Source organism: Aphelocoma coerulescens, chromosome 4 (genome assembly GCF_041296385.1).
Source record: "Aphelocoma coerulescens isolate FSJ_1873_10779 chromosome 4, UR_Acoe_1.0, whole genome shotgun sequence".
Classification (NCBI taxonomy): domain Eukaryota; kingdom Metazoa; phylum Chordata; class Aves; order Passeriformes; family Corvidae; genus Aphelocoma; species Aphelocoma coerulescens.
This window is the reverse complement of record NC_091017.1, coordinates 3677416-3738363: the sequence shown is the minus strand read 5'-3', so window position 1 is coordinate 3738363 and position 60948 is coordinate 3677416. Positions and strand designations below refer to the sequence as shown.

The following is a 60948-nucleotide window of genomic DNA, read 5'->3' as shown; positions in this document are numbered from 1 at the left end:
TACAGATCTCGATTCTAAATCAGGAAATACAATAATAACTTAAGACACACAGTGCAGGTTCCCTTCTTAGTTGTAAAGGAGAACAGCCCTGCTACTATACTGGAACTAGAGCCAGAAAAGGAGCTACCCACATATGTCCCATTTCCAGGAAGCAAAATGCAATTGCAGGGATATTCCAGTAGCAGCAAGTCCAAGCAAATGTGTCTCAAATTATTTTTCCTTGACTGTGTTGTTTATGATTTAACTACATCACAAGTATCAGTAAGTGTACTTTGAACAATCGTGACATTTAATTAACTAAAAATAACCATTGTTTACATGTAAATTAGATACTCATTGGAGAAACCATTTCTTTTGAAGTAGAATGATGTTATCCTTATCGATTTGACTGACAAACTTAACTCTTCATTATATCTTTCCTTGCCATCTAAATTATCAGTAGGATTTGATATGACCACAAGACATAGATTGCTGCAGAAGCTTAATACAAAGACCACCTTCTTATTTAAACTGCTATAAGTGAAAATACTTCACCAGTTTCTCAGATTTTGCCTTCAGGAAACATAAATCTGGAATTCCCAATGGGTTAGACAAGATTGAAAAGTATATTGGGCATCCTTGATCTAAGGGGGCTTTTCCACCTATACTGCAGAGTAGCTTTGCTTATTAATTACACTTACAGCCCTTTGTAAATGTGTTTAAAGATTACTCATTTCCACAGTCTAGGGCTGGCGAAATGAAATTACAATAAACTGGAATTCTGTGCCCACTGATCAATAGTGACAAAACCACAGACGTCCTTCTACTGCACACAAGTCCTTCTACTACTTGAATGCACCAAGGACAGTCCTCAGCACTCAGCCAGGCTGCAGCACTGGTTTAAATGACCGCCATGGTAAAATCTTTCTGCATTCCTTTATTTTCCCAATACAGACTCCTGTAATGTCTGAAGCTAATTTGTCATAAAATAGTTGTTTTCTATCTCAGTGTGCCTTACAGTACCCTGTTCTCGCCTGAGTACTTATACAAGTAATGACTTGAGGGGCAGAAGGCAGCAGAGATATTCCAATGCCTTCATTCTTTTCTGCCTGGGTGACATTTTTAGCCAGCAAAGCATGGCCTGTAACAGAGAGAAGGTTCTTACGAATTCAGTTCCATTGTACTCCACCTATTAAGCTCAGTTTCAGAGAATTCAACCTAATTTTTGAATATTCTTTCAAAAGCTCACAAAGCTCATGGTGCAACTTTCTTCATTCCTCAATTCTCAGAGTAATAAAACTCAGTGGTGTTTATTGCCTTGCCTAGAGCTCCATGACTTTTTCTGGTTTGGTTGCTATGGGACTTTATATTTTAAAAGTTTTCATTGACTTGAGTGCAGATGTGGTACCGTTCCTGGCAATAGCACTCTACAGCCAAATATATATAACTATAATGGTAATTTCAATAGCTAGGCTATTTTTTCTGTTTTGTAATATTACTCTGCTATTAAACTTTTATGGCTGAAACTCCTAAATTAGTATCTTCAACATTTCTATACACCTTAGAAAAATGGCTCTTCTAACTGTATTACCCAATACTGTCACCTATCAGAATGTGGCATTATTATTTCTGTTTGGTTCCGGGTTTTTTTGTTCTTTCTCTGTACATTTACCTATTCTACAGTTATACATCAAAATATTATTATTACCACCTCTCCTAATGTCTTAAATCTAGGCACACAGTCCAAAAATGCATCATGTTTGCTCTTTTCATGGCATGCCCATGCTCTTTTCTTCCCATGGTGGGATGGACATTAAGAGTTAATAACTTTTCCGGTCCTCTTTAACAGCCTAGAAATATGGATGATACAGATATGATTTATGTGAATTTGTTGACTGCTGACAAAAAATTAATTATTGCCTCTAATACATAGGACTTACAAATGAAGTGGAATTGAGGGAGGAATCCAGGTTGGACCTAAGGCCACTGCCCTTTTTGTTCAATTATTTGATTTCATTTTATACAGGATGTCTAAGAGTCAGGAACCCAACATGGTGGCAGCTGAATCATTGAAGTTTTTTTCAGCTAAGTGGGTTAATAGCATCTCTATTTTTTTTTCATTTCAAAAAATGAGGTTAAAACAATTCCATTTTGTAGCCAACCTGCAGCAAGAAGACCTTGTCAGGTAGCAGCAGAGATTCCTAGGCAACTAACTAAGATCCAGTGCCTTCCCACAAAGGTGTCCTTGGCCACAGATGTGTCATTTTGCACACTGTTGACCGCATTTATTTGCTATGACTTTGCAGCCCCTTATTAGAAAGACATTTTACTTTTCAAACAACATCCACTCTAAATAAGTGGAGAGCAGGTCTCTGAAACTTGGAACGTATCCCAGACAAAACACAATGCACAAAGCTGTAACTTGTTCAAGAAATGATACCAGAAGTTAGAATATGTTCCTGATGAAGCTGTAAACTTCAGCTGGTAGACTTCTCAAAATAAGGTTCAATCTTCCTGCTTAGTGATGAGTGGGGTGAATAGCACTTCCATCTGTTGTATTGTGCAGAAATAAAATAAACTTCAAAGAGGAAGCTCTTAACCTGTTTGTTTTTGCTGAAATGAAAATACCAATTCAGCAAGTCATATTTTGGAAACAAGTCTCCAGTAATCATAATATTTTTTCAGATGCCAGATGGCCTGGCCTGTTCCCCTGGTTTGTGCATCAGAATAACTAAATGCTTGTATTTCTTGATGTGCCCTTTTAGGGTAGACAATGAATATGTAAAATCATTAAAATTAGAAGATCTGAGATGAAACCTCAGACCTACCAGACCCAGGGACAAATCTGCCACTGACTTCAGCACTTATATTTTCATCACAGCTACATCCCAGAGTTGAAAATATGTCTGTTTTATTTTGACAATGGCATTTCCAGACAGATAGACTGTTTCTTCATATTATTGCTTCAACAGACAATCCTTAGGAGCTGAGAGTGCTCTAAGGAAGCATTTTACAACAGTAAGCAAAGGCACGTTAGGAGTGGCAGAATCGAAATATTTTTTTGACTATTATTTTGAGTGACATATTTTATAGTGCTTTTTTTTTTTTTTTTAACCTGTAAACAGACATACTGCTTTCCTCATAATTACAGGTCAGTACCTATACAATATACAATTGATAACCTGTAAAAACCCAGGTGCTTTAAAAGCTTCCTGAAACGAGAGTTTCATTTCAAATGTTTCCCTTAACAATTTCTTGGAAATGAGTTATCATAACCCACTCACCTGAAAAAATGTGGTGTTTTGGATGTGTTTACAACTGTACACAGATTTCACCTAAATTTTAAGTTCCCTAAAGACTGGTGCAAAGAAAATAAATGTGACAGTTTCACAGGCAGTTAGCAGAGTAAGAAAGAGATGTCTTTGAAAACTCCTCACTGTCTGTTTACTATAGAATACTCTGGAAATTCCTAGACTTTAAGAATGAGAAAGTTAGTTACCTACATTACTTAGAAAGGTTCTTTCTTCAGGACTGTACCTTCACAAAACCAGTACATCTTTCTTCTTCTGAGAATTAATGTACTGACAGTAATCACTAAGTGGGTAAGAATTTAGGGTGGTAGATTGCTGATGGGTATAATTACAGCCAAGCCCACCTTTCTGTAATGTTATTTCATTGACCTAGATGGATGCAGCTTTGCCCACCTTGGATATGACACAAAGAGTGTGTAGAAGTATTACTAGACCAGACTGGTCTTACCAATTATTCCTATCTGACAGGACATGTTTGCACTCACAGCATGTGACATGCACTAAAACCACAAAGACTTCCACCAGATTAGTGTTTCTAGTACAACATTAATCATTATCCAGGGCACACATTTGAAAAACATACGCTTCTGACACTGCACTCATTCGAAACAACAAGCGTTTTAATGCTGACTCCAAAGGGAATGGAATCTGGACTAATGAATTATACAATGAACTCCTGTCATTTTTGCCTATTCCTTCAGCTAATAAGGCAGTATTAGACAATGATTGTGCACATTTTCTTGTCGTGCTACACTGTTACCGTCTGGGTTGTCATGCTGATGTAGCATTGAAGATGAGCTGAAGAGTTACTGTTGATTATTTATAAAGAATTCTGTGGCTAACTTTGCTCTAAATTGGACATGTAATGAATGCCTTACTGCAAAGCAGGGAAATAACACCTATTATAGGCTAGAAATGAATCATTGCAATGGCAAATCATTTTCTAAGCTGCAGTATTTTCTCTGTTATTGCTTTGCTTTAAACTTTAGTGAAAAGCAATTACTTTATTCTTTCTCTTTATTTTTATTGCTGGTGATTCTTATGCTGATTTTTCCCTCTATATTTGATTTGATTTTGAAAAGGCTTTTAGAATTTAAGATTAAATTGAATTGGTGATACTGCCTGACCATCTTCACCTCCTACCTTTCTTACCCTCAACCCCCACTCTGGGTTATGAAGAATTCTTAAGAAAATACATTGAGCAAAATCAAAGCTATTACATTTAAATTGTTTCTTGTTCTAAATAAATGAGACAAATCAGCATCCTCTAGTCATCAGAATAATAAAAGTCTGGGGTTTTTTTATGTTAAGCTTATTATTAATTTAATAGTTCAAAGAAACAAAAGTTTGCTGCATTTGAAGTGTTAACTATTTGAATTTTTCCCCTTGAAGGATCACACATCTCCTGCAATTAAGTGAAATGTATTCAATGTGATACCTCTGTTGTTCTATGCCAGTGACTTAGGTCTGTATAAAACATGTAAATGTTTTCCTTGCAGTGAATTTAGTAAACAGAATGTGGTACTTTTCAGATGCATCAATAATCACTTCAAGTAAACAAAAAATAAAAATCTGACAACAAACAACTTACAGTTGTACCCATAAACCTAGAGGTAATTTTTCGATCATCCATTTTTTCTTGGACTACAACATTTTAGAAAAAAATATATTTATTATCAAAAGTCACTGACAAGACACAGAACTAGTGAAGATTTACGATGTTGAACACTTACAGCAGAAATTAAGGTCCCATATGATGTCAAAAGGGAGAGAAACTTCAAGTGCAGATCTAGAAAATTATCTATATTGTGATCTTTGTATTAGTTCTAGTCAGGTGAGATTAAACCTCAGCTTGCTTTAAACCAAATTAATTCAGCACTAGTGTTCCTAGAAGAAAGCTGCATAGTATGCCTACAATGACTGCCAAGGTGCTTTCAATTTCCTTACCTCAGGAAGATCAAATGATGCAGAACAAGAAATGGAAATGATACTTTCCCTAAAGTTGGATCAAACATAAAGGCAATATTTTCTAAAAACCATAAAATGTTACAAGCAAGTAATGAAATACCTTCCTCTAGGCTTGGGGGCAATCTTTGGTGTAAGCAAACCTGAAAATGTGCTAAAAAAAAATCCTTGAAAAAGGCTCCTTGTTTTTCTACCCTTCCCTGAACTCTGGCCTGGGACACCATGTTCTGTTTATGGCTGTAATGTCAGCAAACACTGAGCTTTCATTCAATTTATTTTGGAAAACTTAGAACAAAAAACAAATTCAGACTTCTTGCATAAGCCTCAGGCAATTGTGCGTGCATTATTTCAGAACAGATATTGCAGGTTAGCTGGAAAATTGCAGTAAAAATGATTGTCTCAGTCACAAAGGTGGCAGTGTCACATCTTTTCAGTCTTCCCAAAGAAGCTCAGGTGAATTACAAATATTAAAAAAATCTGTTAAAATAATTTATCTAGAGAAGTCTAGGGACATAGGTAAGTCTTTAATTTTTTATGTCTTTGAAAGCTCAGAAAATACAGGTATAGCTCGGCAATAACCATGGTGAAAAAGTAGTATGCACTTCAAATTTCAAGAACTACTATCAGTTAAAAATCAGACAGTATTTTTTCATTTCTATTAACAGAAATTTCTTTAAAACCTCACTGCTGGCTTTAAGATCAAATAAAACACAATTGTGACTGCCAGTGAGCCAGGAGATGAGTGATTTAAATAGCTTTCCATCCTTACCATTGATTTAATAAAAAGGTAAGTTAACATCTAACAATCCTAGCAAATTTTCTGCAGCACTAATGATTTGATTGTGTTCTGATAAAAGGCTATATTTATTGCACAATCCAGATTATTAAACATATAATTTTCCATAAAACTATTTTAAAATGTATATTTATTTACCTCTGAGTAATGTTGGAAACTTACTTAAATGCTGAAATAACTGAAGTACAGCAAAAGTACTTTTTAATATTCCAAATTTAGCTTTGTTCTTATGATTTGGACGAATGAGCATAGTTAATTTTAAATTTTTTTAATGTCACACCCTTACTTTCAGGTTCTTTTTTCAAGAATTTGAATGGAAATGGTACAGTAATTCTTGTTGGCAGTTCACCACAGGATAAATGTGTGAACTGAGCACTTGTAGAAATAATCAGATTCTTGGTGAATGTTTGTCACTGTGCTGTTTAGAAGTTTTTATGGAGTTTTACCTACCTCTTAATAGCTGAGATCACACCTGGGATAGGCCTGGTACATTCCAGTTACTGCATCTGTGGACAATAATAGTATGAGGATTTGGCTGGTTTTTTTTGTTTGGAGTTTTTGCTGTCATTTTTTAGACCAATGCAGACATTCAAGATGCAGATTGAGACAAGATGAAACCATGGAAATGTTTTTATTAGCTTTATTTTTCCTTGTTCTGACTAAACTGGAAGCACTAAAGCTGCAGCTAACTTTCTGAGATGAAATATCATCATCACATATGGTTTAGGAGATCCTTGTGACACAAAACCAGAAACTTCAATTTGAGTTGTTGCAAGCAGCTGAATTAATAGAATCCTGTAAGTGAAGGGGCTTATTTTGCATGTAACATTTTAGTTGCATTCAAAATCTAAAGGGCCATTATTAACATTTCATCCTGAAGAAGCAATTATTTCACCATAGATGAGTGAGCAGATAGGAGAACAAGGTCCTTTCTAATTTGATTGCACATGACGTAATCTGTGATTACATTTTGTTCAGCAAGGCATTCAAACAGGCATTAATAAGAATTCCTACCTGTTTTTAGAGCCTGACTAAGAGTGCAGTCTTTCTGGCTTTCTAAATTTTAGAGGAACTTCACCTGTGCAAAATGAGAAGCGCTCCTGTGTCATTTCCAGTGGTGTGGAATTACATTTAGACTCATAATTTGCATTTTATTGTAAGCTGAGCCTTTATTAAGATATACAGGATTAGAGGTGTGTACCTCTTACTAGTGATATCTGTGAAACCGAATCCTCTCTTTTCCTCTCCCTATCCCATAAGTCAAGAAGTCCCCCACAGTTAAGAGTCAGAGGTGAACAACTTTTGTTTTGCTGCACCAATGGTGTGTGCCAGCAAACATTCATTGTGTGCTGTACATCCCTTTAGCTATTAAAATAAACAAAATCCTTTCCTGAATAAGCTTTCTGAAAAGACTCATTACTTTTTATTATGTTTTTTTGAGCAGGTTTCCAGAAGGACTAGGAGAATATTCAGAATCATAGAGAAAAAGTTGTTGACTAATGGCCAGTAAAATTGATTTTTAAAAGGGACATAGTACATACTTTGTGGTTTTTAAACATATGACATCCAATCTTTAACACTTGAGCATGGTACATGAAATAACTAATTCCCAGTTTGTCTGGCCTTACAAATGAGTCATAGTTTTAGAAAACAGCAGAATCATTTAAATCTGCGATTCTGACTTGATGTTTCTTAAAATCATTTATCCCTGCCAATTAAGCAGTGGTGCCTAATGTATTGACAAATGTACTGAATCCACACAGACCTACTGAAACCCTATGTTTAAAGCTACAGCGACGTAGGCACTGTAGCAGGTAAGGAGTTAATGTGCAAAATATTAATAGCCCTGAAGTTTCTTTCTGTCATCAACATATAAGGCTGTCCTTTTGAAACCTTTCAGTTGTAAATAGCAGTTCTGACAGGACGGGTAATGCAGCCTAGGCATCATGCACTGTCTCTTCCGTGGACTTGGAGCCTTTGAAGGCTAGAGGCTGTACAAAGAGAACCGGGAGAGATTACAGGAGAATTTTCAAAGGCATAAAGAGTTCTGAGGGACCTAGCTCCTATTCAAAATCAATGAGTGCTGGACACCTAATTAGCAAGGGTGCTTTGAAAATCTCCCACTCCTTCTCCTTTATGCAAGTTCCTTGCTATAGAAACTGTACTGAAATAGAAATCTAATTGGGAAACACTGTGACCAGAAAACCACTGTGACCAGAGGTGAGGAAGTGGATTAACTGCATATATCAAGATAAAAACTTCTTCTCAGGCATGTTTATTGCACTTGCTGGTTGAAATCAAAATCAAAATCTTCACCAGTGTGCAAACTCTTTTGTTTTTCTCCTTGAATTTCAAGATTTGGACTCTGAAGATATCTTGTCTTTAGAAATTAGTGTGTTATTTTTCAGCAATATTACTTTGCTTTCTGTTATGTTGATATTAGTGTTGCTTTCATAAAATAATATAAAGGCCCCCCCCCCCCCTAGAGGGCAGGACATACTCAGCTTGTCTGTGCTATGCCTGATAAAAGCATTCTTTGATAGTCAGAAGTTGTGTCTGATTTCATGTTACAAGGTAGCAGCTGCAAGCAAGTGGATGATCATTGCTTTCCCACCACCCTCCCTACGCTCTCAGGTTTGAACCAAGAACAAGGAATGACCCGGCAAGCCACTAAATTGCATGTCCATTACCTTTCAAAATGTAAACTCGAGTGCTAGCTCAAACCAGTATGACTTGGGAGATGAAAGCTGGGAACAGGAGAATGGAGAACCCAAAGAGAGTTTGGTGAGACAACCTGTTGTGTGCGTGTTTGCATTATTGTATTACCTACATTCATAAACCAATCCTCTTAAGAGTTTTAGATATGACTGACCTTGGAACAGTCATTTTTTACATTTTCATTGTTATTTTCCTAACCATTATCCTGTGCTATTTCATACATGACATTCCAGTGGATTATTACAAACCAATACATATTGTGTGGCACCTAAGTAAGCCTGGACCACTACAGTAATTAATTTCAGTCTAAATTCTTACACTTTTTCTCATTTTCAAGTCAGGTACTCCCTTACTGAGGCTCTGACTTCTGAAGTGACTTATATGGTTGGTGAGAGATCTTTGCATAACCACCTACAATTGCAGAAAGTATTTTATTTGCCTTATTTCTTCATCTCCTGATAAATGAGAATCAGCAGGGTCACCTGACAGCAAGGAAGCATACCAAAACATTGTATCATTTTTACATATGCTTTGAGAAAGGACTCAATTTTCTCCCTCAGGGAGTTGAAATTAAATAGAAGTGAAAATAGATAAGGCACACGGACTACAGAAAGGTTATTAATTAAGAGTTTACTAATATTTATGCGCAAATGGAATATTTCAGAAGAGAAGCAGGAATGGTCGCTCTCATGCAAATTATTAGAGAACTAAGGTTGTTTTAGTGAGAAGGACAAGGGCCACAGAGACATGCATGGCTCCATAGCAGAAGTTTTTACTAGCAGCTATTGACAGACATGCTGGTAGCTGAGCAGAGATTGGCCTTTATATCTCCTTGGCAATAGGTATTTCTTTTGCCAGAAATAATTTTGGTCTTTCATCCAAGAGAAACTTTACTTCTTTCCGTTAAATATCATTCTACTTTTTGTCATTCTGCCAGCTGATTCAAAGTCTCTGGCTTAGTGCCTCGTTATGACACATTTTCGACTTGCCAAAAAAGAAAAATTTTATATAGAGCCATTCTGGCAAATATCTATTATCATCAAGCAAGAAAATCAAGGTCCCACTTGACATATACATCTGATTTTAATCAAAGTATTAAGACTGATATTGATAAATTGGCCAGGAATTGCTCAAACGGTGACTAATGCTACACTGCCTGTGTAATAATTAGCTTAATGACAAGAACTACTGTGATGCAGCATTCCAATTTTCCCTTTGCATTTGCAAAAAGTAGATAATATTTGAACTTCTGTGAAATAACTGTATGCTTTAAAATACTTTTTGTTTACATTCCATACAATTCTTTCTCTCATCACTCAAATATTGTGCAACACTTAATTAGGATGTCTTTCATAAGGGGACTCATCCTGGAAATTATTCCTTTCATCCAGCTAGAACTTTTCCTTGTTCTAAGTCCGGGTTTTCTCATAGAAAAATATAAAAAGATAAAAATGTTTGGACCATGATCCAGCACATACTTACTAATTTCTTTCACTTAGAATGTATTTTCACACCATGAGTCATACTACCAATGATAATCTTGCATCTTTCAATGCATGCAACTAACCGTACACTGTGAAACAGGTAAGTATATCAAAGTTGTCTCACCTTGTAGATACAATAATTTTTTAAGAATAATTGAAATTAAGAGAGCCCTGGATTGCCAATAAAGAGCTTTTCATTTTTAACAGAAGAATTCAATATGTGAAATTTGGAGGGAAGTTCTTGCAGATCCCAGCATTTCCAACAAAAGCATAGTTCTGATACATGAAAGTCTCATACTTTGGAAGGTGCCTACTACTGAGGCAAACTACTAGTGATTATCCCACCAATGCATCATCATCACAAAGCCTTCAGGGCAGGTTTCAATAACTTGTTTGTCTTACACAGGACAGCAGAGTTTTGATCAGTGAATTCAGTTAGGAATTACTTGCCATGGTGATACACAGCTAGATTTCATTTACCATCATTTTATTACAGCCTCTGCAGCTAGATTCCTTTTATTATAGTTTTGTATGCTGTTACATTTTGCCTTGTAAGCTGGGGGGCAGATGAGTGTATTCCCCACAATCCATTAATATAGTGAAACTTCTGTTTCTCCCACTTCACATTAGCGAGGGAAAAAAAATCTGGCATGTGCACTCTCTGCAAGACAATAGATTTTTAATGAGTCTAATTCAAGAGTATTTCTTGCCAGGAAGGAAAAAAAGGAAAAAATTGCACTGTTTTGTAAAAGTTCTGTTTCTTAAAAAAAATTCTGTACAAGAACTGAACCATTAAAACAGCAAACACATGAAAAGTATATCCAAAAGAACAGGGGATGAGATCTGGATCCATTTTACTTACACCAAGTGTTTACTTAGCCAAGGCACTTAAGCAGCTGCCATTAGATATAAACATCTATCAGACTAACGCAGGCAAAGTTCTCTGTTTCGCACAGTGCTTGCCATGAGATGTTTAGCTTTAGAGAGGGGGAAGAGGTAGTATCTGTCACTTCTTTAAATTGAGATGGTTTGAGGAGCTGCACCAGGCTACTGTACAGCCCAATTTTTCAGAACATGTCAGAGGGCAAATCTGAATTTCGTAATGTTAGTGATGGACTCTGAACCGTAAAAATGCTTAGGCTATTAAGAACTATGAACTTGCAGTTGAGGCAAGCAAAAAGAATTTTCTATATTTCCTTTTCTATACTTACATTTGGATTTTGATGTTCCAAGGAAAACAAAGCACTGTTCTCTAGTATGCCATGCACAGAGACAACAATCTGTGACTTGAATTCTTATAAATAGTTTGTCTTGTCGTCATCACAGTTTCCCCTCTCCCTCCACTCTTACTGAAAACAGTACTTACAGGAGCTAAACCAAGAGGCTTTCCAGGAGTCTTTTCAATGCATTAATTTACTTTTGTGATGGGAGGCTGTGGTCTAGGTCCAACATGGCAGGTCAGTGTGGCACCTATGGAAAAAGAAGAGAAATACACTGAGAACAATAATTCTCTGCAAATGGCAGTCCTTATAGAGAAGACAATGTTTCATCTGTGAAATAATAAGCAAATTAACACATTTAATACATGTGGAAATGTGTAGGAGTAGTATAAACAAACAAGGCCATGGTAGAGCAAACGCACTGCCCCTAAGGTAAAGGCTTTATCTGAGATAAAACATTTATACTGTACTCTGCACTCCTTCCAAATAAATAAAGAAAGATAAACTCAGGCACCCTGCACTTTTCAGATCTTAATACCAAACCTACTGAAGTTCATGAGTCACTGATTTTAACTGGTTTTGAATGAGACCCCTAAGGAGAAAAAACTGCATCCATGGGAATATTCCCTACTATTCAAGCAGTTTGAACATGTGCCTTGACAGAGAGTGTAACCCAACCAATTACCCATGCAACCTTGTATGGGAATAATTATCAGTTTATGTTGTCCCTGCTCTGACCTCCAATAATTACACTGTCAGCCAGCAGACCTCATCAGTCACTTGCCAACCTTATCTGCAGATTGGGGAATAAGAGTTTTGTTTACCTCTCCTTGAGTTACTGGAGAACTACAGAGAACATCTGCAGCATGATTTAAAGTGTAGCTTGTAGTTCTCAAACTCCACTGTTTAGGTAGTGCGAAGCAAAAAGTTGAACAGTTGAACAGGAGGTACCTTTGGCACCCTGAATATTTCTCCTTCAAGTATTCCTGTCATTCTCAATTGTTAACACAGACCTACTTAAATACAGAGCTATTTAAATACTTTTAAATGTTACTTGCTGTAGCTCTTCTCTCTGTTAGCTTTTGGCAATATAAAGGACGGGAGAGCAAAGGTCTGGAGAACTTTGATCCCTTCAAACACTACAGGTTTGAAACCCCACATGAACCATCTGATACAGTCCCTTCAGGTAAGATCATCTCCTCTGACTGTTTACTTGCCAGAATATTATATGCAGCTTTACATTTTATATTTCACACTGTCATAACAGAGAGCAATTTTTTATTTGTGCTTGGCCTGTAAAAAGTATATAGGGACCATATTGTTTGATATTATTTTCCCCTCATATTTCATTGAAATCTCAGCTGCCAGCTTCCTAGCACAGAGTACATTACTTTTGAAGTGCAGTGTACCTTCTAACAATCTCTTATTTCAAAGCTTACATTTCCAGTCATAACTCAAATCTGCTTTTCTCCCTATGGTGCTCTTCCTCTGCAGATTATGGGAGTTGAGTTCTGTTAGAGGATTAAAGCATTAACAGTATTTACTTACATCTGCATTGATTTAATTTTTGGGCAGCTTTACTGAGAATACAGTAAAATTCCTTTTCATTGAAAGGAAGGCTCACAGAATGAACTTTGAAGGGCTGTAGAGTTATTTGGCACTGTTATCCCTAATCTGGGTGATGCAGGAAGGTTTCCACTTTCATATTTCTACAAGTAAAATTACTTAAAAGTATTACTTGCCAGTTTGGGATTTTAGGACCCAAGTTCATCCTGATCAGCATTTCCCAGTAACAAGAACCCATCTGAGAAAATGTCAAGGTGAATCACAACACACAAAGGAGGGGCAACTTCCCACAGATAAGAATTTAAAATCACAATTCTCCTGTGAATCCCAGAAATCATGGTTCTCCTAGAAAATATTACTAATTAGTTTCCCTTGATTTTACTTCTCCTTACAACAAATTCCCAGGTAAATAACTCATTGACGTTTCAGATTTGATACATCAAGTCTGTCAGCACCGCTCACATGACACAGAAATTTGTAAGAAGTATTTACTTGAGAACTTCAAGAATACAGGGAAAACTTTCAGTTTAACCATCTCAGCAATACCCCGTGACTTTTTGTGGCTTTGCTGTCTTCAGTGAGCCTCAGAGGAATATTAAAACAACACTGGGTATTTCTGGTCGGCCAAAGAAACTTCTTATTTCTGCTAAGGATCTAATTGCTTGCATAGAAAATGAAGGTCAATAAAAATCACCACAGAGGTCAATAAAAATCACTTTATTAGTTTGGTAAGACTCCATATTCTCGATTTGGTTTTCTTAACATTTAATACTATAACACTGAATTTTATTTCTTTTCCTCTAGTCTGTTTGCAAGCTTAGCTGTTTAAAAACTGGTATTAAAGAAATTATTAAATTTCCAGAAATTGCTATCAGAGCTCAAAAGGGAAGCACAGACAGTATTTTCTCTCCATCACAAGCTGTATTTTTCTTCCTATCCAGGATGTTATCTAGAACAAAGAAGTGCAGTCAGAAAGGGAAGGAAGTACAGCAACTCCATACTAAAGGCAAAATACAATGCAAAATGAGGAAAAGGCAACAGATGGAGACAACTGCTGTTCCAGACCCATTATACTGCCTCCCCTACTCTAAAGGAATATTTATTGCCCACCTGCTGGCTAAAAAGGTGAACATTTCCTTCAGAACCCAAAATGAAGAACAAAAAAGGGAAAAATAAATTTTAAATGGGTTTTTCCCAGTGCTTAGAAACCAAAATGAAGCACAGACTGAAGTTTATTTTTTTCTTCCTTCCTTTTATTTCTACTTTTTCCTATGAGAAGCCAAAATGGAACTACCTGGATTTGCTCGCTAGAGTTATCACACACCCATCATTTTAAGGGAAATAACTCCTTTCAGTCATTATAGGAGCAAAGGAAAGAATGAACCAATCTTTCTCAAAGCAACACCGACAAACATATTGTTGACTTAAACCCTTATTTTCAGTATAAAATTCAGTCTGAAGAAACCTAGTTTATGAAGACAAACTCCTGAAACACAAATCCATTATTTGAACCTTTACTCCAGGAGTCTGAAGCCTGGCTGAATTTGTACCTACTTTGATATTGGCCCAGCAACCTCTGGTTTTGTACTTCCAAGGCTGGTAAGGAAAAGCCAAGGCGTGGAAGAAAACTGCTACACAGTTTAATTAGTGACTTCATGAACTGCAACTGCTTAGCACTTATGCATATTAATGTTCTTCAATGTCTCACTGACTGTTCTGGGGAGGATAAAGCACCACAGGCTTTATCCTGTGATACCGGAAAATGGTTTCTCTGCTCAAAACCTGGAAATATCCAAGGAAAGGTCTTATCAAAGTTCTTGGAACATTTCACCTCACCTAAGTAACCTGTGATTTGGAGGGAATTCTACTCAGACAGAGCTCCTGATACTCTGATACTGATGTTGATACTGAACTTCAGAATATCAGAGCTGCTCAGACTGGAAGGAAAATCAAGAGCTTCAGAGACCTGCACCAGTCCTTGAAAGAAAGCAAGAATTCCCCTTTTTCTACTGAGAATACCACCTAAAGACTGAAAAACTGTCCAGAAAGGAATGAAGACCTAAAACCAGCTGCAAATAATATTCTGATTTCCAAGCCTCTGTGAGACTTCTGCATGACTACATTTCAGGAATCTTTTTTGAAAGTCATTTTTTGGCTACAAGAACTTGTAGTATCCTCAGTCTCACACAATATTAATTATTTAAATAGCATCTCAACAAACAGATCCTGCTCTACCTGCCACTAAAATGCAAGCTCATGCAGAATAAGCTTCTCAACTGCTCATCCTGGCCTTTCAGATATAAAACATAAGACAAATGGAGAACATAAAAACAATTCCAGCATAACACAAAGAAAGGAACAGATTTCTTAAAATGTTTTTGTATCTATAAAATGCATGCACTTCTGTAAAGTGACACAATAACATCTACAGTAAAATATTAAACAGTTGCTCATGTTAACTAGATGAGAGTGATATAAAACCAAACAGGTTTGGTTTTTTCCTTTTAAATTCACCCAGAGGTCTTCCATAGTATGTAAGAAATTATTTGCAGAAATAGCAGGTATTTCAAATGGTTGGTCTGTTATTACAGTTGAAAGAGTAATAACCTTTGCTAGATCATTTTCAAGACACCAATAAAGCTGCATTAGGAATATTTCAAAATACAATATTGGTACACTGTCAGTGATTTTAGTTTTATAACGAGCATTTTTGCCATTTGCATCATTAGCATCATTTGCAACTGCTAACGCTGCTTGTTCACAAATTAATATAAAATTGGCTATTTGCTTCCAGCTAACTACCCAGATAATGTGATGAACATGGATCATCATTGGATGTGAAAGATATTTAAAAATATTTTGATAATTCCTACTCATCCACAAAAACGGATTTACAACTCTAGAATATATTTCATTGTATCAGGTTCAGAAATCGTGGAAACATGCTTATCTTTATAAAATCATTCTCTGTAAATGATGGAAATAAAAGGATTTGAAAATGTCTCCAAACTATTAGTAGTTTCTTCTGTAATTTTGAGAATATCTTGATGTGCAACTGAGTTGTCAGTTTTGGAATTATATCAGAATAAGCAAGGTAAAATCAGAACAAAATAAGCAAGATAAGATTAGAAAGATATTTTTAGGCTGAATATTATTTAGGCTTTTTTTCCATTACTTGAAAAATAAGCAAAAGAAACTTATCATGTATGTGCTTAGGTTCATGACACAGCAATTTAACTGGAGAATAAACCTCAGTAAGGAATCAAAGAAAATTTATCAACATGAAAATTCAGATCTAAAAATTTAGCACACTAGAAAGCAGAAATAGAGATTCCATTAAGTGGCAAATACTGTTCTGCAACTAACTGATTTCATATTCCTATTTCAAGAAATGAGCTTATCTCATTCCAAATCCAGCCACTCGTGCTGGAATAAGTACGGATTTCTCTGAAAACCACCACTGTTAACAAGCACTGAATGCTGGCAAGAGATTTTTCTTTATGAGCAACATTGCAAATAAACTCAGGGGAGTGTGTGCATACTTATATGAGGAAATATTTAAATGTCCTTTCCTAAAGCCAAGTTGTTGTAATATATCAGCATTGAGAATTAATTTATTGATTCCTATCTCAGATACAACATCTTGAGAAATATTTACTGGAGATGAATAAACTTTGAAATCAAATTTAGTTTTCCATGACACCCGTTAAAATGAGAGTTAATTTCAATAATTCATTAAAGGATTGATTCACTGATAGTTTTAACACATCTTGAGAATATCTATCTACCTGAAAGTTACCATGTTAGTATACTATATAACTTTAAAAAAAAATAATCTATGCCTTACTGTCTTTTGAGTTTTAGAGGAAAAGGTGAGTTTTCTAATGTACGTCAGACAACTGGTCCTTCTCATAGCTGATTCTCCTCTTGGCAAGGGCTGGTATCAGGGGAGCAGGACTGTAAACATGCAGAGCATTAGACAGCAGGAAACAGCACAAACCAAAGCTCTATCACTCCACCAATAGTTCCAGTACACTTTTTACAGTTCAGGTACCACAGAGTATAATTTCTTGTCTGTCAAGTCCTTATTGAAGAGAATAGGAAGGAAGAATAGGCTTCTCACTTATCCAAGTGATGGATTATCCTGTGCTGTCTACATTACCTGCTACACCTTTCCTTCTGTCTATTTTGAGGTGCCATAAATGTCCCTGCTAAGTCCTGTGAGCCACTGTTAAGGTCTACATAGGGCATAAAGAAAGAAGGATGATGACTTCCTTGATGGAAGCTGATCATCTACCTCCAAGCACACTGTGATGCTAGTAGCGAAGAAATTTCTTCTTGCTCCCATGCCCCTAATAGGCAATTAGCTTTTACTCCATAAAATTATAGCATGTTCCTTATTTCAGTTTACATAATTTCAAGTGTTAATTATTGGTTATAAAATTGCCATTTTAAAAATTCCACATAACTATTTCCTACTATAAGCTTCTGCATCTCTGATTTAAACATATGGACGCTGAGCTATGGAGCACCCTATTTATTTTTAGATGTTGTAGCTTTATTTTTGAAAATTTCATTCTTGTGTTTAAGGATAAAATATGTGTATCTATGTCTGTATCAGTATCAATGGCATAAGAACAGCAGGTTAGCTGGAAAATGCAACTACACTGCTGCTCTGAATTGTCTCTGATAGTGTCCCCAGATCATAGAACATTATCTGAGCACATCAGAGTGCTCTGCAGCTCTTTTAAGTCCTGTCTCTACACAAATATTTTCAACTGGCAGCTACCATACAGAGCAGAACACAGAGTCTCACAGTGTGATCTAAGTTGGCAGGGATATTTGCATGCCATTGTGCACGGATTTTTATATGGAAAGGGATAGCAGGAACCTCCTCTCTGAAGTCAGCAAACCCAGACCAATTTACAGCAGACAGGAGCTGGTTCTCAATATACTCAGCTGCTCCTTTACCTGGTTTATTTGTCAAAGACTCAATAACTCTATCTGCTGAAAATGAAAGTGCACGTCTAAGCATAACAGATCAACTTGAACATTTACTACAGCTGAGATGCCAGATTCAGCAAGATCCACATTCAGATTAAGATGTTTGTTAATGAAATACCTGGGCATATGGCTAATTTATGCTTCGCAAGCAACTCCTGTAGCCCAGCTACTGTGACTGTCATAAAATATATAGTTGTGCAATTCATCTGGCTAGATTAAAATCACAAGCTCATAGTGCATCAAAGACAGCTTTATACTTAGACTGTGGGTCCTGACAGCAAAGATAGAAAATTTCACTATTATTTAATTAAATAAAGGAGAAAGAAAAACAAGTGGAGCTGTTATAAGGGTATCTATCCCACTTGACTCAGAGAACTGTGTTGATAAGTCATATTCGGTGCTCAGCACATCAGAACTTGGTAAGAATCAATGCGTCTGACTGGCATCCCAACAGGCAGATTAATCTGTGTGAGCTCTCTTGTTTAATAGACATAGCCCAACCGTCTGTAAAATATTATCTTCCATAGTATAAGACACCTAAGCGATTTTTATAATTTAAAGTATTTTGATAATCTGTTCTTCAGCTAGAAGGACCTACAGTCAAAATGTCAACTTTAATCTTATTTTGGTAGCAGGCACCTTCTTAAGAAGGATTCTAGCTACACTTATACAGCACTAAATTTGTTTCTGTTAAAGAGGTAGGGAGATTATATTGATCACAAAAGTGACTAAATGATTTTTTGTTACAGGTCTTCAGTTTGTCTCTGAAATCTAATTCAGCGGACACATACATGCCAGTAATGAGCATGAGCAATCACAATCCACAGAACACTGGAGAAGATGAATATTTACAGGGAGTGAAGAAAGCCAAATAAACTTTAGCTCAGCCACACAGGGTCACTGGTAAAATATTTTACGGGAGTATCTCACTGTAGCAACTTTAAGAACATTTACTGCAGGTGTTCCCCCGGTGTAGCTGTGTTTGTGTCATTATTTTTATCTTGGAATTTTCTTGCAGCTCTTTTCAGCTGCTCTCCACAGTTGATGAGTGTTACTAAAGAGTGTCTATGATCTGTCCTGGAGGTAATGGCTCATCAAACCCACACAACCCAGCAGAAAAATATGGCCAAATGAGGTGGCCTCTGTAAGCTTGGGCAGAGCTGGAACGTGGATATGAAAAAACGACACTAACAGACTGCTGGCTATTCTCAGGTGCCACTCTGTAACACTTTTGCCCTTTCTCTCACTGGAGACAAAGGGTTCACTGCAGAGGGTGGAAATAAATGAAAATTTGCATGTTATGATACAAAAATCTCCAGATTCTCTAAGCAGCGCTCATATATTTTGCATTATAATGACAGAAAATTTGTATCTTGGAGTTCAGGAGCCGTGGGAGCCCTAGGCAGAGGCAACTCACTCCATCAGCGACAATAAATAAAATCTGTCGATGTCAGGAGGAGTTACAAAAGATCTTGCTGAAAATCTGAAGGGCATTAACACTCGTTAGTGGTAGAAATTTGAGCTCTGTGATAGTGGGACAGTACAAATATATTCCATCCAGTCAATCCATCCGGGTGCTGGTGTTTCTCAAAGTATGTTTCCCCTGTTCCAAAAAAGAAGAAAGAAAAAAAGTTCATAGACTTTCAAGATTGTGGCTTCAAATGAAAGAGTGTGGATTAGAATGCGGTCATTTTGGGATAAACTGCCCAGAATTACAGATTTTGGGAACAACCTGCCTGCTCAGTGACATTGGTATTCTTGTCAGCTTCTCTGCCAATAGCAGCAGTACCTCTGACATGAATACCAATGAAGCAGTAGGGACTGCTTCATTACATATTTTGGTGGTTTGGAAGCAGAATTCTACCTGCTCTCAGTTAATAGGAAAATTGGAAATGACAACTTTAAGCAGCTCTAGACCAAAATAGAAATGAATAAAAACCTAAATTTGCTGTGAAACTGTAATCCTGTTCCTTCGATTGGCTTTATTTATCACATCAATAAGATCCATGGGAACAGCAAGAACAAATTTTCATATCATCCTGTCATAGGTCTGGGTAGATTTGCAAGTTTCCAAGTCATGTTCTTGTCCCCATGCTGAACAAAACAGAGTTTATCAGTGTCAACAGGAAGTCACATTGAGAAGCAAAAGAAAATAAACCAGTAAGCTATACCTACTCCTGAAATTTGAGGTCTCTGCATAAATGTTTCTGTAATATGCCATACTTACAGAGTAAACAATCTGTTTTCTTGTTTTGAATCATATTATGCTTGGCTTTTGCTCTTAATTAGTATAAGTGGTTGATAAATATAAAGATAACATTCACTAAGCCTGTAAGGGAAAGATTTCAGGAGAGACTCCTGTAATTATTACACACTGATATTGCAGAGTATGTCCCACACACACTTGTGCAATAAATTGGGAAATTTAGTCTGCCGTTCCTCTGGATCAGTGGAACACTGCTCACTCACTGAGTTTTGGCATGCGGAGATAATTACCACTAATTATTACCACGCAGACACGTATTTCACTTCAGACCTCTGCAACTTTCCAAACCTACATAGCTTTTCCACCAGATCACCACGAGGTGTAGGCCTCACTTCAGAAATGTCTCCTCAAAGAATTTCAAATTCTGCTTCCAGAATGCTGAAATGCTGAACAGCTTTAATTTAAATAACTTTACCATAGCATTTTCATCCTGTGTTTCCAAGTAATGGAATGGCTGAAAATTCATAGAGCACTGACACTGCCCCCAGGGTCTGGAGACAAGGCTTTGCCACTGGGTCAGCACACAACCTGCATAAAGACCTGGAGCAGTGGGGAAAAGCTCCTCAGTCACAGCCCATCTAATCCTGCAAGGACAGGTAGCCTCACTTCCACCCAGGGCTTCCGTCACAGCAAAGAACTTGAGGAAACTCCAAAAATTGCTTTGAAAAACATACCCTTAAAGGTTAAAAGAATCGAAAATGTAGGATTTACAAACGTGTTATTTATGTTATGGTACTTTCATTTATTGCATCAATAATTTTGCCCTCAGAGACAGATGGGAGCATCTCAAAGGCAGATGATTGCCTTTAAAAGGAATCCTGATGTCCTATTTGTAGCAGGTAGAATTTCATCATAAAAATATCAGTTTTCTCATGTTGCCTCAAGCCTAAATAGCCAATACCATTTTAAATAAAATATTTACAGATGGATAAACTCTATAACCACTGGCTTTTGTAAACTGCACAAATCTGAATTTCTGGAAATTTGTTGAGGCCAGTACTGATGCAAGCACTTCAAGTTGGTACAATCAAGAAAAAAAATTTAAAATCTTGGTTTAGTATTATGTACAGGTTTGGATTTAAAAAAAAAAATAAAAAATTATTATTTTGTTAACTAGCTGGTCTTTTATAGAATTATCATAGCACGTAAGAATAAATGTTTAAGTGGCTATCATTATCTAGGAGTCTACTCTCCTACTGAGTTACTTAAAAGCCACGTAGATGTGGCACTTGGGGACATGGTTTAGTGGTGGGCTTGGTGGTGCAGGGTCAAAACACTCAATAATCTTAAATTGATTATTTTACAGGTCTTTTCAAATGTAAATGATTCCATGATCTGGTACATGGCTGAAATATTAACTTACTCATCACTGGAAATACCTCCTAAAGATTGTTACTTATTTAATAGACCACCCCTCCCTTTCTTCTGAAGCTCTTTATCCAGTGTTCATTGTGCTCTTGTACCACAGTAATCTCTGTGAAAATATACCCTATACACAATATATGTTTATACACAGTATTTCAGAGATCAACAGAGGATTTGGCATGGAATAAAAAATACATAAAACCTATAATTTAAAATAGAAAAGTTATTCATTAACTGCTTGAACAAAAAAAGAAAACACATTGTTGGAACAAATTTATCATATCTGCGTTTTAGGTAGATTTTGCACCTTTTTTTGGGTCCTTTGTCTTTATGCCAGGGAGAAGAAATTCAATATACAATTTCAGTTTTATTACCTTTGTACTAGTCCCATCCAACAAATCTAGCTATCTGAAGGTCTTTCTCTGTTTTTTATAAGATCGTTCTTCAAATGAAACTTTCTTTTCATTTCAGTGTAACATATCCTGTTTTAATAAAGAACTTTGCTTCCTATTGAGAGCATTTTGACAAAATAATATGGTTGCTTTTGTTCGCCATTTAATTTACCAGTGGATCGATTGAGTTAGACATAACTACTTCTAGTATTAAAACTCACAAATTCCAGGGGAACTGGAGGTTAAATCGTAAACAAAATATTTCATTGGCATTGATCTGAAAAGCAGACTGACAGTATTGCTAAAAAATCATCAGCTTGCAATTATAAATCTCCCCAAACTGACAAGAGATGGATTTCATTATTTTGCTTCGAAAGGGTCATTCCTTTAAGGCAGCAAGAGTTTATCAATTTATAAAAGATTAAATGAACCATATTTTCCTTTAGTTCCTGTCACAACTCTTTTTTGTGATTACCCAGGCTAGATCAAGTTATGAGAGTGACTGATCATTTTGCTCTCTATTTTAGGCAACCTCAAATTTTCAGAATTTATGACCCATGCTAGATCATTTGTGATATAAAGATTACAGGTAACCTGAACTTACTTAATGTACTGTGATACCCTGCCAAGAGTACAGCAACTCATAATGCCACAAGTGTATGAAAAAATACATGAGTTTCATCCTCCCTTTGGGCAATATCCACCAAAGTTACAGTAACAGCTTATTTCTTTAAATGAACAAAAATTTTGATGCACACCGTAGGTAAGAAAAATATTGCCTTCTTTACCTAATTTCACTCACCACCCTTTTCTTTTACTCCAAGAAAAATATGAGTAGGCCAGTTCTTTAGATTGCTCTATTTCAATTACTAATTTTGTACTTCTTAATTGTCAGAGAAAAGGGAACATTAACAAATTCCAAAACAAGCACATCACCTTATAAATCTCTGAATGGAAACTCTGGTAAAAGAGAATCCTTCTCTGAAAAGCATGTTTCAAATGTTCATTATTTGGATTCCCACATTACCAAAACATTACAACTGTGATTATATTTTGACTGTTGATATGCTTATCAATGGATCATGCTGACACCCAGCCCCAGGGGATCAATCCCTCTGCTGTGCTGATGTCCCAGGCATGACAGAATTCTCTGCCTGGTGCCAAGTACCCAGGAGGCACAAATTTCTCTCTGGAACCAATGTTCTTTCTGCAGCTTTGACAGCCAGAGTAAAGGCAAGAATCTGTAGCAAGCCAGGAGACAGTAAAAATGGTGGGATAATAACTAAATCCCAGTTCCTTGTTCAGGTGTGTACAGCCTTCAGACTGCTGCTCATTTAATTGATAAATTCCTGCAGTGGTTTCCTTGGAGGCTGGAGAACGCGTGGTGGATTGTTTGGTGGTGGTATCTGGGTAAGCATTAGTGGGAACCAAGCCTGAATACCAATAAAGAAGAGAAAGCTAATGAAATAAAATACAAATACTGCCTTTTAAATTATTTTGATCTATTCCTGCCCATGAAAACTTAGCATGCCTCTGACGCTTGCAGCTTAACTACATCTTAAAAACACCAAGCAATTTTTTTTAAGGGCAACATTTTCATAACAATTGCAAGATTGTAAAGACGGTTTGTTTCTTAACCTTGTTACTTAACTACATCATTGGAAAACTAGTGAATGAAAAGTAAAATTTGTAAATTTTTTTGTAACACTTGGAACATTGTAACACAGCTGTGACTATCTCCAAGCTAAAAGCTTTACCTATTAAGGAATTTAATATTAAAGTTGTTCCAGTTAGCTGTCTAAACCAACAGGGTATTGTCTGCTTATGGGATTTATCAAGTTTGTTGGCTCACGATATTTTGCATTCAGAGATCAGTTAGGACTGTTTATTATGAACAGTTTCCAGGTGTAGGGGAACTTGCATTGTCCCTTAGCTGTCACCCATTGAAATCCAGCTTCGGGACTCATAATGGCTTAAAACAATTTACAGCTATAAAACAGCAGCATAAACGCCACATTGCCGAGCAATGACAAGTCTTTGTCCCAAGAACAGCAGAGAAATCTCCCACATAAACTCTCACATTTGTGTTCTATTGAACTGGAACACAAACTAGTTTTGGAGAGCTGCCACCAGACTTCAGCAATGAGCTGGGGTGAGCAAAAAGATGCCATACAGCTATAGCATCTATACAGCTGCTTCAGCCCATAGAGGGGTTCTTTAAACCTCTGTTGCTTGGAAATGAGGTTTCCAGGTGAAAATATTATAAGCTGGCATTTTTAAAGTGATGGTTATTGGTAATGTAAAGATAGTTATCCACTATTTTAAATACCAGTTTTCCTTCCTCCCTGACCTCAGCTGGTACAGCAATGCCAGGGCCCAGGACCTGCTTTCTGGCATTTATGGCAATGGAGACTCACAACCCAAATCTCTTCCTCAAGAGCTAACAACAATCTCTGTCTATGTTGCTGAATATTTTTTAAAATACATATTTTATTAACTTAGGAGTACTTAGAAGGTCAAGGTTCTGTGTGTTTCCACCACACTGAGAAACTCTGATGATCTCATTAGAGGTTAAAACACACTACAGGCTGGGTCCACAAAGTTTTCATGCATGGATGTATCTGAACAGCTCCTCTGAATTCTACGATTTGCCAGCAAAAGAGAAGAAATTTCATATTTTTATAACCTATCATCTGTCAGTGGGTATCACTATCACTTGCCACTTAAATCTGTTTTGCCTACCAATCTGCATTACCTACCAAAACCAGAGCTGTGTTATTTTCACTCAGATGCTGTGTCCAGTGTTAATTAGTATTTTTTTTGGCCAGGTTATTGTATCATTTAGAATAAGGTACTGCATAACTTTCTGGTGTGTCTGTTAAGGCCATAAATGAAGAAGCATAGTTGTGGTGCCATGTGTACAGTGATAAACAGGAAGATGAAGAAGAAAATATTTATTGTTATTAAAATTATTATTATTGCAATAATGAAAAAGAGCAATCGTATGTTGCAAGTGAATACCTATAAACTTTGTTTGAAGTACTAATGGCATTTTAAATTTGTTTTCGTGAATTGAAATTATTGTTAGTGACTCTTTTTCCTGATTTGGACAAGGCTTGTCAAAGAAATATTTCAGAAAGATGAGGACAACTTATAGCCATTATTACCATGAACATCATCTTGCAAATGAAAATCTCAAATTATTTCTCCCACCCACTTCCTAGTTAAAAAAAGAAAATACTTTTGCTATGCAGACAGTGATCAACATGTGCAGTTAAAATCTTGCTACAGCACTTCAAAGCAACCTAAGTGACATTAATCTGTTTTGTTTCTTCTTTACAAAGAGAAACAAAAAATCATAAGACATATCTTCAAAAATTTTTGCTTTTGTCAAACTGTTCACCACTGACATTCTAGTCTTGAAACTTACATTGAAGCAAAACAACTCCTCTCAAAAATTCCACTTCTAACGCTCAAACTGTCCTTCACTTAAACTGAAATAACAGATGTTATGCTACAAAATGTAGTTGCAGTTACACTTTTGCTTTATTTTTATGCACTAGATGGCTTACAGGAATTCAGTCTAATAAAAGTCAGCTCAGTTAAAAGGATAACTCCACCAGCAGTTTAATCTCCCTCTTGTTTTAAGCTTTATATCCCCCCATTTTTGAATCAGATCCCTTCCAGCCTTCTAAGAGTTTTTGGGTCAATATGTCAAAGTTTCCTGTATTCTAAAAAGCTACTGATGCAGCTGATGCTTTATAGCATGATGTTATCAACCCATCAATTTTTTATAATTATTTCCAGTAGTCTACTCCCATCGCTCCACATGTAACTATCTGCCTGAGGCCACCACTCAGAACGTTGTTATGTTAAAGCATAGGTCAGCAAGACTTTGCTCCTTACCTTGGCCAAATTCTTTTTCCAATTGCATTTCAGTATTTTTGCTTAGTCATCCATGAACAGGGCTTTTATTAATAGTCATTTTGAATAACAAGCAAAAATTTACAATATTGCAATATTTGCTAATGATTCAGCTTCATGTTTACAAACAAGGCTCAGTGAAATAGGTAAAAGTCAGAAACCTGTAGATACTTGAAAAAAATCCATACTTCAAATTAGTTCATACAGGTCTTGTTGAAAGAGTCAAGCTTCAGTGGAAAAGCAGGAATCATGAAAAACAGATAAGTGAAGGAATCCAAGCAATGAAAGAGAAGGAGGCTCATGCTTGGCATTGGTAAATGGCAACTAAAAAAAAATCAACATCACTGTGGAATTTATTACTCTTGGATAAAAGAGCAGTAAACCAGCTTAGTTCTTGTTCAGAGAGCAACAGGAAAGCAAAAAGTGCTTTGATCGCTTTTAAACACCTAAGATGTCATTTTTATTTCTTCTGCACAGGTTTCTATGGACCTGCACAAAAATTTTGCTTCTCTTCCCAGTCCATTACAGAAGCAAACTTTGACTTCTGATCTCCAGTCTGTAAGTTAGTCATTTTTGCTTTTGAAAAAAGTCTATGAACAGCCATCCACGTTACTACACACACTTCACTGGACATATAACACGGTATGTTAAAATTCAAAAGTTTTTGAACTTCTATACCTGATTCCTGGCACAGGAATTGCAGATATCATCTAAATTTCATTTAACAGTTAGATTAGCCAATATAAACAATATTTGATTGTCCTTGAACTTCCTCAAACAGACTACTGCTGTTGCTCATGTGAATGCATCCATAGCCAAAGGAATCAGTGAGCCTGCATAAAGGGCACTTGTCTGAACATCCACCCCTCTTGGTGCCAGCAGCAGCAAGAGAATGTTGCCACTGTTTTATGGCTCTGTGCCACTGGGAGGTTTCCCAATATCAGTGAAGTTGTGATGACCCTAGGAACTGAAATTATGTGCTTTCATGCATTAATTTTGATGCTGGCTGAGAATACCTTGGCGCATTTTCATGTAAAATTACAGTAGTAATATGCTTGAGTTGCATAAATCTGGAAACCATATACATTTTCATTTATTTATAATCACATTTTAATGACAACTATTAAAGGTACGAATGTGAGATTGCTAAGTGTGGCATTTTGCAGAGTGATGTTTCTGAAGATGTATTTTCTGGTTAAATTATTTCATTTATATCAAGCTCTCCAAGCTTACTGCGACCTCACCTTCAGCCAGTCAGCAAAAGCAATAAACAAAGAAGCTTTGCACAGCAGACTTCTCTTTTCACTTAACTGCTTATAGAACCATCATCCAAAGATTGTTTTGGAAACAGTTGTCTGACTCACTAAAATTGAAAGGAGGATTTCCCAGGAACAGGAGGCAGGAGGAGCACCACAACATGCAGCTGCAGCCGGGAAGAGACAGCAAAGGTTCAGACACACAGCAATGCCTATGGCGTTGTCTGCAGACTGACGGACAACTGACCTTATTTAAAGAATTAAACCCAAAATTTAAAATTACTGATGGTATGATGGGGATTTTGATTGATGTAAGTAGGTTTGCAGACAGTAATACAAACTAATCCTCTCATAGAAACCATAGATCTGAAAGCACTCTACAAAGTAAGCAGCATCTGTATCAGTACTTTATAAACAGGGTATTTCTGGCATAAGATAATGAAATGCTTATGTTATTCAATAGGCAAATTACAGACTTCAAACTAAAAGCTTAAGTCTGTACATCCTATATCAGTGATGAATTCCTGGACTTACTCCTTTAAAGAGATGACTATGATAAAATTCAGAAAGGTTTAATTAATCTGTCTGTGGCTGGGGTTTGGTTGTTTATTTTTTCTTGAGGTACACATTCAAGCAGATATTTAGAAGGAAATGGTGAGTTTTCTTACTGAAAACAGGCCAAGATTTAGGAATAAAAGGCAGATGAAAGGGAGTGTCTGTCTGGGAAAGAGTTAGAGTGCCCCGTTCTCTAACAGGCTGGTTGCCAGAACAACACTGGGTTTGTGTGTGTGGAATGTGGGGGAATGGGATCCAGGTATGCTCTCTTTGAAGCAGGAGCTGCTGAGAATTTGTGTTTTGCAAAGCTGCTGCAAGAACAGCTCCATCTTTCTACCCCCTGTGCCTGAGTTACACCTGCAAGCCAGAATTGGATTTATATGCACACAGCAGAACCCAGTCTTATACACACACTATCATTTAGATACTTTCTGTTATCAATTTTAACTATTTTCAAAAACTCGAAACTCTTGGCCTATGTCTAACATAACTGCAAATCCTCTTCAGTTCTTGATAATTCTTTAAACTAGTTGTTCTTATAGAAAATACTCTCTCTTTGACAATAATATCAAAGAAATTATCTTTTTTCACCCATTCCCCAAGCTAATTTGTCACTGGAAGCTTTGCAAAGCAGCCTGTATCAATCACATTACACTAGAATGCATCATGCCATATACTAAGGCATGAATGATGTAAGCTAAGAGTTAAGATACTTGAGAAGTTAAAAGACCATATTCTTATCTCATGTAAAGTGACTTAACTTGGTTGGGAGAGTCTGGGAGCTGTCCTCTTTGGGGACAATCTGGAAGATAGGATGTGCTTTATCTGCCAGCATTACACCATTCCGTTTGATTCTGTGTTGTTTGCTGTACCACTATATTGGTTATGTATAGGAGCAGATTCAGCATGTATTGCTCCATGGATATTTGACTAGCCATGGAAAATTACATCCTGGAAGAGCAGGTGGTAGAAACAGATCTAGGCAAAAGTGAAATGGTGGTGTTTGGAAAAGAAAATGTTTCAAAAGTTTTCCCAAAGCTTATCATTTCTATTTGTTAATCCAGTGCACATGCCTGGGTCTTGTTGGGTCCCTTCTAAATTTTGATACTCATGCACCATCAGTCTCCAAAATAGGCCTTTGTCCTTCCATTTTCTTGCTTCAATTCTGCCTAAGGACAGTTTCCCACAGCAGTCTCTGTACTTGCCATCACATCTGTGTGTTCAAATCAAGAAAACACAACATAACCTCCATACTCACTGCAAGCCCATGCCTGTGCTACTTATCTATATAAGTTGAAAGCATTTCATGCAGTATGGCAATACAATCTAACAACTTACTGAGAAGAAAAACACCACAGAATTCAGTATTCCTGTTTAACAGGGAAGTCTAGAAATGCATGAATAAACTGGACATAACTTTAGCCCTGCACAGGGAGTGAAATGTATGTCATTTATACTGTCATGCAAGTGAAAATACAAAAAAATTAAGAATGTAAGACTATAAAACTATAACAAAAGATAGTTAAATATTACAAGTACAAAAATGTAACTAAATAGATAGGAACAATCTAAGATTTTCCTTTTTTTTCTTTAAAGCTAAGTTTATTTCCTGCTGGAAAAATGTTCATTACAATGGACTGTAATAATATAAATACATATATACAAAAATCAAGTCATACTCTTTGATGTCTGATATAAGATTCCTGTCTAAATAAACCCATCAAGATTAGGTGTGATGGTTTTGTTTCTTTGTGTAGAAGAATCTCTCATGATAATGCCTTATCACAAACCCTACAGAACTTCAGCCCAACACATCTGATACATTAACACACATCCAAGCTCCTGAATTTTCATTCAAAATGAGTCTGCATTTTTGTAATATGATTAAAACACAAACAGTTTCAGGTTAGTCAAAAGAATCTAGGACACGAACAAATACTGCAATGGATAAAGATACTTACCAGGGCTGTTTCTCAAGTGAAAATAAATGAAAACCTTGAGAGTTTAGAATTGCCGTTGTTAAGGAAACTTGCCCATCTGGGCATTCTGGAGTCACTGTTACAACTGGGACTGAGGCCCCTTCACACCTGTGCACTCTGTACTCACAGCCAGACCAGGTTTCCTAATTGGCTTGACCCCAGGATTCCCACAGTAGAGACTCAGATATCATGACTCTTAAAATAATTTAATCATGTTGCAATAAGAAAAATAACAGCTCGAGTTTGGTGCCTCGGACGAGGGACCCCAAACAAAGGAAACCCTGTGTTTTTATACCCTCACGGTCTAAATGCTTGACAGTCTGGAGTCCTCATCTCCTGCTGTGTCTCCACTGGTCACCTGGCACTGATTGTATGCCTCAACAGTGTGAAGCCACCACTCTGTGTCACATTTTCCACCTAGCTCTAACAAAGTAGTTTGCCATGCAGTCATGGGAGTTCTCTGCCTTAAAAGCGTCTTATTTTCCCTTGTGATGAATTGCTTCTTACACACATTCCTAGTGACTCTCATAATGTTGATGCTTAGGCTCTAGGCCGTCTATGGAGGGCTCCACTAGGGTTTTTCTGTGTAGGGAAGTCTCAGAAAAAAAAATGGGCCCACATTATATTTATCAAGGAAGAAAGGAAAATACATATTTTCCAAAAGATATGGTTCAATAAAAGTCAAATGTCAGATATATAAAGATGGAACTTTTTGTGCAAAAAAGGAAATAGGAAAGAAAACACCACTATGACACCTTGACCATTTGTCAAAACATATTCATGAATGTATTCAGTTACCTTGTGCTATATCTCATCTGATAACTAATAAAGATGTACCTGAATAAGACACATACAGAATGTGCCAAAACAGTAAAAAAAAACCCCAGCGCCTCAAATTAATCTTCTAAAACTTCACCTTCTGAAACACATTCATTTGGTCAAATTCACCTACTAATTCCAGTGTTTAAATATGGACTTAGAGTAAGGATGTTCTTGTGTGATACTGTAAATAATGAACATTTATAAATAGCTTCTGTTTCATTACTCTGTGGCTTCCACTGACGTGCCAAGGATAAGTCAAATTATGAAAGTAATTGTGGATCGTAAAAAAAGAAATAATTAGCTTTGTAATAGAAAAAATTTCTGTAGTTAGTGTAGGATGTTAAAGCCAATTTTAGCTTCGTTAATCGAAGTAGTTATTCAACATCCATTAATTCAGTACCCAGAATTTAAAAGAGGCAACTAATCAATAAAAATAAATGAATATTGATATGGCAGGTCTTTTGCAATATTGTATTTATAGTGCCCCTGAAGCAAGCTAGATCCTACATTAAAAGATCAATAAACTAATGCAAAGGCTAACGCCTTGCATCCAGAAAGCCTTGGTGTCAGGGGATAAGGGGAAGGAAGTTAATATTTATTCCTGTGTTTCTGATGAGATTGCAGAACTTTGGTTAAGATTGAAACCGGGACATCGATTACCTTTCCGGTAGAGTCCAATGCTTCTTTACAAGGTTTGGTCAACATCCATATATTAGGAAAGGGCTTCCTCTTCCCAAATATTTCAGTACCCTCCTCTGTTGTTCACTGAAAGAGAAAGAGAAAACATCTCCTTTTTAATCAGCAACAACACAGCTCTGTAAATTTTGCCCAACTCATTGCTCAGCTTTCAAAATGGAGGGAGAATTAGAATAAAGTCACATTTATTTACTGAATTAAAAAAAACCCCGTAACTAATCAATGAAAATTCCAGGCTGAATAATGTCATACAGAAACTTCAGTAACAGCTATCAAAAAAATCACAGTCAGCACCTTGACCAAATGGTAGATTCTGTCTGATACATATAACATAAAGTAAGGATATAATCACACATTCCAAAAAACATGTATTACTGCAAAACTGCATGTAACACTCAGGTTCTCAGAATTTAAAAGCAGGAGTGTTTGTATGGATAGATTTGGACTGGTTTTATTTAAGGATATATGAAAAATAATTAATGAATTTTGCCCTAAAAAATATGACCAGATAATACAACCTCAAAACAAGCATGATTTGATGAAAACCACTTAATTGAAAAAAAATCCTTCACTTTCTAATTATTTTCCCCCCACATTTTTCATTAGATTAAATTTGCCTTAAAACCAGCCAAATCTGATTGCTCAGTACTGTAATACATGTATTTTACTGTTGTTCGTGAAAAGAGAAGGAAAACAATACAGAAAAAAACCCTATTTTCTATAAGATTGATATCCTTCTCAAGCTGTTTTTCAAAATGATTGTTTCAATAATTTCATCCTCAACAAAACATTCTCCTTAGAGTTTAAATCAGATTCTTTAAACCACAGTATTTTCAAACTTGTCTAGCAAAGATATTTCAGCCTTGCCTACCTTAATGTTTGTCTTCACCTGAACTTTTATTTTCTGTTTTCCTTGGTTTTGTCTCAAAACCTTGATTTCCAGGTCAATGTGTTCAATAGTAAGGGTGACTTAGTAAGGTAACATTCTTTAGTTTTCTGAGCTGCCTTCCAGTCTACACTATGAAGAGATTTTAAAACTGTCTCACTCCCCTTAATTGCTGATTTAAAGTGATACACAGAAAAAGCTAAACTTTTGATAAAAATATATTCCTGAAAAGTTTTGTATTGCTCAGGTTTTAAAGTACCTAAGAAAGAACTACCTAAAAAAATTACTAAATTACTACAGTAATTTGGCCTTGGTCAAAATGATTGACTTAATACAAAAACATTAATATTAGTGAAGCAAATAGAAATAAGCAAATCAAAGATTTCCCGACGCTTCAAGGTATTTTTCCTTAGGACCATAAACCTTCTCTGTTGGTGTTAAAATTGGTTCTTCCCTCAAATCAAAAATTTTTTGCATTTTTAAAATAATTGAGCTGCCCGAAGATTTCACTGCACACTTAATGTACACACTCAACAGCTTTAATTTCTGCACCTTTGTGCTGGTTTTTAACTGGGATAGAGTTTGCATGACCTCTTATTTATTCATTATTTTACAGTGTAAGTTATTTTTTTGTAAAAGTTATTATTCCGTGGCTATTGTTAGACAACTAACTGTAATAATAATAAAAATATTTATGTACATATGAGTTTCTCAGGCAGCCTGGTCAGCAAATCTTACTTATTAGTACTAGCTATGTATTGATTAGCCAGCTCTACAGAGTTTAATTAGGATTTTTAGGTAGCTATGACAGCAGATTGAGACCAGTTCTCATAGCTGGATTTGTTGGGTTTTTTTAAAGAACAAAGATTGGTGTCCTCTGACCTCACCCTCCTTATTTTGATGAGTGTTGTAATCTGTCTTTCAAAAAGGCCACTTTTGTTTAAATAAAGACTTTAAATTCATGTCTGGAAATAGTGTAATCAAAGGAAAAAGAATACAGTCTTTGCTCAAACTTCCAATATTTTGACAAGATATAAGAGCTGATTCTGTTTCTAAATGGTGGTAGTGAAATTAAGATTGATGAGTAAGTATTAGAAGAAAATAACTTTGAGATACATGCAATAGCATTTAATTGCATCATTTAAATTCTTAAGCATTTCAATTTTATATTCATTCAGGGTTTTGCATAATTAATTTGCAGATTTCTAGAACGCATTAGGATGAAACTTTTAAATGGATGGATGGTTATTAATAGATGATATAAATATATTATTCATTTTTTTTGGTTGTCATTGTAAATTGAACCAAGTACTTCTGAATGAATATTAAATTCAACATCATCCCGTGAATTCAAAAGCAAAATGCATCCTCAGTAATAATTTGTTGAAATACAGAATACTTGAAGTGTCATCTCATAGTAAATACTCTGTAAGGAAATGTTAAAAATTGTTAATGTCACACTTCCCTTTTCTCTAGAAAATGGCAGGATCACCCAGGCAAAACTGAATTTCAAGTAGTCAGCCTTTTCAGAAAAGTCAATGCCAAGCAGATCTATTCTAGTCCAGAAATAAATTCTCAAAGCTCAGATTACCTAAGCAATACTAAAATCTGCAGTCCAACTGAGTGCTGTGTTAGAGAATAATTGCATTTATACCAAAAAGCACTAGAGAAAATATATTAGAAGATTGCCTCAGAGAAACTCCACTAACTCAGGAAGAAAGGTAAAAAAGGTAGGGAAAAAAAAGGTAGTCTGAGTTAAGGCCAGGCTCTTTCAAGAGCTATTTCCAGAAGATGACACAAATATTCAAAATGATTCTCATTAATTAAAACTCCAACCCTCTGTCAATATATCTCTTTTCAGTGTTTCAATTCTAAGCCTGCGTTATTCCCTATTACTCTGCACAAAATAAATGAAAAAATACCTTGAATCTCAGAACAATTAAAGTCTAAGTTCACTTCAAATGTGAAAAGAACTGGAAAAAAAGGGAAGAGTTCCAAAAGGGTTGATGAAAACTCATCTGCAAGGGAGATCTACAGGTATGCCTCACTGGGAATATGTCTCCAAAATAGCCTAGAAAAATCTCAGACACTGCTGGAAAGTTGCTTTTCCACGTAGCTCATTGTTTATAACTATCTGTAGCGGGTCTGGCTGGGCTGAAGTTAATTTTGTTCACAGCAGCCTGTCTGGTGCTGTGTTTGGGATTTGTGAGTGAAACAGTGGTGATAAAACACCAGTGTTTTGGCTGTTGCTGAGCTGTGCTTACACAGCACCAGAGCTTTCTCCTCCTCTCCCTCCCTCCCCCACCAGTGAGTAGGCTGGCACTGCACGAGAAGCTGGGAGGGGACACAGTCGCTGCAGATGACCTGAACTGACCTAAGGGAATGGAGGAGGAAATGCAGATGTTCATGGTTATGCCACCCCAAGTAACCCTTATGTGTATTGAGGTCCTGCTTTTGAGGCAGGAGGCAAACATCAGCCTGCTGATGGGAAGTATTGAATAAAATCCTGATTTTGCTCTGTCCCAAGGATCACATTACATAGTAACAATTTTGTCTTAATCAAGCAGTTCTTTCTTGACCCTGAATGATTATTGAACAAACACTTCAATTATTAGCACTACTCCCTCATTTAATTCTAAGATGAGGATTCTTGAAAAGCCATGATACACACATGAAATAAAGAAATAAATCCTTTGTAATATTTACTAATCATGGATGGACTAAAAGGTCGTCTCAGATTGCCTTGTTCTGCATAGAAGGGCAGAGCTTGTGTGGACCATGCTATTATCCTAAAAAATCATCTCTAATTTAATTTTAAGACATTTACATCAAGTTTTTCACTTTCACCTAAGCAGGCCATATTTGTAACAGATGATGTTATAATAAAAATTATGGAAAGGGAAGAAACAGAGCAGTATTAAGCCCAAAGTGTTTCCCAGAGAGCAAGAACCCTTCAAAACACCCTTTCCCTTTTCCTGATTTTATATTCACCTAATTAATCTGATGAACCAATATGAATTTCTTTCACATACGTCTGAAAGCATTGCAGTAGCTGTTGTGAGGCAGCCTGAATATCCAAGCCCAGCAGTTCCACAGTAAATCCATTTGTTTAAAGGCAGATACACAGCAAGTGGGGATAAGGCAGGATATTTTAAAAGGACATGCCTTGAACTGATGTTTTCAGGCTTACATTTAAATGGTGGGAGGACAACCATCCACGTGGAAACTATTCCTTCCAGTACAGTAAGGCAAAAAAGGAAGACAAGCACAGAGACCGAACGGCAGTGCAAGCAATAGAGTGACGTGTCGTACTTTTCAAAAGCACTAATGAGAAAGTAAGAGGCTCATTCTGAACCAGGCAACAGTACAGTACAACCAGCAGTAATTTTTAAACCTTTCATATTACACCATCTTTAATGAATGGAGAATCACCCTTGCACTGCCAGTTTTATGCCTTCATTTTTCTCCTTTAGGTGATGGCCAAATATTTCCACAAACTGCCACTTTCCAGCTGATTAATCTATCAGTTTTGCATCTACACAATCAAACTAAGCAGTCCTTAGAAATTTGCTGTGTGAATGATGGCCTCGGTGTTCTGGCTGCAGTGAAAGCCTTTTACTCATGAGTGGCCTGCACTGCTTTAGCAGCCTTCATAGACTTCCACAACTAAAGCCAGGATGGTTTTTATTCCATTTCTTGTTTTACTTCTTCACCTCCTTTAGGCACCATCCCTTTCACTTTCGATGTCCACACTCCTGCCTTTTCACTACATTACATTTATGAGAAGAAGTGGAGTCACAATGTGTTTCCCAAGCTCTAAAGCTTCTTCTCTATAGGAATAACCGGGATAACCACTGGTCAGTAAAACACGCCAGGAGCAGCACTGAAATGTCACAAATCCTACTCCAGTTCTTGTTGGGTTGCACAGACTGAACACATGATAAAGCACAGCATTTTTCATTGAAGAAACAAATGGAAATGGGTTAATTGAAAAAAATGCTACATAATTGACTGTTGAGTAAATCCCAAAGTGAATTAGGTGATTCATTGTGGAATTTTTATTTTTTTAACTGCAAATCTGTTATCCTGACCAGTATAATCTAAATTTTAATTTCCTTTCACTTCAGGAGATCTGCTTTTTCAATGGAAATATTAAATATAAATTTTCTTGTACTTCCAGGCTTTTTGGATGAGCTGTGTACTGGCCTAACAGTGCCAGACTCATCCTCGAAGCACTTGCTCCCGGCTTCCAGCACCTTTGCTAGTCATGCAGTGATAATTTCTAATTCCTGCTCCTGATTATTGATTACACTGCATTGATACAATGCCAGAACACCCTGAATTCTATCTTGTCTTGTCCAAACCTGATTTCCCGATCCATCAGCACAATTTACAATGAGGTACGTACTGATTTGCCAAGCATGGATTTCTGGCCTGCATGACTGAGGAGGAGGTCACACTCATCATCCCTCTCCTGGTCCCCGGTAGGATGAAAACTACCTATGTCACACCTATGAGCTGCATTAATCAAACAGATGAAATAATAACTTAAAATAGATATTTTGAGCTCACATCGGTGAATTAAAAATAGCTCAGTACTCTTCAATTCTATCCACTGCACATTCTTTAGCTATTTACAAGGTGTGTTCTCTAGGCCAGAGTCTGGGATAACATCTGGCTGAAAAACAGGTTTCTTAGAGGTGGGTTGGCTCTTAATTTTCAGGATAGAATATGTTACTGCTGCTCCTGCAAATGTGTAGTCCATTAAAGCAGGTAATGAAAAACCATCTGTCTGTGGCAGTAATCTCCAGTGAAAGCAATCTTGCATAGAAGTCCATACTCTCCCACTGGATGCTTTAATGAAAAAAATAAAGCAGCTGGAACATAATCCCTAAATATTTCTTGATTCTCCAAAATAAAGAAATTCAGAGAACCCAAATGCCCTCCAGAGAGGCAGATTGCTCCTCCCAGTAAGGCATTCTGTTAAGGGACAGCTGTTCAGTTTCCAGAGGAGATGGCAGAAGTTTAGCTGCGAGGTCCAATCCAGTGTTTATGAACCACCAGTCAGAAGACACACCTTAAAAATCTATTGTTCAGGTGTAGCTTGTAGGCACCAAGTCAGGTGCTGACAGGCAACTAATTTAAAGAAGTCATCCTAGCTCCAAATATACACAACTGAATCTATAGTGAAGAAGAGCATAAGAATAAAAAAGTTGAATTTTTATGTGAAAATAATGAAAAATTGTTCTTACATAGGAGATGTTTTATAGGGAAAAAAGAAGCATTTTTACAGTGGAAACACACAATCTATTCAGTGCTACCAGGAAAATGATGAATCTACAGATACCTTGAAACCATGAAACCTCTCAAGTACAATGATAAGGATTGACAAATAAAAAGCCAAAATATATTAAGAAGGTACTGGGGAAAACATATCCCTTACCTCATGAAGAAAAAGGAAAAACCAAAATATTGGCTGAGATTATCAGTTCCATTGTACCCACTCTATATTTTTTCTGAAAATCAGAATTATGTTAAGTATATTTTGCCCTGAACAATTTTAAGCCAGTGAAACCATTTAGATTAAACTAAGAATGAAAGCAGAATTACACAGTTTCAGTCAAGGTCTTGATGACCCTATTTCATTTTTAGGTTTTCCTTCTGTCTTGTCCATGCCATTTCTCCCTTTTTTTCTTTCTTTTAAAGGTACCCTTGCATTCATCATCCCCAGCTGATCTTCTGGGAAGCTTTCAAGTGTGGAACTGGAGCCAGAGAGCTGCTGAGTCTGTGTTCAGAGCTGAGGCTGATCTAGCTACAGTGAGGAGACAACTGTCTGGCTGCAGATGGGCAGAACTGGCCAAGTTCCATCTCCACACATGGAATGCTGAAGGGTAAAGTGAGACCTCCTTTTAGCTAGGATACTTCACTGGAAAATAAAGTTGAGCTGAAAACTACGTACTGAGAAAGGCTTCTCTATTGCCTTTGTGTAAAAACATGGGAAGATCTGCTGTTTTCTCTCTGAGAACACAGATTCCTGACAGATTTTCATGGGCCATGGCAAGAATAATGTACACAAGGTTTTGAAAATGCTGATAGTACTTTCAGCTGCAAATTGCTGCAACAGAGTTCTAGTACAGAGGAGCTTCCAGATGTGCCAAAAAACATGGGAGTTCCCTGTCTGCAGTGCCAAGAATCTTATGCAGTTTTAGAGATTGAAGAATTTTTTAAAGCCAATTCCACGCAGTGAATTTCTATGCCCTTAGCTGTTGTAAAGTGATGAGGCAAGAACAAAATTCAGGCCAAGAACTGCAGTGCACAGACAAAACTTAATGGAATACAGAAAAAATGAATTGCAAAACTGCTGTAATTTAAATATTGCTGGGTCTCAGTGTAATCTGTATAACACCAAAACATGCACTGAAAATTAAAAATAAAACCCAATGAAGAATGGTAGAGAGCAGAAAAGGCAATAGTCAGTGGGTCACTACCAAGAAGAAACATGGGGAAAAAAAGGCAAGGAAAACCTTGACTGAGAAGAAGTGATCAGTGGGAATTCTGAATTGAGACTGGTATTGTTTCTGTGTCTAGCAAATGTATTCAGCAGAGTTACATTGCAATACCACTGTTAATCTGCATAGGTAACACTGTAGAGATTAAATGGTTACAAGTTAAGCCTTCACACAAAATTATCTTACTAAGACTTCCCAAAAAGACTTTCCTGAACTAGGAGTCTCCAACACGGAATTCATGGACAGGATTTCAAAAGAACATTACATATTTGTTATTACATAATAAGGTTTTTGACAGAACTGATATTACTGTATTACTTTGTAATACATTAATTTTGAGCCAGTTTTTGTTTTCTTCTCTTTTATTATGTTTTTATGAATGAAAAGCAGAATATTAAGCCCAGTTATCAGTATAAGGTTGTTCTAAAGGTTTTTCAGAACTTGAGAGAGTATTAAACATTTCCCAAGATCTTTCCTCTATAATTAGATGAAAATCATACTCTAGATCAGGTAACTTTTTCTCTGGAAAATGTTCAAATCTAGCAAGAACCTTTGAGCATGTACTGGAGTTATTTAGAAGTTAGGTTAGCAACATGCAAGCAAATAAAATAAAACAACTCAAACCCTTTTCCCCCCCACACTCACAGACCACAGTAAACTTCTTTAAGAGTGAGGAATTACCACAGACTTTTTAAAATAGCCTTTTTGCTTTAAACCAGCAGCCTTACCATCTGTTCTATGCTAATTAGGAATGCAAAAAGAACACATTTCACAGTTACATCAGCACATAGTAAGATTAAACTGTTTAAATGGCTGGGTAGAAGCTTCCTAGGCTCATTCAATGGTATTTCCAGCTGTTTCCCATGTTTGTGACACTTATAAGGAGAAATGATATCCTAGATAACACGAAAGCTTTAGAGTTACTAAATGTTTCTTTGTATCCACTATTAGATACAACGATCTGTCAGTTTAGGACTGCTGTTGGTTCTTTTGAATTTGGACCAGGAACTTAGAGCAAAAGTGAAGAGACAGCATAAAAGAGAACAGTGTAAATTTATTTGGAATTAGAGCAACATATTTGGGTAAAATAATCTACTCAATATATCATTACTACCTTAGCTGCTAGAAATTAGTATGAATTACAAATACTGAGATATTACTTTTATTAATATCTGGGAAATGTAACAGGCAGTGGGGAATGCTTAGGTGAGAAAACAACATCTGGCTGGCAATAATCACAAATTATACAATTGGTTTAAAAAGTAAAGTTAGTTGTGTCTGAATCTGCAAAAATCACAAATGCAGAATGTAATGGGTGAAATAATAACAGATATTTGAGAAGTAATCAAAAGTAAGAACAGATATTTAAATATATGAAAAGCAGTCAGACTGAAATAAAAAGAATGTGCTTGCAACACTGTAAGAGAAAAATCGGACAAGCAAAACAGTTCCTTGTCTTTTATTAAAGATGAGATACTGTGAGACTGTAACAAAGCAACATTGCCACTAGACTTCCACAGGATGATGTAGGTTCAGACTGAAAATGGAAACAATTGTGGTTTAAGTAAGAAGATTTGTAAGCCATGTATAAGAAAGTTCATAGAATCCTCCAGACTTCTGACTATTTAGCAGTCATTAAACGTGCAAGAGATAGATAATAGACGGCACATTTAAAAAAGTATTGGTTAAATTAGTTAGAAATGCAAAGACTGTGTAAGATTGCATTTAGTGTTGGAGATGCTATGTTAGATTTAAAGTGAATTGTCAGTTTCTTCTTTTCCCTGTTTCTTTGGTTCTTTAAAATAAAATTCCTGCTTTATAAATATAATTTGCTTTATAAAAACCCCTTCAGAATAAGTACCTGTACACGTTGTATAAATTGATCCTTTTCTTCTACAAGTTTCATACCAGTGCTGCTGTGATATTTCTCTGTTCCATTTCAGCAATTATCTGTAACAAAGAAATGCATTCACAATTTGTCTAGTGTACTTTGCACAGGTAGTACAAGTTTTTATTGTGAGTCTCTCAATACTTTCCCCAAACTTATTTAGACTGAGAATCTAGTGATGCCGACCTGGTTTTAAACCACTTTTCGTGCTGATCCGCCTTCTACCAGCATTTAAGGAACATCAGAAAATATTCTCCTTAAATATTCTAGGAACCCTGAAGTGTCTGTTCTGTCGTCTGTGTGAAATGGGACTTTCTGAGGGTGTTTTATTCTGGTTTGGGGGGCTGAGAGAGGCACCCCATGGAAGGGCTGGTTCAACTTGAAAGCCCTGTTAGGACACGGCACCGGCTCCCCCCATGGCTGCCCACAAGGCTCTGAGGGGGCTGTTGAAACCAAAGTAAAAAAAACCAAACCAAACCAAACCAAACCAAACCAAAACAGAAAAAAAAAAACCAAACCAAAAACACCCACAAAACACACAAAAAACGACCGCTGAAAACTACGTTGCCAAACGCAATGGAGTGACCGGACAGTCACCTGGAACACCTGGAAGGCTTTGCCGGCATGTTTCCACCTGCTTGCCGATCCTGAGGCGAGACTAAGAGCGAGAACACCGCCCCTTTCGAAGACTTCCGAGGGCGGGACCGCCCTTCCCTCACAGTTGACCGCCCTTCCCTCACAGTTTCCCGCCCGCGGAAGTCTTCCAAAGGGCGGGAAACTGTGAGGGAAGGGCGGTCCCGCCCTTTCGGAGACTTCTTAGCCCCCGCTCTCTGAGGGGCCCTCGGCTGTGAGGGGGGTGGAGCGCTCGCTCCTCAGGACTGGCGAGAGGCGCTGGCGTTCTCCTGGCGGGTTGGTGGGACCTTGCTGGCTATGAACGCGGTGTGGCTGGTAAGAGTTTCTCCCTCCTCTGCCTCAGGAAAGAAGAAGTTTGTTTTTAAGAAGAACAGCGCTCTGAGGGGCTGTTAATGGCGGGTCCGCGCCGTCTCCTCTTACGGCTGCCTTGCTTTGGGCTGTGGCACTGACTGAGGTGCGAGGTCACTCCTTTCCTTCTGCTTATGGTTGTACATATATATATATATGTGAATTTTTACATATATATGTATATATGCATACGTTATATGTATATATACACACATGTGTTTGTCAGTCCCTGAGTTTGGAGAAAAGACACTGCTGAGCACCTTCAGGCAGGTGAGGGTTAACCCTACTTGTCAATCTGTTGTGTGAGGGATAATGGTTTCCCTTATCTTATATGCTTAATATACGAACCAGCAGGGTGCTAATAAAAGAAATAGCTATTACTAAAGCTTTTTTCTCTCAAAGAAGAAAACAAGTCCATGATTTTGGTTTTATCTGACCCCAGCATTGCCTTGAGGGAGTGGGGTGGGTTTAAAGTAGCTATTAAAATTATTGCTGGGAAATGAAATTTGATTAAAAAAGCAGCAGCCCCACGGCTTTACAAAAGCATTTTGGTAAAATAGTGCTGTTTCAGGTTGTTACTTGAGCTCTGGGCGCTGCTTTATTGAAGGTATCTACTTAAAATATTACAGATATGAAATGGAAAACTGCCTTTTATTATTCAATATTTGAACAGCAAATACAGGCCACTAGAAGGTAAAAGGTTTGCCTGCCCCATTGGTAAATGCTTATTATTTCTGTAGCACAAATGGCTCTTACACAGCAGTATGATATTATTTTTATAACTTTGAATTTTTTTTTTTTTGTTACTATTCCTTCTGGTGATTATAATTAGGCAGAAAAAAGTGTGTGTGTTTTGTTAGGGGTTTTTTGTTTGTTTATTTTGAAAGGGGGCTCAAAAATGTGAATTGCTGGTACTTTCTCCCTGACACTGAGCTACCAAAGCAATCTTTGCCTGGAAATAAATACTTGTAATTGCTAGCAGCCTTCCAGGGGAAAGTACGTGGTAGTCCTTGACCCTCCCAGGGTTCAAGTAGTAGCATCAGCTAAAGAGGTGTTAGAAACACCATCTCCAATATGATTTTCATTCTACAAAAACAAATTATATATAGTGGATATAAGCATTTTATTTGCTGACATTTATTCAGCTGAGTAAAAAGAAGTCATGTTAGAAGGAGAGATTGGGAGAGTTGCTTGAAAGTAGGAAGTGTGGGTTGAGAGCAAGCATCAAATGGTGTATAAGTAACTTCCATGCACACAACAAATAGTAATCTTGTATTAAATAGCATTAATGACGTCAGAAAGGAAAGTTTCAGACACTAACATTTTATGTGCATGGGTAAATGGTTCTTATGGCATCAACCAGAAAATGTTCAATGTTAATACTTTTATTACATTAATTTTATAGAATTATGTCCCCTTAAGGGCTTAGGGAAGCTGCCAATATTTGACATGGCTTGTATTTTGTTATGATTAGATCAAGCTTTTAGTATAGAGCTCAGTTAATACTGCCAGGATATTTGGCTCCTATGATAGATTAGTAGCCTTCAGTTTTTCCATATACTTTTGTCTGTTGCACCTTTTTTAACAAATGGGCTTAATTAGTGCTAATAAAAGTGAGACAAACAAGAATGCTCAATTCTTTGCTGGAAATATTTAAGTGGAAGTGTGAATCTCTGTGAAAGGTAGTAGTACATATTTTCTCATTTCAGACTGTTTTCAAACAGCTCACTTGGCTTTTTGGGAGAATCCTGCAGTTTTCAAAAAAAGCACAAAAAAATTTGAGTTTGTGCCATAAAACTCAGAATAGCTGAGGTTCGACCCCTGTGCTTTTTTAAAGGGTGTCCTATATTTCCTTGCCTTATTCATGCTGTGATTTTTTGTGTATAACAGCAGTAAATTCACAGTGTTACTGTAAAACTTCACTGGTGGATGCCAACTTCACCATTTTCAGGTAAGTGCTTGGAAGGAGAGCTTTGTTTTTGTTGCTTTTATTGTTTAGTTCTGAAGTTAATACAAAGTAACAGATAAAAATGTTGCAGTGGTTGGCTGCTTGTTACTGTTATTAGTGTTACAGTGTTATTTCTTTGCCAAGGAGCGTTTCTATGTGTACTGTGCATGGGTGCAATTCCAGAGATATGGGTGGCAATCAAGATAACTTTGAGTTTTATGTTCTTGCAGTTTTCCAAATGCTTAAATAGCTCCTACAGTCGTGTTTTACTTGTCTATGAGCTACTTGGAACTTGCTGGAAATGGCAGGCTCCAAGCATGCCGGTGGGCAGGAATCACAGCAGGGCCACCAGGCTACAGGACTGTTTGCAGCTCATTCAGCAGTTACTGGATTGGCTATTCTCTTTATAAAGATGCCAGATTTGGGGGCCCAAATTGGGTATTTAACTACAGGGTGCGAGTATGAAACCTTTGTCTAGAGTGCCAGATTGGATTGTATTGGCTGTGCGGTTGACTATGGTCAACCCATGATGCTTGGTAAGATTTGCCTCATGATTGATTGTGCCTCTCAGAAAGTAAATATGCATTTATAAGACTCCAAGTCTTTCTAAATCTATAACTTTAATGAACACTGGCTATTGTATTTACCCATTTATGTCTCACTGTTAATAAATTTAGAGTTATTCAGATATATTAAAGCAAACCCAGACCTCTCTAGCTTATCTGATAGAGAAATGAAGACCAACAAGTCAGTAATTCTCTACATGTAATGTGTTTTAGCAGAACTACATTACATCATCCTGGTTTGTGATGAGTGATTTTTAAGTCTGAAGTAGACCATGAGGAGTATAAAACCTTTCATGTTTACAATTCTGTTCTGTATTGATATTCGTTAAAGCTGAATACTCATTACAGTTTCTACTTGAAAAGGCTGCAAGTATGATGCCAGTGTAGCACAATTTTTCAGCTGAAGTTTTAGGCAGAAAGGTGATAATGTCTGTGCATGCAATGAAATTGATGCTGTGTTGCAGAACTTTTTTTGGCAACATAAAATAAGGGTGAATTTCTACCTGCTTTTATTCTCCAAAGTTACAGGAGAGAAGATAGAAAAAGTTAAACGTTAAGGTAGTATTTATTTCATACTTATCAACCAGTAGATAAGCTTTTTCAGATTGATACTTGAAAAAAAAATTGCTTTAGTGTGCATGTTCTCTATTGAGTGAATACAAAAGAAAATAATTTGTTTGCCAAGAAAATAAATCATATGACACAAACTAAATCAGTTCCTCATATTTTTCTTCTGGCTGATGGATGTCTGACAGGACCTATATTCTGTCTTGCCCATGACTAAAACAAAAAATGAAATATTTTCTTGTCTTTAATGGCAAATATTTATTCCTGTATTCTTGTTATTTTTTTACCTTCTCTGAGCTGTGCTGGCTTTTCTACCTTTTTGCTGCAGCAGCCATCTTTGCACAGCTCAACTGAGCTGTTTTGGCTGAGCAAGGCAGGAAGGAAAAGGAAGCAGAGACTCCTAACATTTTTCTCATGTACCTACAATGGGGGGTGCCCTTGCTATCCTACTTAGGTCACTGTGTTGGATGGGCAGGATGGGTACATATCCTAAAATAACACTAACAGACTTTGATAGAATTAAAAATGGGTTCTCCTCAGAGATAGCAAGGATTCAAGGTCTAAACTCAATATAAACGTGGCAGTCTGTATTATCTCTTATATTTACCTAGGAATATGAAAGAGTTGCATAAAAAAAAACATTAAAAAAATTAATTGGTTCATCTATTCTTGTCTATATTGTGGGGCTGGCTGGTAACACTGTAATTATCTCATGCAAAAAAATCTTGCTTTCAGATAATTACACACTTTTTCAGCCCTGGTATAATGCACAAGACTATCACTATTAAATTATAGGACTAGATTAAATGTGAAATGCAAACTTTCAAAGGAATTGGCTAGCTCTGTACAGGGGCATTATTTTATTAATCTGAAAGCATAATAAACCTTTCACTTCTACAGTACAAATGCATCTGCATAATTGCTTACTGCTGTTGGGTATTTTTCTTCAACAAAGCCAAGAATTTTAGAATGCCTAAATAATAAAGCTTTTTCATGGTTAAAAGGAAGGTTGGAGTAAGATTTGGCATGGTCTTAATCCTGTTTTGAACTCAGGGTCTAAAATGTATTGTTTCTTTTAGGAATAATAGGCACATTATAAATATACTTCAAGGACTGTATTATACATACATTCTTTGCTTGATTTTTTCCCTAATTTTCTCATTTTAAAAAGCCAGAGGTTTTTTTCAGTTTTGTACTATTTTTCTCTTAGAACTGCCATTTTCTATTAAACCTAGGATATCTTTACATTAGGCTCACAGACGTGCTAGGGTTTAATAATACAAATATGTATGATTTCTTTTTAACTTGGCTATTACTAGTAATAGTAGTGAATATTTAGGAACTAATTTTAAGTGTAATAGGTAGAAGTTTTTTTCTCATGGAATTTCCTATTAAGAAGGAATAATGCATTAAATAATGGAGGTACAACCAACAGCCCTTTCTTGGACCCCGTAATTTTTGCTTCGCTTAGGTTTGCCTGTTGTGCTTCCATGTTATTTGGTAGAGACAACTATTGCAGTGCTCAGTGTATGATATGCCTTGAATGACAAGAGCCATAGTATATAATTTAGTACTTAGAAACAGCTTTTGTGCTGTGAAAGTGCCATAGGGGAAGGCAAATCCACTGTAGGAATAAGGTGCACAGAGGCTGATGTTGCAACAGATTACATGGCTGTTCCCATTCTCAGCAGGCAAAGAAAATTCTGTTCAAATGACTGAATTTTCAAATTAAGGAGAACTGAGTCTTCTGTTTTATAACTAAATGCACTGCAATTATGACTGTAACACTGGAAAGAGAAAAGCAACCAGCGGTAGATGAAGATATGTGCCATGAATCCACTGGGTTAAGAATGGCATGAGTGAATTTATTCTTTTTCTTGGAACAATGTGAAATAAACAGGGAGTTGCTTAATAAAAATCCTTCATAGCACACTGCAGAAAAGAGCCATTATTAAGCTGTGTAATGAAACAAGTCAGATTCTGTTGAACAAGTTGGTATTCCTGCTGAAATTGAACATTCATCTACAACTGTTTCTAGTTATTCCTCACATCAGAGATGGTACAATGCCTGTAAAAATTGAGTGATCTGCAATGAAAAAGACTCATTACAGTATGGTACCTTCTTCATTTCCCTGGATTTGCAGGGCTGTTTGTGCCATTATTTCCCTGGATTTATTTCCTGAGTGCTGTTCTTCCCAGTCACAGATGTCTGAAGCTGTTGTTTGTGGATGAGTTGACCATCCTTATTGTGCCAAGGTTGTAGTAAGGAGACACAGTTACTGAGGTGTCTTTAACTTTGTTGAACTGCCTCAGAAGATTTCCTTTTTTACCAAATAGAAGAATGTATTTCTTGCTCTAGGAGGCGTCTTCTTGTAAAAGGACGAATATGGTCACTTAAAATCAAGAGGGGGCTTCAGGCTGGGGATGAAGGCTGGATGTTTTGAGGCTCTCATGAAAAACTCCTTTCTCAGGGTAATTTTTTTTTTTTTCTGATTTGAAAACTGTCTTAATTGCAGCTCACTGATCCTGATATAAATATGATACTGCTTTTCAGGTGCTCTCTGTGTTGCTGTGCCACTGAAAGAAGCTGACAGTCCCTAGATACCACAGATTGGGTAAATGAACTCCCGTGTGATCTTCCAATCCCTTTTGATGTAGAGCTCCTGTAGGAAGAATGTGACACGTTTAAACTATTCTGCTGCATTCTGGTGATCTTTGGCGTTCAGGATCTGGTTCAGGAACTTTGGGCAGTTTAATGATGCCCACCTAGACCTCAGCCTAAATCAAAGATGCGTGCCTACATATTGGCAATACTAATTATAAGAAATTTCTTGCTATGGTAAAATTCTGAGGCTGGGTATAGCACTCTTTGAATGAAGTCTGTGCAAGAACAATTTAAAATAAATTGTTCTTTCTAGCACAAAAGAAATTTGTACAAAAATTGGCATGTTTCACATTATTTTCATAATTTACTGGCTCCTGTGAATAATTTTGAATCAAGACTAACAACTGAATGTTAGAAGACATGATGAAATCCTAACAGGATCCTGGCGGGTTTTACAAGACAGTATTTTATAGTTAAAAATATAAAGTCTGTAGTAAAATTAGCTTGTCCTGCAGCAATCTCCACCACAATTAGATGTCATTAATAATGCAGTGTTGAAAAAGTTTGCATAAGAAATCCAGAGCATTAATATTTTATTGTTGCTAATACGCTTTGCTTTCTGTTCACATTTTCTGACTTGAGCAAGGGAAAAGTGGTTTTTAACAGTTTTTTTTCCGTATGAGTAGAGAAATATTAATCACTTTCTCAGGAAACTCCCAGGGGAACTTGCACATGGGTAAAGCTTATTTTAAAGCTTTTTTTTCTCATTCAGGTTTGTTCTGATTAACATTATATGAGCCTTTTCCTTTAAATTCAGTGTGTGAAATCTTATTCTGCCAAAGCCCAAGGCACAAATTCCCTGGTTATATTTGGAATGAAATTCTGACCCTATTAATAATCAAAGGTTTGACAAATGCCAAACTGCTGAATGAGATCAGAACACAAAAAGTCCTGCCATGTAACTAATTTCTAACAGCTAATCATTGGAGTGCTTTTCACTAGCTGGAGGCCACCCAGCCTCAGAAAATATTCACCTGTATAACTTTATCAAAAGTAGTTGCATGGACTTCGGTGATGACTCACAGTGGCTGATATAATTTGACACAGTAAAGGAATCTGTCAAATCAAAATCAAAGCAGAAGGGAGTATTTTTGTATTTCAGAGTAGAGCTAAGGCAGGAAGATTTGTGTGCTCTGCTGCTGGATGTACATGACATCATGTAAGCATGAACCTGTCTATGAAAAGCATCATCAGAAACCAGAATCTTTGTGAAACTTTAGAAACTGAGTTATAGATACAATCCCAAAAATCCTACCTTAAAAACAGACACAAAACTTGTTTGAGGTCAGTAGGTATGAGTTAGTGGCAGAAATAGTCTGATAGTATTATTGTTTCATATGATTAATTTATTCCTCACAGATATGTCAAGTGCTTCCTTTCTACTGCGAATTTTTCATTAAGGTTACTTTGAAATAGTCTTGGCTCTGTAATTACCTATTCTGATCACCAATAAAGGCATTAGTCTTATGTCTTATTGTAATTTCAATGAAGTTAGGATTTCATAGCTATTTTGCTGTAAAAAGAGTTAGTAAGGCATTGTTTATGGAATTCTACTGCACCCATAAAGAAGGCTATTTCTGTGAAAGATAAAAATGCTATTGCTTTGAGTTGCCATTGAAATGAGAATCCCTTTTCATTGCAGCGGTAACTACAACTTATGGTCATTAAGTCTCAAAAGAATCCTTTATTACCTCCCCTCTTTCCTACAGAATGTCAGCTTAAAAAGTAATAAGTAACATTCAAAGATTTTGTGACAGTGTAAAGCTATTTTAACAAGTATTTGATTAAGCTAATGTAGTACTAATCTGTCAATTTTTTGCCTTAACAGTATTATCTGGTTAATCTTTTACTGATTGTGTTTCCTTGATTAAAAAAAAATCAGTATTTTTACGTTACTAAAAAATGCTTTTTTAGTACAAATATGCCACATTCACTGTATTAAAATGGCATTGGAGAGGATAATTACTCTAAAGATTTATTTACTCAAAAATATTCTAAATTACCTAATTCATTAATTCCCACCTTATTAATGTCCCTGTCAGCATTTAAGACCAGCATGACTAATCAGATGTCAACAAAATGCAATTACTACCAAGTGAAAAGTAATTTTCATCCTTATGTTTTTAATGAGCCTGATACAAAGCAAATCTCCTGTAATTGCAGTGTTCCTCAGCTACTCACAATAAAGTTATGGCTTGGGCTTTCCATCACTACAACTACTTTGCAGAAGAGATTTGCGGTACTGAATTCCTTTCTTTTTTCTTTTTGACTCAATTTTATGGGTAAATCAGCTCCCTATAGGAGACTTTTTGGTTTTATTGGTAATTACTGAATATGTGTCTGAAATGCACAATTGAAATACTAGTTTTTATTAATCTGTTCCTGGTTAATTTTTGTAGAGTCCTCTACTACTGCACTAATGACAATTTTATATTTTTATTCTCAAATTTATTTTCAAATTCTAAAAATATTTCTCTCTGATAAAGAAATCCCAAAGTTTGGCACCTTTTGGAGCTTTTATTGAAAAGGATAATCTGTTTCTCTTTGTGAAGGTGTCTTCAGTTATTTTATAATTTTGGGGACTGAGGAAATGTTGAAAACTTAATTGAGTGAGATGTTTTTGAACATCATCTGTTATAGTTTGCGATTACTGAATCAACACAATGAGGTTGGAAATTACTACGTGAAATACTTTGCTCTGTGACTCAATCAGAGCCTGTCCAACAGAGCTGGATGTGGTCCTGGTTACTTGGTGCGCTCACTGACATTTAGGAAGTTCTCAGTAATTTCTTGTCCATCTGTGAACAAGCCCATTTACCAGCATAAATCTGCAGCCATGGAAAAAATGAGGAAGGAGCTCACATGTAACACCCTGCCTATGTAAATGGTGCATCTGGTGCTTTTTGAGGTAGTGCCAGTGACTATTTCTAAGCAGACTAAGACACACTCAACTGATGGCAAGAGCAATCAAAACCATGCCCTGGTATGTTTTAGTTTGTAGAACTGTGGGAGAACACTCAGAGGAGAACACCCCACCTGTACAAAAAATATTAAAATAATACCTAAAGGCACATAATTATGAAGTAACACACCTATATGTAGCAGGATGTCATCATGATGAAAACTTGCTCTTACATAACATTCAGAAAACATAAGTTCTCTTCCTATTTTCCCCCCTCACTGTATCAATAGCAAGTCTTTTTTAAAAAATGGAATATTGTGGCTTTCAAATCATACCTTAGAGACAGTACAGATTATTTGCAAAGATCAAGACAGAAGAAATATGAAAATTAAATAGATGAACTCTGAGATAATAAAAAGATATGTAGCAGTCTGAGTGCTGGTTTGCCAGCACCACTGTTGTGTGTCAGGAATTCAGGTCAACAGAGGCGGGAGGAAACGAGTCTGTGGAGGCCTCAACATCCAGCTCTTGATAAAATATGGCAAGGTAAGAAGATGGTTCTGATTTTTATATGGATTTTTTTAATCTTCTTGATTTACTGTTACTTGCTGCTCTTCATACTCATGTGTATCACCCTTCTGAGTACCTTAAATATACAGCCCAAGGTCTGCTGAGTCTTTGAGCAACAATAACTGTTTGGTTTTTAAATGTAATTAATAATATTTCCAAAGTGTACTGTTAAATCTATAATTCTCTAGCTACTATGACTACTATTTTCATGTGGGCGCCATTGGGAATATGAGCAAAGCTCTGCTGTTTTCTGGTTGCCACTGTTTTTAATTGCTGTAGCTGTGCCAAAGTTGACTTCTGATGAAATGGCTTGTGTTATGTCCTTTTTCTGTTTTGGATGGCCAGATTAGCTTCGATATTCAGATTTTACAAGCTGAATAGTGTTGCCTCAGCTGAAGATCTGTCACATGAAGTAACAATCTGCACCTCACCAGTAAAAATCTGCTGGAATGGTAGCATTAGGAAGAATTTCAACTGTTTGAGAAAATGTGTATCTGCCCTCACCTGCAGCCTAAGGGCCAGATATAATTAGATTCAGAAATACTGTATTAGAGTATTATATTATCAGATAGAATCAATTTTGCAGGTCTTTCCTGAGCCTGCATACTGTTCTACCCAAACTAATGTCTCCTTTTGTGCTGCTTACATCAAAATCTCTTACTAAGTGCTACACTACTTTTTTAGGTGAATAACAAATTAAAAGAAGATTAACTGCAGTATGGCGACATAAAAAATTATGTTTTCCACCAGTCTTTTGAAGTTAATGTTAGAAAAAAGCAGTGCATGTGTTTTCAGACTTCAAAGTCATCTAGCATGCAAAATTACAACTTCCCAGTATCCTGATAGGAACTCATTCAGTCAGGTAGCTGAATGACAGCTGAACAGAATCCAGCTGGGCCATTTTTACTTTGAAAGTAGTCTGAAATCCCTCCAGCATGTCACAAGGATTGTAGTATCAGAAGCAACAAGATGATTTTTTTTTAATGATGATAGGTCTTTAAAAACCCTGTTTTCACACAGACTGGTAAGTCAGGCTTGCCAAGTAGTCCTGAGATGCTGACTATCCAACTTAGTGGAAAAGTATCCAAAGGAGGACACCTGCTCTTTAAAGAACAAAAAATGCTGACAGTATAGGTGAAAACAGAGTGCTGTACCCTGTCCCAGTGTTCTGTCTTTGTTTAAACCTTTGAGATCACAGTAACCCAAGGCAAGAAAACTTAATTCAAAATCTGTTAAAGGAATTTTTCATTGGTGTTACTGTTCAATTAGGAAAAAATGTAGGAACTGAAAATTCACAGAATGCCATGAGTTTCTTTGGAGAATGTGTAGGAATATTCTGAGTTCAGCTTTAGAAGCTCACCAGATCTTTCTCTGAAGAAATGTTATTTGTTGTCACAGGTCGTAGTGTAACTATTGCTATATTGGGTTGTGGAATGGAAGTGCTCGAGACTGGTAAATAATGTGAGAAAGAAAAGAATTACTACAGCTTTCCAGATAAGAAGCCAAAGATGCTGGTCCTCCTTCCAGAGAATTATATAGTTCATATATAGATCATAAAGAATTTGAACTATGATGCTAATTCTCATCCTCAGGATAATCCAACGGGATAATCATAAACATCCCATTCTTCTGGAAATAATTAAGTTAGAAGGCAATCAATAATTTCAGATTCAGGATGTTGTGTTGAGCCATTCATATATACCTTTAACCTCTTATTTTGTTTCTCATAAGGCATAGCTCCAAAGTGGGTTGCACACTCATGGGTTTACAATCATTTATGTAAATTGAAGATCTGCTTTTATATTTTTTGAAGCATTAACTGTGCAGTTGTTAATCAGATAATGAAAAAGCATCATACTGCTCAAAAATGGTTTACTGTGGAGTTCATTCCTTTCTTTTAGTGTTGATTTCTTCTGATTTAAAACTGCCTCTGCTTTTAATAGGTAATCAGAATATTTTTTTAAAAGGTTAGCTCATGTTTGGAACAGAAAAGTTTTCCTGCTTTTCCTGAAGTTTTTCCTGTTTAGATTTAAGATGATAATTAGTAATATTCACTGCTTAATGCTTTAGCTTGTTCATAGCTGCCTATAGAGAGGCATAATCTTTTTCAGAGCCAGATGGTTGTACATCTTGCATCTGTAGTAGACACAAAATTGGCTCCTTGTGGAAATATTTTTTGCAATTTTTTGGATACATTTCCATACCACTAGTTATAATAATATTGAGTCGCTTTTTTTTTCTTGGGGAGACGAAAGGGGTCATTTGCTTTTTTTAATAAACCCACTTTTTAAAATTAGTTTCCTGTAGAAATTTGAAGTGTGAGATCCCACCAGCAATCAGTTTCTGTCACTTTATGCCTGAGTTTATTTGAAATTACTGGCTAATTACAACCAAATTTGAAACAGAAAATTTTGAAAGTTGTAGCATGGGATAATATAAGGCAGAATTTTTCTCATTAGAGGGAAAGCAGACAGTGGCAGGAAAGTCAAAGTCTCAATCCTTGGAAATCAGACCTGGGTTGGACAGGCCCTGAGCATTCTCAACTAGGTAGTATTTCTTTGAGGGCTGGCATTGGACTGAATGCCTTTCAGAGGTCCCTCCATAGCTAATTTATTCTGTGAGCCTTTGATGAATAAACCTGTATGCTAAATGTCTCATGCTTACTGAAGTGAAAGTCACTGGTGTTGAATGAAAAGAATTAGACTTGGATATTTCTGCATTCAGTCTGGTAAGATCTCTCTGCATATGGCCTCAGAGCAAATCATACAGTAAATCTGGCATTAGGACTCAGAATCAGATAAGAAATGAAGTAAAATGTTGTTTCAATATAAATTCCCGCTAGAGTGGGATCCAAAATGTTGCAGTGTTTTTTAGGCACTAGGTTTCTTCATGCAGTTTTTGTCAGGGTAGCATCAGTCCAACCCCTCCTTATTTTATTCTGGACTATGAATCATTTGTCCTCCCACAGCTGTCATAAAAGTGGCATAAAGTTGGCATAAACTCTGTGTCATCTGTCCTGGCAGGTTTCAGGGAAATTTAATCCTCTTCTCACATCTGATCTTGATTATGTTTGTACTGCTGCGTGATCCAATACTACATGGACTATGCAACCACCCTGACTGGACTTAGCTGCCTTCCTTCCATGGTTTCACTGGGAACTCTTCATCTTTGTGATGTAAAGGCCAAAGAATGTAACAAGAAGAGTCTATGAAAATGAACCAGAGTCAATAACATGCCATGATTAATCCCTGAATATTACCCATAAAAGTGAAGTAAATATTTGGGCAAAGACTCCCACTTTTGACTTAAGAGAAACTGACTTTCATTTACACAGACTAGTAAGCAAAGTCTGCTTTCTCCGAAAGGAGAAATCTGTATTTTCAGGAATGGCATTCAGCTGAATTCAGAAGAGAATCTGTGTGAATGCTGAGTTCAGCAGATGATTGCTTGGAAGGAAAGGAAAGCAACTTCTAAAAATGTATTTTAGAGTTAGGGGAAGTCAGCTTACTGGTCTGAACAGACTCAGCTTCAGTTAAGTGTAAGCAAATAAATGATGGTGTTTCACCATTATTTTAAATGACAGCTGCCTGTAACTTTAAACTTGAGACAATTCCAATAAATAAGTGTATCTTGGCATTTTTATCTACTCGATTGAGCTATTTGAGTTTTTGCATTGACAGTTCTAGTTGTGTAAGTAACTAAAAAATAAGATGTCCTTAGGCATTAACTTGTTAAAACATTGCACAACAAATTTTCTAAATTTTTAAAGAGGGGGATTAGTCTATATCTACTATTTGAGCAAATATTTTGGTTAGGAGAGGTATTGGTGTATTATTGTTTTGCTAACAGTGCTCAACGAATCTACCAGTTTGGGTTTTTAATCTGTTTGGGAGTAGGAAGGACTAAGGGCTGGCTTTAGTATGTTATGTGTGTTTCTCAGCCTGATAGCCTAATTTACTGATAATCAATTATTTAATCTAAGGCTGAATGTGCATCAAAACACTTAAGGATTCACAGTAAATCCTCAGGAGCAGATTCATTAATTTTTTGAAATATTACTTGAGTGATGCCAAGATTGTGATAGGAATAATCACAGGATAATGAAGCTTTTGCTAGAGGGAAGTCAGAATAGGCTACAGGTCCTCACTGAGGACTTTGCTTCTCTGCCAGGGTCAAAGAGAATGAAAGGATGGACGTGTTACCAAGTGCCTGCTCTTGGCTCAGTAACGAGCTTACTTTAAGAATGACAGGGACAAAAACCCCAATGTTTTGGTTGCTAATACTTATCTATGTGGTTTCCTCTGGTAAATTTATTACTGAGTGACACTCTTGAAAGATGAAAGCTGGACGTATTTCTTTGGTAACACATCTAGAGATCTCTCCTGCAATTTGCTTTGTTTTGCCTTGTGTTGCGGATTTCTAATTCTCTATTCCATATAGGTTTGAAACTATTGGTATTCAGATGTTGATGCCACACATCTCTTTCAAACTGAAGCATATTTGTGTCAAACTGTTAAATATTATTCAGAGAAGCTGTCTGACAAGTCTGACAGTACTTGCTCATCAGTGGTTTATGAGCATTGCTCTTACCTGCTTGATTAAAAAACCCCTTACTGCACTTCTTTTTTTCCACTTGCAAGTAAACTGAGTAGTAGAACCAAGTGAGTAGATGTCACTTGCTGATAATGCTATAGATCAGTTGTCAAATTCCAAGGCTGAATTAGCAGAAATATTAAAGAAATACTAAAATTCTCTAGGGTTGGTTTTTTTGGTGACAAGGATTTGAGATGACAAACTGCCGGCTCCTGTTGTTACCAAGGTCTCAAACATCCATTTCCTTTTTGAGTGCAACAAAATGTTTTACCTTGTTAACAAAGTCCCTTTTTGACTTGATAGATGGCTTCTCCAACACATGACAAAGGATGAAATCTTAATTTAAAAAGTTAGTTGGGTTTTTTTCTACACAGGTAAATACAGGAGAGGAATCCTAAAACCAGCATTTCTGTGAAATTTTGAGAGACTTTTAAGTTATTGTTAATATGTACATGCTGCAGTGAGGAGACTAAAATCTTCTTTGAATTTGTGCATAGATGAACTGCAAAGTAGCACACAACATCAGGTTCAAAAATGAAATGGGAACATGGGAGATTTACAGGCCTGTTTTGCATATGAAATTTGTGTGTTGTGTATTTGAAAGCATGGCCTTCTTGCCTTTCATCTCCTTCAGGAGAGAGCAGTCATCTTTCTTGTAGATATTCAAGAAAAACCCAACCAAAGTATATACTTTTAAAAACTATGAAAAAAGCAAGCAATTAGTTCCCCTTCTGTAAGCTTCTGGTGGCTTTAAGTGCACGAAGCTTCCTAATGCTTTACCTGCTCCTTCACTTTCAGATTCTATTTTCTTGCCTACAGTGACTGTGAGCTGTGGATCACTAATGGTCACGGAGAACAGATGTAAACCAAATAGATACTGTGTGAGGCTGAAATCTCTTTTACCACAGGAGTCCCCATCTTGCTGAACAGAAACTGGCACCTGTGCTCTCACTCTCCCAGGACTGCAAGTCTCAGCTGGGGAAGGCAGAGAGGGAGATCAACACAGGTGTTCATGTTCTCTAGCAGAGTGCTGTAAGAACTTTGGAAAATGTGAGTAAATCTCTTGTGTATTAAACAGAAAGCAAGTCACTGTGTACAAGAAAACTAATACCCCTTAGTCCAGGCAGCAGTGACCTTCTGAATCACTGACATTCCCAAATGCCCAAGAGGTACTGGCATTCAGTTGTTCCTCACTCTCCAGCTTTTCCTGTTGCAGGACTGAGGCATGTCATCTTCGATTTTGTGCCACAAATCCCTTTCTTTGGCACCTCATTTTCAGTGTATGGAAGAGGAGGGATTTGTACACTGACAATGCCATGAACTAAGCTGCTTCGGCCGAGCATCAAGTCATAATATGTCAAAAATCTGGGTGCTCACATGAGCATGAACGTTAGTAAAATGACAAGAGCTGCCTTAGAATGAGAGAGACTCAGTAGTGTGTGACAAATCATCTCTATGCAGATCACTAAAAGTCATCCTCTAATCCCATTTTGGTAATTATTCACTTGGCATTATTATCTTCTGTTGTACACAAACCTGCTTCCTATCCAAAGATACAGTATTTTCTCTTATGACCTGGTTTGAAGTTGCTGTCCAGGTGTCCTACCTTTTGGGAGAGACATGGTGAAGGAAGGGAAAGAAATCAGACCAGCTGTGTTTGCAGTCGATTTCAGTGGCAAGATACAGTGCAGTTTGGCTGAATTGCTGCTGGATAGCTGTGTAAAGCAGCACTAAGGTTAGAAAGCTTATGTGACTGCAATGTGGTGCCTCTCAGCCTTGAGGTGTGTTGACTTGCCCAGTGTGATAGCCAGTCAGTGACAGGAACTGAAACCTTTGGAAATATTTCCCCAGTGTTAGCCAGCTCCCAGGTATCACACTGTCTAATGAGCTTGTTCAACTTCTCAGTTTCTTTGGGATGATGAGTGGGGCAAACCAGGAATCATATTCCTTGATGCTTAGGTGTACATCTATGCTCATGTGTAGTTTACATCATATCAGCAAAAAAATTTTTCTGCTTTGCAGCTTCAAAGGCTTGCATCAACAGAGAAAAAGCAACATAGCGGGGTTGAGGTTTAGTGCTCGTTACAAAAGTTAGGAGTTCTGATTTAACAGATGCTTGGCTTTTAGTAGATGCTTGGAAAAGTGATAGGCAGGAGACTTCGGCAATTCCTGCTCCAGGAAAGATTTGATTCTTAATATGAGAAATTCTCCTTTAAATCAAGTCCAGTTCTATTTTTCTTTTCCTCAGTCTTCCTCAAACAGGGTTTTGTGGCTTGTGTCTGGTCTACAGCATTAACTCAAAGGCAAAGGTCTCCTTTTAGTGTGTGTCCATATAATACAGAGAAAAACTGACATCTTGTTAATAGCATTTAGTTGCTGTTACAGGGACAACTCTGATAAATACCAGCAAGGTCAGAACAGTGTCTGTTTGAATGTATGCTGTAAAGCTGTTGTTGTAATTAGTACTAATTAGCCTCTCTGTTGACAGAGTTGTAAAGAAGCCAAGTAAGATTTTTTTTTCCTTTTTTTAGTAGTGTCCTTTGCTGTGATAAAACCATGTTGATACATTTGCAGTTCTTAATTTTATTCTTCAGGACTTTCAGCCAGGAATCTTTCACCAATGCACAAAGTACTAAAAGCTTTTCTAGAAGTAACTATCAAACAAAGAATCAATAATTTACCATATTACACAATTATCCTGCGAAGAGCTCTGTGTGACCAGATACCTTGCTTGGCAGGAAGGGTATATCCACTTCATAAGAAATCCATTCGGGTGTTCCTTTCAGCATTAGGAGCTTGTACATGGCAAAATAAGAATGGTTGAATATAAGTGCACTCAATATAAAACCGTATTTTGAATCCTAATCATATAAAAATAGGAAAAAAGACATCTGGAAACTTTTGTGTTAGATGTAATTCCAATTCATTAATATAAAATATGTAATTTAGCTTTCATGACAGTAAAACTACAGCTGTTTGCTCTCTAGAATCTTACATTAACAGCATGAATGGTTGTCTTTGTTATTTGTCGTTATTTTCATCCTTGAAACCAGAAGATTTTTGGTAGCTGAAGGAGTCAAATGCAGATTAAAATGCTGGTGTTGTTTCAATTGACTCTAAAATTGCAGAATAGGAAATATTTGAGCAAATGCAACCTGGTTTTGTTTAGTGTTTGTGTCATTGCTTGCATAAACTACCCTCCTTTTCAGACAGTAGAGTGCTGAACTTTCCAGTATGTGTGCAATTTTAAAGTATTTGTCAGCAGTGATGAATAATTCTCTCTAGAATTTGTTTCCTGCATGTATCCATTTGCATTTGTATAAAAATTCATGGGTGTATTTGTTCTTTGTACTGCATGGAAGTCTACATCTTTCACTATGATAAAGTGCAATACTTGAGGCACCTGGGAAGGGTTACAAAAAAGCATAAATGGTGTTAGTTTGAAGATACTTGAAGTCCGGCAACAAATCAGTACAATCAGTGGAACAATCATGCTCACTCTCAAGAAAGTACCATTTTATAAATATTCTACTTGCTTATATTCTTTTCAAGCTGTGTTGAAACAAGTAATTTTTATGCTGAGCCAAATGGTAGCTCTTAACACAGATTTCCTCTTATCATGGATTTGCTCCACATTATGTGGAAGACATGGTGAGTTCTTGAAGCCAGTCTGAAAGGCAAAAGCCTGGGTTTAAACAACACTGATTTGTCAGGGACTGGTGGAAATAAGTTTGCAAAGGCTGTATCGAGTGTCAGAATTCCAGACAAATTTCAACATCTTTGAAAGTTAATCCCAGTTCCTACTTATGGTCTTTTGAGTTGGTGTGTTTTGTGTGTTTTGCCTCTTTCTAATCTCAGTTTAAATTGCAGATACAATTTCTGCTATTCATGACTACAGTCAGTGTGGTTTTGGTTATTCATGCAACTTCAATTACAGAGCTTGTGTGTAGTTTTAGATTTTAGTGATTGACATCCATGTGTACAATTGCAGTAATGCTGATGATGCAGTTACTAAATATTTACTGTAGTCACTGTGACTTTAAGCCATTGGCACATGAAGACAATAAGTAATTTTTTTTTTGTAGTTTACTATTTTGGAGCAAAATTGATTTAACAGTTTTCCCCACTAATTAGTTTTCTTTGTGTTCTCTAGCTTTTCCCCATTTAAGTTTGGGGTTTTTTATGAAAATTTACTAATTTTTTCGTACTTTTTCTTGGTTAAATTAAAAAGGAAAGGAACAGGCCTAGCTGTACAGAAACTGTATATAAAAGGAAGGCTGCAATATTTAAGTATCAAAGTTTCTGGTAGGAACTGATTGGATTTTTTTTGATTAGTTGTCTAATTAGTTGGTTTTGCCACCTGAGAAAAAAATGAGAGAATTTCATTTGCTTTTTCATGTAATTACTGAATATGATCTATCCTGGACTATTTCAAATATTTTTGCAGGTTATTGGTTTCAGAAACAGTGGATATAGTAGCTGAGTGGCATTCTTAAATAATATCAAGGTAGTTTCTTTTACGATGAATGAGAAAAAGGGACATTTCCATTTATTCCCATTTTGTCGGCATGTTACGTGGAAGAACATCACAGAGAGTGGGCTTTTGCATCCTGTCACCATGCTTATGTTTAATAATTTAACAACATTAGCCTTTTTTATTTGATGGCTGTTGTCTGCTGCCATTGATGCAATAACCACCTCTGGCTGACTGGAAGGACAGAAGTATGTTTTGTATCTTTTCCTTTCTGACAGGTATAAGGACTCCAGTGGGGCTGGATTATTGTTTCTTGGCTACAGCTGTGGTGGTGAGCTCTGACCAACTGCTGAATGCCTTGAGTTAGGAAGAGGAAGGGATTTATTTCCTTTCCTGTGTTTTTGTTAGGGTTTAAGGAGTCTGTGCTCTGGTGCTGGCTCTTAATACTGCCAGTAATAATAGAAGAGAAGTGGTGATTGAGTGTGGGAAATTTTCATCTTGAATAAGGTCACCACAGTCACCAACAGATGCTGAATCCCCAAAACATAAGGTACATGTTCAGCTGATTTCTTCTACCATCTTAAATTGCACCAAGGAAACAGTGAATAATGAAGGAAGCTGGCATTGAATTATACATTTCATGGCATGACAGTTCTTCTTTATGGAAAATGTTACAGAAATTGGACCGTGCACTTCTTCAAAAGCTCCTGTTTCCTTTGCATGATGGTTGCTATGGAAAACTCCAAGTTTTCAACTTGCTTGTCACACTTGTGACTGAGGTTTGTAAGAAATAATCATGGTTGTGTACATCTCTTTATAGGCTGTAAACTTCAGAGCCTTATCTTTTTCAATACTTACATGCTTGTGATAAAAAAAGAGAAGCATATTTTTGCCAAGTAGAATTGTTGTATTGCAGATTAGGCTGGTAAAAATTCAGTAACATGGCATCACATGTTTTAAGTGTTTAAGGTGCCATAATTAATCGTAAATTACGCACGTAAATGAACAGTGTATTTTTAATATTCTGCCTTTGTAGCTGTGAGAGCTGTCTGTTCTGACAGGGATAAAAATGGGTAAGAGCTTTGTTTGCCATTTCTTAGC

General features: G+C 36.7%; 2 long non-coding RNA genes across 4 annotated transcripts; one reads left to right on the top strand and one right to left on the bottom strand.

Annotated features, from left to right (window-relative positions):
* Positions 1–2375: 2375 nt before the first annotated feature.
* Positions 2376–41312, bottom strand: LOC138108911 (uncharacterized). Of its 3 annotated transcripts, XR_011150112.1 has the most exons (7): positions 41179–41312; positions 40555–40643; positions 31263–31367; positions 11620–11723; positions 6502–6557; positions 5238–5286; positions 2376–2592 (listed from the first exon to the last, which is right to left on the bottom strand). It is a non-coding gene; the product is annotated as an uncharacterized lncRNA (long non-coding RNA). The 3 variants fall into 3 exon arrangements; XR_011150114.1 differs by lacking the exons at positions 2376–2592; positions 5238–5286; positions 6502–6557; positions 11620–11723 and adding an exon at positions 16887–19646; XR_011150113.1 differs by lacking the exons at positions 2376–2592; positions 5238–5286; positions 6502–6557; positions 11620–11723 and adding an exon at positions 22685–23499.
* A 128-nt stretch (positions 41313–41440) lies between these two features.
* LOC138109324 (uncharacterized) lies at positions 41441–49465 on the top strand. The gene is made up of 3 exons (XR_011150403.1): positions 41441–41529; positions 47003–47115; positions 47198–49465. It is a non-coding gene; the product is annotated as an uncharacterized lncRNA (long non-coding RNA).
* The last annotated feature ends 11483 nt before the right edge of the window (positions 49466–60948 follow it).